This window comes from Coptis chinensis, chromosome 2, assembly GCF_015680905.1.
Source record: "Coptis chinensis isolate HL-2020 chromosome 2, ASM1568090v1, whole genome shotgun sequence".
In the NCBI taxonomy this organism is placed as follows: Eukaryota; Viridiplantae; Streptophyta; class Magnoliopsida; order Ranunculales; family Ranunculaceae; genus Coptis; species Coptis chinensis.
Window position 1 is genome coordinate 108717548 of NC_141457.1, and position 72089 is coordinate 108789636.

A 72089-nucleotide genomic window follows, 5' to 3' on the forward strand; every position below is an offset into this window, starting at 1 on the left:
AATTGCATCGCTTAACGTTGAATAATTAGAGAAAAACTGCACAAACAAAATCTTTTCCAACTTCGACATGGAAAGAACCCTGCTAACCCGACACGAATCCGACCTGCAGAGGCTATAAAATGCAAGTGTGAATTGTGGTCCAATGTCTATTTCACTCTATCTACCGTTCTATTGAAGGAATGCTGATAAACCATGGTATTGCATTCAATACGTAGCCCAAAACAAACATTATTATCACTTATTTTTGTTTTGTTGTCTACTGAATGGAATGCGATATCATGGTCGTATAATTGTAGACGTTTATTTTCCAAGGCAAAATTATTTTTTTCGATAATCTGATAAATAATGGAATGCGATATCATATGGTCGAATAATTGTAGACGTTTATTTTCCAAGGTCGAAATTATATTTTTTCGATAATCTGATAAATATTTAGGGGTTGTTCAAGTTTAGCAAGGGCGACCCATCTAACTATTTTCATGTTTTTTTCATTTGGGTGGACTTGAAAAAAAATCATTTGTTATTCAATCCAAATGTATTCGTCTTTTCAACAAAAAAAAAAATGAAAAATAACAAATGAAAAATGTTGACAAATGTGTTCTTCCTAATGTATTCTGATGGGTTTTTTTGAAAAAGACGAATACATTAAGATTGAATGGAAAAAAATTATGGGTTTTCTATAAGAAAAAGGAACACATTTAGGTTGAATTGAAAGAGTTCGGGTAAAAAGAAAATTAAAAAGAATGTGACTAGGTGGATCAAGCATAGATGGTGTCGATTAGGACTATAGATCAAAGTCACGGGTTGTTTACATATAAAAATGCAGAGGATACCTTCTAATGGTAGACTTTCAAATACGTTCGTGGCCTAAATCATTTGAAAAAATAGTTCATGGCCTGAAGTGATAAAAACGTTGAAGTTTATGGTACAAAACTGCAGTTTTATCTTCATCCTCATTGCCAGCTTCCACATTTGATTCTCCTTCAGGATCATGTTAGCATGAAATTTACATCAATTTTCCGCTTGTGTATCACAGACTCACAGTCTGTGCAAACACCCTGGCCCCGGCCTTGTAAGTTAATTAGCGGTCATATTGGCTTCGTTCAACTGCTGTGCCTTGAAAGTCAAAACTACTCACAACACCCTCGTCTTTTAGTTCATTATAGACAAGATCAGCTTTGTGAGCGACTGTTTTAAACTTTTGATGCCAAACAAGCTGCTAAAGCAAGAGCAGCTTCAGCGGTAATTTAACTTCAAGCCTTGTACAGTAGCTTGCTTTTTACTGCCTGACAACTTTTTTGGCTACTCAACATTAACTAACAGTAGCAAATATCAACAAGTATTGACAACAAATTATAACAGTGTACAAGATGAGGATGTAAAATAGCAAATAAGCACGAGTCGTAATTGTGTAACTCTATTAATGGCAAAGACTGCCTTGGAGACAGATCAATGCACTTGAATGTTGAGTCCTATTTCTTTGAATCATCTTTCTTCTGTATGGACTATGTAAAGGTGATTCCAAAGGGCCCAAAGAACCAGTCCTTCAAAATGTACAAAAACATTCTCTCTAATGGCGCGCTGACTTCCCTACACTTGTGAGTATCATTTCTATCTATTGTCAATGGCTTCCTACTTCCCTATTGCCCTGCCTTAAACAGAGTAAGCCAGGTACTTGCACAGGGAACGATCTTCTTCATCTCTCACCAGATAGCCACGTTGAATCAGATAATCAATCCTTATATTGATTGTCCTAGTATCAGGCTGCATTTCCAAAGTTCCATAGGAAGTGTTACTAGAAAGGAAGGTCATTGTCAGTGTGCTACTTGAAAGTAACATGATAGAGATACACACCTCAAACCTGCCGCTTAGCTGCTGAAAAATCAAACTTCTCCGACTCTTCATAATCCTGACAATGGACGCATCTATAGCAAATTTTCCAGAGCCATCATTTTCTACCACATTCTTCTTCTCATGCATGGGAGGGCAAGGAATCTGCAATCTCAGCAAAATTACTTCCATTCGAGTTGCTAATGAATTGACTGGATAAATAAGAATGGTCTCAGATGTGAAAAAAGCTCAAACCTTGATCTTCTGCAATTTGCTAGTATATTGAGCATTGATCTCGAAAGTGTCTGTTGGTAAAATGGTTACAGTGTTTGGCTCTTTGTTAAGGATTTTGTATTTGCCAGAAGAAAGAGAATGAAGCACTTTACTAAGGTAAATCTCATCAGTCAATTTCAATTCACCCTTGATATCTGAGTAACTTAATCTATCTGCAGTATTGAATAGAAGCAGCAAGCAAGCCTGCAAATATGAAAAATAAAAGCTCGGGCCTCAGAATTCACATTCACCAAGGCCATCCACTAGGAAAACAAGGCTCACAATAAATTATACCTGAAAAGTTGTCACAATCGGCTCAAAAGTGTTTTGTCCCAACGTTCCAATGACATTACACGTACCAAGGGAGTGCATCCACTCAAGTTTTCTTTTTTTTGGGTCGGTATTAATGAAGTTCTGGAAAACCTCCATACACTTGACCTGAAAGAGATGCACAAATTCCTAATGCCTTTTAACTTCTTTTTTCATTTATCATGTACACATAATTAATAATAAGCAAACCCCTTGATATTTTACACAAAACGTCAGAAAATGCCATTTCTTACCATCTCTCCTGGTAAATTCAAATTGAGTGAATTGAAGCCTAGCCAGAATGTACTATGTAACAACATCGCTGTGAAGTCAATCCCAGGATTTTCATGAGGGTTGCTGGTCAGATATTCTTCAAATTTGATCTGGTCTTCCCTTGCTTTTATCAAGTCCGTGAACTGAAAGAAGAAAAGGGAATAACACATCACACAATTTGATAAGAGCTCCAGTAATATGTGTATAGCACATGCTCATGGATTTTGTCAGAAGATATGAGAACAAGAAACTAACCATTTGCAACATGTTAAAACCGATCTCTTCATCACCGCATCGCGCCCTCAGCTCTATCACAATACCCCTTTCAAAGTCAATGTTTGCACTGTTGCCAGACAAAAGGCGCTGAGCAAGGAAATTCCTGCTAAAACGAAAAGAGGAAACACAAATAGTTGATACGACACTTCTATGATGGATGGAAGAAACTAGGCAAGTTTACGAGACAGACTTACTGATAGGACTTCAAAAAAAGTTAAAAAGGTCCTTTTTACTGATATTACAAACCAGCCGATATACCTGTCAAGTAAATAACAACAATTAAAACATACATATTCAGAACATAATCAGAGCACAGAATGACAAGGAAGCGAGGGAGTAAATGCGAATTGATCCCACATAGGAGCCTACCTTCACAATTGTCTCCTCAATGGTTTCATCTCTCTTCTTTTGGAGATTATGACAGAAACAAGCTAGTAGTTCTGCATTTGAGCTTCCAGCAACATTTCTATTCTATGAGACCACAACAACGTCCTGGAGCGCCTACAAAAAGAGCATTAAAGATTAAAGAAAAAGAAAAGGAAAAAGAATTCAAAATTACTACGTAAGGGACTGGAGTTCAAACAAGGAGGAAAAACTCTCCAACACCAACCTTGGCAAAAAGAATGTGCTTTGAAAAGCAGTTGTGCACATATGCAAAGTACTTGTCATGCAGCTCAAGTACCTTTTTAACATAACCCTGAAGAACCACAAGATCCATTCATTTTCAAGATCCAGGTAAGTTGACCAATCTGAATTTTAAGTGTAAAGAGTTATGAATCTTACCTGTCCATGCAAATCGGCCATGTTGAATTTCTTTGCCTGCGCAAAATATAGTGTTAGCTACAGTTCACTGGTGAAACAGAGGATGCCAGCTTCTATACACACACATCCCTAAGATAAAGGCTTTAGAGCATAAAATCCAAACAAGAATTGAGAAGATGATTTATCTGAATTACGCGGCTATGTTCAAGTCGAATCAAAATATAGTATGTTCGGATGAGAGGTGATTGCTATAGATAATTTTGGAAACCAACATTCAACAAAGTTTCAATCTCCCCTCCCTTAACTCTTAAAGACATCCTTCTCTATTACACAGAATCAGTTTGAGCTACTGAAGTGTACAACATAATAAAACAAGACCAACAACTTGTCTTTTTTTCTGTTTCATTTACTCTTTAAACACATCCTTGCTTATCATAATAAATCATTTACGAGCAAGCACTAAAGGACGCAATAAATGAAATAATATTCCTAGTTCTGTGTCCTGTCTATGTGTGTGGTGTACTGGGATTAGCAGATTTTTGAGAAACAGGCGACCTTTTCTTCAGATGCTGCAACTTCCACTTGCTTGACCAAGGCGTCGATTCGGAAGTAAATTGCCGCACCAGAACAGCTCAAAAAATGTAAACGACACTTGAAAATGATATAGAAAAACCATCCATCAAGGGTAAACTTGTGTTATGGATAGGAAATAGAAGTATTAACCTGTTTAAACAAGCTAGAAGCCAGGTCCAATCCACATGTTATTTTACTGAAAAGCTTATACATACTCAAGAGATCTCCGCCTAACATGTTACAAACATTAGAAACAAAATAAATGTAGTCGCTAGATTGCCATGAGACAATATCTTCAAATTTGAAAATTCAAGTATTTAATCCTAGTAAATACCTTGTCATCTCTAAGCAATGCAACCCAACCAGACTTTTCCTTTTCAAACAGCTGCTCATTGTGTACGGTCAACAACTGGTGTTGCACTTCCTAAAAAGAGCATATTATAAAATTTTAAATGAATAAAAACTGAAGTGGAGTCACATCACTCTCTATCCAGTATCCTGGAGCATGGCTCTTTTAAAGCCGTTTTGATAACAATCCAGTTGTCCCATTCCAATTTCAACGAAAATATCCAAGACATTCTTCAACAAAGATCGATCAATCTGCTCTCCCTCTCGCTCTTGCTTGATCTAGTTCACATTTATTTAGTCACTAAATCGAGAGGAGAAAATTAAAAGTGATATTACATATTTAGAAGCTGTTCAACATACCAGCGAGATTACAGCATCTTTAACATCTACATTGACTTCTTGATAGACCTGAAACAAGAAAAGAATCAATAAAACTAAAGAAAAAGTTTCAGAGCGACTATGAAAATGCAAGAACAACACATAAGAAGCACAAATGTTTGAACCAGTGAAGAACCTAAGCATCTACAAGCATGCAAACTTAACTTAAGAGTGGGAAAAGCAAAACAGGGGAAACATCCTTTTTCAGTTAAGCAAGTGTTATGAACTCTTCAAGTACCAGATCACGGAAGCAAGTCAGACCAAAATCTCTGAGTGATATCGAGATAATTGAAGAATCGTGAAAGCCACCTGACAACAACTTTGTAATTTGCCCAGCTCTTCACTAGCTCTATCAACAAAGATTCATCATGCCTTTTTCCCAAACCTGGTAAAACCTGAGGGAGAAAAGGAAGACAGGAAGTTCATAAGAAGTAACTTAGTGAGATTAGAGAAGATAATTTTACGCATACTGGAGAAGAAGATAATAATAATCATTGTGGCATGCCATGAAAAAAGGTTCATTGTTAAATGTTAATATGCATGTATTGTTTAAAATGAATTACAAGCCACCTTCTCTATGGCATAAGGATAAAAACGAATAGATACACAAAACAATTAAAAAGTAAAAACATTTTTAATCAACTGTTATTTTTTTGGTCAATATATATAAAAATATTTTATTGCTCTTTGCCTTTTTAATAGTTGTCTAGTTTTACTCTCTAGAACTTAGGCCAATTAGTTTTATCCCTCCAGTTCTTTCGTCTAGAGGTTTACCCCCCAAAACCTAGGCCAATTAGCTTTACCCCCATAGTTCTTTCATCTAGAGGTTTACCACCCCCAAAGACCACAGCACATCCAAGTCAACTGAGTTTGACCGTAATATTTTGGTCAAGACAAATAAAAAGACTCTAATGCCCTTTTCTATGTATTATCACATAACTTCATAGCATTTGATTAATACTCAAGAAATAATCCAAAGAATTGATTAAAACTCAACTTTGAAGTAAAAAAGATTAAATTATTCAAAATTATGATTAAAGCTCAAAACCTAATCATCAAATTACTAATTTGTAAAAATCAAATTGATCCCGTAGAAAGGAATTTAATTAATTTTCAACCTAATATTGAAAATCAATATCAATCAAAAGTTATTGATGTTTATTACAATTAGTGTTTTAATGACTTGATTATAATTAAGTTATGTTTTGATGTTTATTACAATTAATTTTTGTAATGATTTTTTTTTGTTTTGTTTTAAGTAACACCGTTACTTTAGGTGTTAAATAAGAGAACACGTGTCAATAATATTTTATAAGGTGTAATGGCTAATGTTTTACACGCGGGTGGAGAAGATCCGACCTCTAATAACAAACGCATTGAAATATTGAAAAAGAGGATACGTGTAAAACATGATATAACCTTCACGGTCATAGATGGATATAGGGGGGGTGCGTGTGGGGGCGGTCGCACCCCCTGAGATTAGAAAAGCTTAACTACCACATAACTAATTGCCTAGAAAAATCTTCAAACTATAAAGACTCGCACCTCTTAATTTTTTTAGCAAACTTCTACGATTGCACCTCAAAATTTTCACAACTATAATGAAAATATAATCAACAAAAAAAATATTATAAAAAAATAATAATAAAAAACATTCCAATAAACCAACGTTTTTTTTTTACTTTACTTTTTGCTCTTACAAAATTATCATTTATCATTTATTTTGAATCTAAAATCATTAAAGATTGACAAATGTATCTTTGAATGTTTTATAGGTTAATGAGACTAAAACATTTGTATAATTCTAATCACCTATAACAAACCCATAAGCTCTCCCTCCTTTCTTCACTCTCAATTCTTAAACAAGCGTCAGACCTCAATCTAAAAAAAAAACAAAAAACAAATTCATAAAATACATGCGACGTAGCTTGTTGCAGGCCAGTCCTAATTATTTGTAAAACTCGTTATCATTATCAATAAAATTTTCACTTAAAAAAAACAAAAACAAAAACAAAAACAAAAACAAAACAAGGTAATTTTTTACTTTGAATGTTAATCTTTTATAGTTTTCCCCACATGATAGTAAGATTATATAAACTTATAGTATTATAGGAAATTAACAAATTGTTGAATTGTTGTAAACTTATGGACTAGATTATGTAGATATATATAGACATAGTATTATCAATTAATGGTTTAAGTGCTTAAGTAGTTAATTTCATTAGTCCATATTAAATTCTTAGTAGTCAACGCACTCTAGTTTTGTGAATTGAAATAAATGTATAATTTTGTTAATCTTTATTGTTTAGATATTTTGACAAAAAAAAAATGCATATTTTTTTTTGGGGAGTGGGGTTGGGTGTGCATATAATATCGCATCCCTTGGCTTAGAATTCTGACTCTGTCCCTGTTCAAGGTTCAACTCTGGTAGAGGAGGAAAACCTTTCAAGATTTGCCTTAGTTTAACTAAACTTACTGTTTTTCCCATCATCGACATCCCCAACTTCTGCGAAACAGGAAAAAGAATCTAAGTTAGATACAAATATCACAACCCGTCAACCCCAAAACCTAGTTTAATAAAGACGTACTTGGTCCGCATAAAATGAACAAAAAAAAGGAGGTGAAGGGTTTAGTTTGGGGTCCTACTTTTCTGCTATTAAAGTATTTGAATTTAAGTTCGTGAAATACCTTGGATCAATGTTTCTAATTTTGGCCATTGGATCAATGCTTTATATGAAGGGTAGTTTGGCTATTTTCATAAAAAATGAAAATTATATTATTATAAAATGGGTTGACCATGATAAACTAAATTGACTCAAAGCCAATCGATAGAAGTAGGACTGAAGCCTAATAATCGATAATTTTAAGACCTATCCCTAAATACCCCTAAATAAATAGGACTAATCCCTAAATAAATGTCAAATAACTAATATTGATCCTGGTGTTTGCAAATTGTTCATTTGCCTAATGGTTCAAGGTCCCCGCCTAAAGGTAAAATAGAGATCATTAGCGTGTCTTGAACGATCCAATTCTTTAGTTAAAAGTTAAAACAAATTCCACTTTCACAACCGACATAGACCACTACATTGCAGGAAAGACATGCATGCCAAACGTTGGTCCTTTAAAATTCAAAAGAAAGTAAACAATAAAAGGGGTGGTTTAAAGACGGGATGCTAGCTCAATTAAAATTTAAAAGACAAACCCAAACATTCTTAACCGATGCAAGGGCGAATAGAAATGCCAAAGGAAAGGAACCCCCTAATTGCTTGTACGGGTGCATGGACAGTGAAACGTTTCTTCTTTATTAAACAGGCTTACTTCACACTTTTGCAGAACTACAGCAGTTGGGAAAATTCACACTGCCCATCTAGTGTAAATGGAGAAGCAGGCAGGAACATATCTTCTTTCTTTATTGATCAGATTCAACACAATCTTAAAATGTCAGAATGAGTTGAATCTTTGACGTTCGATCATATAGTAATGGTACGACAACAATTATGATAGAATTATCTTACTCTGTTGATGGCCCATCCAAGCTGTTCAAGCCTGAAGGCCCTCTGATAGATTGGCGGGTGTAACGGAGGCACTAGCCCCAGCACCCAGGGAAAGTGATAATTCAATATCTCAAAACGTATAATTGAACTGGAAGATCTTCTTACAGGGCTAGTTGAAATTCAATGAACCTCTTGGGTCTATTGGAGTTAATAGTAGTTTCTCGTAAAATTATCATTAGCCATAAACAATAGTTTCTTTCTGAATGTTTCTTTTATCAAAAAATTTGAAACCCAGAAGAACCCTATCGTTTTTAACATTTTTATTTCGCATCAGACATACAGAAGTCCTCAGCTCCGCAGAGAATTTCTAAAACAAACAGTGAGGAGCTGAGGGGTGTTGATATGTTTGTACCTGACCTTATCTATATACACAGTTTGGTGCTTTTGTTGCACTACAAAGCAAAGTATTCAGTGTATACAATCTCTAATAAACAAAGGGGAGAATGGCACGCCTTCTTCGCGGGTAGTTTTCAAATTTACGGAAGTACCATCTTTGAGTTTCAGCTGCTGTGAAGACAAGATTAATCACCTGCCAGACATATTTGTTTTAAAGACAAATAAACAGACTAGATGAGTAATTTTGAAACAATTAGAATTTTTAAAGTTTGGTGGAGTTCAAGGCAAGGGAGCTACCACAAATCCAAAAAGGAGCCAGATCGTGGGGTCTGATCCTCCACTAGCAACCAAAAGACCAGCATAAATAACCTGGACAGAAATTTAAAAATACAAGAACAGTATACAACTATCAATAGCATTCACTTTTACTGGCCTAAAGAAAGAGAAGATTTTCTGTTAGCGTATAGATTTAATTACGGAAATGGATACTCCCAGTAATTTCATGGTTCAAGTCGATAATTTGTCTTTTGCTTGTAGAATTATCAAAATATTCTTAACTGTGTTTGTTTTAAGTATACAAAGTACATGTTAGGAAATAATTTCGTAACTTGTACTTTCAAAGTCTGTAAGTAAAACTTTAATAGGTGTTTGGAGAGAGAAAGAGAGCGTCTTACAATCTCGGCCAGGTAGTGTGGACATGAAACAATTTCGAACCAGTCGCCATGAGGAATTACATACCCATCAGTTTGTTCTTTGTGTTCCCGCAGCGAACCCTGCTCAAGAAGATAGAAATTCTTGGAAATGACTATTGAAGTTAAAATGCAACTCTTAACTGCAAAAAACAAAAATGACGCAACAACTCCTGCTTTGAAACATAAACATAACTGCTCAACAGTCCAGCTTTATGTCGTATGCTATAAATTTCGAGAAAAAAGAAACAACCGTACATACAACCATTGCTGTGAAAGGAAAGCAAGAAATAATAAGAAAGTGAGACAATGATACCAATAAGACAGCAGAGATCGCGTAATTTAATAAAAAAAAGAAACCACATAATAATTAGGTCATCAATAACTTCATTTCAGTATCTGCATAGGCTCAAACTACTTGAGAAATAACAAGGCAGTGGAAACTGTTACCTACGTCACACTAAATAAAACTTGAAGCAAAAAGCCAGCATAGTAATATAGTATGCTGCCTAACTCTTTCATTCGACAAATGATCCGCCGGTCCCTTTCTAAAACACTTAACAACCAAATTGGCCTTCCTGATTTATAAAGCCATCTTCATTTGCATACCCCTTGTATTTCAAGCTTAATAAGAATGAATAAGTCAACATAGACAAGGAGTCTTACTCATCCACATATGTTCTCAATCATTTCGGTAAGCCACTTCAACTGCAACAGCAAACCCCATTAAGTGAGCCAAAAAGCATTTTCACTCCCACAGGCACGTAAATAATAACTCTTTTTTTTTGGTACGATGTGAAGAACAACTCGATGAGTCGATTCAAACCCAAGGAAGAGAAAGATCCATTTAGTGAAAATGACATCATCAGTAGTGAAATCAATAGCCAAAGAAAAATGAGCTCGTTTTTGAGTTTTTGACAGTTCTAGTCTTCTAGACATGTCAAGAGACGAAAAATAGTAACTATTGTTTTATTTATAACTTAAATTCACATCTTATGCGCTAAAAATAAGGTTAACATTTTTCTGAGGAAGACCTGCTTGGTGAGGAGACAGTCTTCACAATATTTACAACTTAACATTGGTTTCGACTAATCTCCATACGGGCTCCATGAGTGTCTCCTTCAGCGAATCATATACTCGTGACCTTAAAAGTTAAAACATATAATAAAAATGCGGGGCATGCTCTCTTTTCTTATAACAAAAGATAGCCTACCCAATATTCTTGGGCAAGACACTGCCGCTATGGCGATAATAATAAGTAAAAATAATAATGGTAATCTAATTAAATATGCAGGCCAAGGAAATCAGACCACTGAAGAATATGATAATAACAGGATGCGAAACCTACAAGAATCACATGGCAACTGTGCTGATGAATCCAACCCCAGATGCATATGGCCGCACCAATCCACTGGAGCCATCCAAGCTTTGTGAGAGGATTCACATATCCAAACCAATCAAACTCAAAAATTGGCATTTTTTCTCGTCCTTTAACAATGAACTCAGCAACACAATGAGCAGCAAAATTAACCACCTCTGGAGCACAACTGCTGCAAAGAGACAATGGAGCTGCTGTGTAGAAACTAGCTTCAGAAAAACAACATGATTCGTTAACACTTAAGCATGCGCAACTCCATTAAAAGGTAAAAGATAGGACATAGAGTGAAGAAAGGTATCAGATTAGTTTCCTATTCTAAAACACTAACACTAATCATATGCCAAAAAGTTTTAGTATCATTTTCTGCAGCAGAGCATATTAAAGGTAAATAAATTCAAGCAGTCTGACTAAGTGACTAGTACCAAATCCACTATCAACCCAATGTAAGGTGAGATATATTTAATCTGGTCTGCAGCAGAGCATATTAAAAGTAAATAAAATCAAGCAGTCCGACTAGTACCAATTCACTATCAACCCAATGTAAGGTGAGATATATTTAATTTGGTCTGAAGAAAATTGAATAAGAATGTCTACAACCAGATTACAACCACATAAGACCTATTCTCCTCCGTGGAAACCAGATTGTACCTAATTTACATCTCACTTTGTTAAGGAGGAATGTGATGAGGAATTGATCTACTTTCCCAAGGAAAAGTTCTTAATCAGAATCTCCAACAAACTAAGACTCTTTATGTGTTTTCCGCTCACTTAAATGTTTAATGTTCTGAAAGGCAGCTTGCGTGATACATCATCAGTAGCTCTCTACCTCTCTCCAAGATCTTTGCAAAAACCCTCAATACAAGAAAATATCTTGACGACGTTATCTCCTATTTTACTGTTAGCAAGTATATAAGGTAACACAGTTATCTGGCGTATACATTTTTCTCTTCAAGAAAAAAATAAAATAAAAGTAATTTTCTAGCAAAAAAATAAGTGAACACCCCATGCTTGTCATGCACGGATTCCACTGTACAAATAATAATATCATCGCCAACATTATATGCAGATCAAGTTCAAGATAGCACTGTTTTGAGCTTGATAATTTGGTACGGTCATAAAAAATTTCTTAACAGTTTAACAGAAAACATTACATGACAAATACATTTGTATATTGAGATTAATAGAATTAAGGTCCCGGCACAGAAGTAAATGATCTATCATATAACTGGTAAACAAGCAAAATTAGTGCAGTGGGAGCTTAATTTTTTCTAACAGAACACTTGAAGGGATAAGTTTTTCATGAATTATAATTACATACCAATTAGTGCATTGTATAACTTATAAATGCTTCCAAACGAATGTGTTCCAACAACTAAGCACCTAAATTCATTAAATGCTTACAAACGCTTCCTAAAATATAAATTCATTAAATAGAAGTGTAGTAAGGTCGCTATTGCTGTATATGCATTTAAAAGTTGAATGTAAATAATGATAAATAAAATGTAGTAAGAAGATATTGTCCATGGGTTGCTTGAAACTTACAATAACCCAGTGAAGTAGCCAAATATATGCATTCGAGCTGAAGGGCTGTAACTGAAAACATATACAGTTTCAAAAAGGCGTCTCCACACTTGTACTTCCATCAATAAAAGCAAGAGAACGGTTCTCCACACAGTGTATCTTCTCTCAAGAGGAGTCGAGTGAGATTTGTGCATAGAAAAGATGTGTGACCCTCCAGTCAAGTGGCTGGCAATCATCGAATAGTGAAGTGGCTCGTTCCCCAATGGCACCATTTTACACGCATAGACCCATGTCATCAGAAGCAACAACGTTGTCCAAACCACAGCCACCACATAAAAATGCAAGAAGAATCTTTGAGGGACGGTGAATTTCTTCTATACTCAGTAAAAAAAAAAAAAAAATAGTTGATGTTCATTTAAGCAAATACAAAAGATAAGTGAAACGTAAAGAAACAACAAGTGACACTGTTCGGCTATTCCTCGGTTACTAGCTGAAAAAGGAAAAATGTAAAACTAAGGCCCGTGAACACCACAATCAAGTGAATATTAACAAGGAATAGCTCCTTAGCAACTCTTCAAAGAAAAGTACATAGTCAGTTAAGTATGTAAACACCACAAGGTCGAGGAGCTCAACAACTAGTAAAATTGATTATTACAACTCTACAAGTCTCATGTAATCTCCTATTTCTTTATTGCTTACCAATAAATAACATCTTAATTATCCTCCTGTATGTACCAATTACCAACTGAACCAAAGGAACATAACTTACATATGCTGATTGCATGGTTTTGCCTCGATTAGAGAAACCAGAAAGAATCCGATGGAAAGAAGCAATACGAGTAATAGGAAGAGAGGCAAGGAGGATAGGAAAAATTCCAGCAATCCATGCCGCTCTTAACAACTTGTCAATCTCTAACTCCATCAACTTCTCAAGTCTCAACCCAACCAGATGAAAAGGAGGAGTTGAAGAATAAAAACAGAGAATATTTAACGTGGAGAATTGGAAAAAGAGAGAAACGGGCTTTTACTTGTTGAGTTAAAGCAAAGTCAGTCATCTCGAGATTCTCAAACCTTGCTTTGCGCGCTTCCCTCTTTATTATATCTCTGCCGTAAAAGAACCAGGACCACAGCTCGTTTTTTATTTGGGACCATTGGATCATCTCCTTATTTAGTCACGTGCACCACAGGACTTGGTTTAAATCTGAGGGTTTTTTAGACATACCCCCATTTATAATTCTAATTTTTTTTAGACATGCCCCACTTTAACTTTAAAGCTTTATGTCGGTCAACTAGATTTGACTCTCATTGACCGTTAGTACAAATTTTCTATTTTCTTCCAATAAAAAATATAAATAATAATCTAAAACTCCCATAATAAAATACCGAATATGCTCTTAATAATTTCTATTTCGCATGCAATTTGCTATTTAAAATCAAGTATTTCTATTCTACTATTTAACAAACATAAACAGATAAATGCACTCAATGGGTGTTTAAAATTTTAATTCATCAAGTGAGGGTAGCAAACGTTTTTAGAAATGGTGGGGATACGTGAGACAAAAAGTAGTTTGGTTGGTTTCTGTCTAGCTGTCCTCACCTATTTTTCTCTCTCCTTCTCCCTCCTTCATTCTCTCTCCCTCTCTCTTTCAACCAACCCCTAACTCTCTCTCTCCCCACCCACTCTCCCTCTCTCTTCTTCCTCCTCCGCTCACGCCCCCACTGTTTAGCAGTTATCTAGTATATTTGATGGCCACTGAGGGCATATTTGGTATTTTATCATAAGAGTTTTAGATTATTATTATTATTATTTTATTATAAGAAAATAAAAATCTATACTAACGGTCAATAAAAGTCAAACCCAATTAACTGGCATCAAGCGTTAAAATGGAGACTTGTCTAAAGAAAATTAAAATTAGAGTGGGAGGTTATATCTAATTTCCAATCATATAACTGGGGTAAAAACCCTGATTCCGGTCTTTATTAGCCTAAAACCTATTGACTTTTGGAATTACGGCTAAAGCCCACCCGCTTATTTTAGATGTGAATTAAAATGTCCCCACGTTAAATTAAATTGGGAATAAGGTCATTGACGAATTAGAGATTTTATAATACCAAATTTACCTTTTTTCTTCTCAATTCTTCTCAATTTACCTATTTAGTTCTTAGTGTAACTTCGCCTCTTAAAAAGATCTCTTTTATTGAGTTTGAGATCGTGATTTGTGATTTAATGAGATTTTGTGGTCATGATTTCATTATTTTCTTTTGACTTTGTTATTGAGATCTTCTTTTTTAGAGATCGTAAATTTGAGGTAATTTTTCTAGATCTCTTTTCTCAAGATCTTTGTCAATTTTTTGATAATTGAGTCTAGTAAGGTTTAGATGCATTGAGATCCATGGTATTTTAGAGACGAACCTGCATTTACTTTCTTTACAAAAGCTTGGTATTCTTCCATCGGCTGTGGTGAAAATGCTATGGTTAGATTCGTCAGTTAGTCAGCTGCGTTTGCATCCGAATCACCTTGTGACAAGGGTTGTGCAGCTACGTATCTGTTCTTGCTTAAGCATGGGAGTAATGAAGTTGTCGAATAGTCGATTTCATCATTGATTGAGAAGCTAGAACTATTAAAGTTGCTGGTTCAAATAAGTTTATATTTTGAAAAATAGCTTAATTCGTGTTTAAGTTTGATTTGAAGGTATTGTTGGGCAATGTTTCCTTAGGAAGTGGTGATTGGAACTTGTTGGGCCAGCCATAGGTTGCGGCGTGCTATAGCGAGAGATTAATGAAAATGACATTTAGTATTCTTAAAAAGCTTGATCATTTCAAGTTACCAATTCGAGATTGCATTGAGGTTCAAGTCAGTGTTTTAAGGACCTTAAACAAGCTTTGTAAAGTTGAACTTTTAAGTAAGTTCTTTGTAAGAAAAAATTTAAGCAAGAAAACTCGTGCTGGTCTTGATGCTGAAAAGTTTGTCGGTCATTATTCTTCCAAGAATGTATCTTCTAATTTGGCTATTGAGTATTTAAAGAAGTACAACATATTCCTTGTTAAGTCTCTCCATGCTTCTTCTCCTCTCTCAGTTAAATTAGAAGCCCTGCGATGGGTTCATAGCTTTTGCAAAGTTGTGGTAATTGTAAAGGGTGATGTGAGTTTCATAAAAAAAATCATCATGAAGAAAGTGGTTTTGTTAATATATGTGATAATTTGATTACTACGCATTTGAATGCATTTCAAATAAGGAGCCAAAAGTGAGGTCTTGCGTTGCGCCAGTCTTGGATAATCTTTTGCAAGTAAGACTTATTTACCATGGAAACTTGTATGAAATTGTAGGAGTCATCCTCGAGAAAATTGGTGATCCTGATACTTCTATAAAAAACACATTCTTGTTCTTAGATAAGCTAACATCTTTTTTTTTGTTTTATACTAAAAAAAAATCAAGCTTTTAATTTGCTTTTCTAATACCACGCTTTGTTACAAGTACCTTCCTCATGCACAAATTGTCATTTGTAGAATGTCTCATGTTTGGAGCCCTTAATACTGCAACTGATTCTATCACCGTTTTAATCCAAATCTCTGCGACAAACTTTCTACTAAGTATGTCCATTAGTGTGAGTATAATAAAATGACTTGTATGTAGTGTGAGTTTCACAGTGGTTGTTGCAGTAGTAATAGACAATGCAACATCCATGTTGCAGTTGAGTTGATAGTGTAACATTCATGTGTGTAGTAGAGTTGTTAGTGCAACATCCATGTTGCAGTGGGAGTTCATAGTGGTTATTGCAATAGTAATAGACATTGCAACATCCATGTTGCATTAGAGTTGATAGTGCAACATTCATGTTGTAGTAGAGTTGCTAGTGCAACATTTATGTTGTAGTAGGAGTTGCCAGTGGTGATTATTGCAGTAGTAATAGTCAGTGCAACATCCATATTGTTGTAGAAGAGTTAATAGTGCAACATCTATATCGCAGTGAGAGTTGATAATGGTTGTTGCAGTAGTAATAGATAGTACAATATCCATGTTGCTGTAGAGTTGACAGTGCAATATTCATGTTGCAGTAGTTCTTGAAGTAGTAATAGATAGTGCAACATCCATGTTGCGATATAGATGGCGATCTGGCAACATTCATGTTGATGGTGGTTGTGCCGCAGTAGTAATAGATAGTGTTGCAAAGATAGTTGACAATGTAACATTATTTACTGGGGAGTGAGAGTTGACAATGGTTGTTGTAATATTAATAGACATCCATGTTGCAATGTTTGGGAGAAATTTCGGGAGAGAAATCAATAGGAAATTTTAAGGACAAAATTACCGATTGAAATTTCACAAAATTTCAAGACAAAGTTCACATGAGAAAGTTAAGCCGGGTTTCATATTTGGCGTTATTTGTTTTGTCTTAAAGGGCAAAGTGGTAATCTAACTCAAAAGTCAACCGGATGGGCTTTACACATAAATAAAAAACTAAGTGTCTTTTATCCATAATTAAACTGGAACTGTGGGCTTTAGGCCCAAACTCTGATTTCCAATTATAAATGGGGGTTATGTCTAAAAAATCTTAAGCCACGCGGTTACTAAAGACACGTGGTTCGTAGGTGTTACGAAATCTATAAAAGCAGCAGTAAACTAAACATTTTTGAAGTCATGGAGATTTGTTCTAGAAGGAGTAATACAAAAGGAGCACGTCCTCCACCAGATCCAGTTGCTGTATTGAGAGGACATCGCGCTTCAGTTACGGATGTTTGTTTTCATCATTCTAAACCTCTTCTCTTCACTGGGTAATATTATTTACACTTGTTTTGTATCCTTCTTCTATTTCTTACGAACAAATTTATTTATGTTTTTATGTTTTTGTGTTTTAATGTTCTAGTGCTGCTGACGGAGAATTGAGGATTTGGGATTCTATTCAACATAGAACACTGTCGTCTTCATGGTAAAATAATTTTTTTTTTTTTTTTTTTTTTTTTTTTTTTTTTTTGAGTTGAGTGTAGTCTATTTATACTGATGGACGATGGGATGTGAATTGTGTAGGGTGCATAGTGCGGCACATGGGATTATTTCTGTGGCTACAAGTTCTTCTATTGGAGAAAACAAAATTGTTAGGTACTTTTTTTTTTTTTTTGCTCACTTTACATTTTATTAGTGCTTTGGTCAAGTTTCTTATTTTACTTTGTACAATTTAATGTAGTCAGGGAAGGGATGGAACTGTTAAGTATTGGGATATTCAAGATGGAGGACTGTCAAGGTACTAATAATTAGTAATTTTAATTGTATGGGATTTTTCTGTTTTTTATTTTCTTTTGAAAAATTATATTTGTGGAATTTGTTTGTCCCTCAAACTTGATAGCAAATTGTCTGCTCATTTCTATAGCTTCATTGGCGAGAGTGATAGTGGATTTTAAGTAGGTACCGTGCAAGTCAAGTCTTCAGGACTTAAAAACCCCTAGTTGGTAGAGTATACTTGGCAAAACTGAACTCTTCTAGGGATACCAATTGATTTTTAACTTTTTTTTTTTTTGTTGAATTTTGAATTTTCAGTACGAATATATAATGCTCATAAGGAAGTGTTGATAATTTCGTTGAATTGGACTGGGTTTCTTTGTGATAAATTCAGACTGATTCATCAGTGTGGTTGTAATAACGTCCTAATTCAGCTGATCAAAATGCACTTGGTTCTACATAACAAGTATCATAAAAATCATTTTCTGATCGTAATATACGATGATATTTTCCACTTTCGTGTCTTTTGGATTTATTGATTTTACTTTTACTTATTGCAGGATGCCTTGCGTAACTATTAGAACCAACTCCTACCATTTCTGCAAACTTTCGTTAGTCAAGAAGCCGTCTACTTGTTTGGTTCAATCTGAAAATATTTTATCAGTTGACTCGCAATTGGATTCAAGTACCGAGTATAACTATAACTTGAAGTCAAGAGAAACAATTGATGCAGAACTTTGTGAAGGTGCTCATAGAGAGGCTGGTCAAGATGGTCAGTTGGAAGGTATGAAACTAATGTACAAAATGCTTGCGATCCTTGGTTTTTCTGTCTGTCTTCCAATTCATTGACCATAATTGTAGCTAATTCAAAAACCATAATTATATGGCTGGTGCTTCTCACCATGTCTTGGATAACAGGCTAATCTTATTGTTCACTCACTTGGGTGTAAATAGGAAGTGATCAAAAGTATGTTTCATCAGATAATTATTTTTTTTTGACCGGTCAATGTTATGCCTGTAGTAAATTGCCAATTAGTACGTTTTTTTTTCCGTTATTGATTTATCCATCTTCTTAAACTACTTTTCAGACTTTGTGCCTACTGAAGGAACACAATATATAGCTATAGCTGGAGAGAAATCTTCTGAGGTGAGTACATAAATCTAATGATTTCGGCGTTTTGATTGCTCGTATTATTGCTTTATCTTACTATTTGATGGATATCCAAAGGTTGAGATTTGGGATCTCAATAGTGCAGAGCGGCTAGTACGATTACCTCAGTCTTGCAATGGAAGCTCCTTGGATCATGGTACAAAGGCAAGAGGTTTGTGTTTATGCTTATACCATTTTTTACTGTTTATTTAGCCCTTCTCACAATAGGTTAGCCATATACTCAACAGTTATGCTGCATATCGAACATTCAACTCCTTCCATTTATACACATGATGAATTTGCTTTTCCCATTTGCGTATATGTCATTGAATCATGGCAGACATATGTAAACCACGTTCATCGTAGAGTAGATTTTGGCATATGTTCATTTTGATACTCAGTATTGGCCATGGAGCAGTAGTTTAACTGCTCTAAACTGCATTATCTGTTCTTCGTTGGTGGTTTTGTAAGTCTTTTGTTTGGATAATATGCCTTGCCGTTGTAGTGAATTAGTTGTAATGGGTTTGTGGCATAATTTCTCTTTGCATTTCAGTACTTGCAGTCTAATTGTATCCATAACGTTGTTTTCAATAACAGAAATAATGATAAGAAAAAAAGAAAAGAAAAACAGCATTGCCTTTTGATTACCAGTCCGCATCTTGTTTTATATGATAAACATTGGTTGACTTCATTCTAGTGTCCATATCTAGTAGTGCATCTTTATTTAAGTAAATATTTGCTATTCAGTGATTAGTTATTTTCTATGCATAATTACGGTACCTTCATCTCCAACCCATCCGTCAATTATTGTCTTTATAAGCTTGTGAGTTTATAATTGTGTTTTGGTACTTTTTTTTTTGCATTAGTTGACTTTACCTTGTGATTTTATGGCAGGAATGTGCATGGCTGTTCAGGCTTTTGTTCCATCTGAATCCCAGGGGTTTTTGAATGTTTTGGCTGGGTTTGTTCTAAATCTTTTGTCTGTTGCATATCAGCAATATTATTAGTATGTTTATTCTGTTCTGCATCTGCAAATACTACTCTTTTATTACATGGAAATGTTTTCATAATGCTATATGTAGGATCAGTTTGGAAAATGTGTGAAATCAAATATGAATTCCAGGAGCAATAGTTGTAGCAAATTGGTAGGATCTGATCTCTAAAAGTCAAAGTTGTAGTATTCCTTAGCAGATGCTTTTATCTAGGAGTGACCATATCTTACTCACTATGGTGGATTCCTTAAGGAGATAAGATTTGAAACTGGTCAGGCCTGGACCTCATTGGGCTTTATAATTATTGAAGCCCTTGAATAGGTTTGTTTTTATGGAATAAGCATTTGGCCCTGTAGTTATAATAATGCTCAGCAATGGTCTGTCAGTGCTGCTTGAATTGAAGAGTAATTAGGGAAGACTGAAACCAGTGATAATTCATATTATAAAGGACATCCATTCAATCTAAATGGATTGAACAACCCTAAATTGGTGTAAATATTATTTTATGAAACTAAATCTGGTCGAAGATTTTAATTATCAAATGGAGTCTGAACAAGTAAACAATCTGGTGTATCACCTCATTAAAATAGGATTCCCTATGTTCTTATTTTCCCTTAAACTTATGTGGTTTAAAGATCTCCATGTGGCACTTGAATGCAACTTCAAAATGTACAGTTCATACAGGCATTGTTGCCTCCTGATTTGGTTGCTTGATTGAGTGTTAGTGCTTTCCTTTCATGCTCACTAGATCGTTGCTAAAGCTCATCCACTAGCAAACTGATGAGCTTGGCAAGCCTCCATGTACCATTTTTCCTTACTAAGATGCAATTAATTGCGAATGAGTGTAGATATCATCCATATTGCCTATCAAAAAAAAAAAAAATATCATCCATATTGTAAAGCTATGGAACTGTAAAACTTCATCCGCACCTTAATCTTCGTGCTACTGTATGTGTGAACATTTATGAAGGCATATTACTCAAGTATATATGAATTTTGTGCAAGTGTTAATTGGATTGATTTCTTATTCACATTGTTTTTCTGGTTTGCTTTACTTGTGGCAGTTATGAAGATGGAACCATGGTTTGGTGGGATATAAGGAATCCGGGGGTACCATTGGCTGCTGTAAAATTTCATTCTGAACCAGGTTCTTAATTCAAGTCTTGTGCTTATCTTGCAGATTTTATAGATATGGTTATACTTTTTGGGTAAAAGAGCTTAATTAGCTTATTGTAGTAATCTGACGGCCATGCTTTTGTTTCTAAATTTATTATCTGCTTTCAGTTTTAAGCATCACTGTTGATGGGCTATGCGCTGGTGGCATCTCGGGGGCTGCAGATCACAAGCTTGTGTTCTTTACTCTAAATCATCAGATGGTAAGTAATCACTAAGGATCTCTCTATCTATTTATCTGACAACATCAGAGATTTCAGAGTGAGCTCATTTTTGGTGAAGATGATCGTTGCCATGCGAAGATTATTTTCACAAAGAACCAGCCCTTGTTTCATCTTCAAGATATCATGTATATATAGCAATGGGTTCAAAACCATGGGTACACTGATTCATCCCTATGTTTGTGTGTGTTAGACATCTTTTTATCTCTCTGGCCGTTTGGTTTTCATGCAATGCGGTTGCAGTTTTTTTCTATGTTACATGGACGCACCATATTTAAAAACAATCCATGTCGGATACCTATCCACGTTTCTGTGTCAGACACACTAAGGACACATATTGTATGTGATATACCTCAATTTTTAATATTTTGCCATGTCAGACACTTCGAATCCGTGTCGGGATACGGACACATGTATCCGTGTCAATGTAACTTAGTTTTTTTATTTAGTGAAGATGCAATAGTAGAGATCAGACCAGCATTAGTGACATTTAGTGCAGTGGGCCTAGTCATTGAAAGTTAGGGAGTAGTCGTCTTCTTGCTTTTAATGTGCCTCTTTTTTAGTAATAGTATGTCGTTGCTTTCTCGTCAAATTTTTTGTTCCCTCATTGTTTACTTGACATAATTCTCTTATGTTGGATAGGGTTCTTGTATGGTCAAGAGAGAACATGGTTTGGAACAACCTGGTATAGCAGGCACCTCAATCCGATTGATGGGAAAATTGCTGCAACAGCTGGATGGGATCATAGGTCTTATTTTCAACTTTATTTTACTTCTGATCTTGAAGGTGCAATTAATTCAAGGATGCCATATCTGTTTACATAATTACCATGTTTGTCAAGATATTAGAGCTAATTGTTATTTATATATTGTTTACGTACAATGTCATTCATTGTTTGTGTAGAAATGTTGGAAAACCATGTTTCTATATATAACAGTCACACAATAATGCAGAATACTATTCCACATTCTGTCCAATACACTGTATGTCGTAGACATCTGCAAGCAGTCCTTTTCATCTTTTGTTTAAAAGACCTTGGTGGGCGAGATCCACAAGTCTTTTTTTCCCCCCTATAAATGAATAGTATATGCCACCAAAAAGAAGAAAGTTATATTTTGGACAATGATTTTTTTGTAATTATTTATATTTTTATTCATTTAATTTGATTTATTTTTTGGGGAGTGAGGGATTGACAATTTTTAGATCAAGTGGCTTATGATTTATTGTAGGTAGGTTTGGATTGGGTACTCGGTGTAAATAGTAATTCCTCCCAAAGTTTTGTTTTTATTGTTCATTTGTCTTGTGGATCTGATGTGGTGTTATGGTGGTGAAGTGTTTTTAGGTGGTAAGACAAAATAACTTTTTTGTGAATTTTGGTCTGGTTACAAAATGATGTAAACATTTACCTTGGTCTAAATTTGTCATATTCAAATCCGTGTCTCCAGGATATACAAGTCTCTTGAAGTCTGCTCACACATCCAAATGACTCGGCCCATTTTGTTTTCATTATTTGTAGAGCCCTCAACCTATCCATTCAGTTATACATGGCAGTGTCTCATAAATCAATGAGGAGCTAAGGCTTTTACCCGTGTTACGTGTATCATTTGTACAAGGAAAGGAGTGTAAACCTGCAGAGAAGTAGAAAATCTCAAAATCAGGGTTTGAACAATGGGAGTGAGGACAACTTAGGCCGGCTAAGGGGAAATCTATTGTCTAGGTTCCTGAACCATCAAATGGCAACAGCAGGAAGCTGTACCAGCCTAATCGAACTTCAAGAAAAGTCGAAAATTTAAAGGCAGTGGTAATGAAAGGAAGCACACCGATGTTACAGTCACAGAAATTTGAGTAGATAGAAAATTGAGTAGATGCCGACTGTGGAAGCAGGGCTTCGTCTAATTAGTGAAGACTTTTTAGAGCTTCCAGGGAGAGGAGTTTCTAACCTGGTGGGTCACTTTACGTAGAAGCTTCGCCCGATTAAGGATACAAATTTATGAGTTGACGGCTGCATATTTCTTTGCTTCTTTTCTCCCTTCCTTTCCTTATTTTTTTTACAGGTTTCTAGATTTAATAGATGTTTCGTACTTTCCTCCCATCTTTTCTACATTGTTGTTTTAGAATGATTTTGTTCCCTTCATTGTTAACTACAGTAACCAGGTTTCTTTTCTCGCTTGTTTCTCATGGTCTCGTTTTTATATCTAATCCGATGATAATCAACACCATATCTTACAAGCGAATTATCTTTCCGTATTCTCATGATTTATGCTTTCCCCGATTTATGGTCCACTTTCAATCGATCTTCCACTTTTACAAGTGTCTTTCTTATTTTCACGAAGTTAGGATCTACAATTATCGCAGAAAGAAATGCTCTAGCAATACTCGAGTACCATGGTGCTACGGTGTGTAAAATGATTCGCATTCTCCCTCACACTATGTTTTTAAAATGAATAAATAATAATTATTTAAATTTATTCTTAGTACTTCGATGAAAATTGAACGTCAAATTGGTCTTCAAAGTTCATGTGTTTTGTTATTTTTCTCGGTCTTTTTAAATACCATGCTCATACAAGTTACATATTATGCTTTTTTATCCTTTTTATTATTTGTTGAATGCTATTGCAAGCGTTAGTTGTACACGTTTCGGTGATTTTCACCGTGACCTCACTGACCGAGAAACAAGCGTAGTATAGCTAATGTAGGTTCTAGATAGATGACGAAGTATAATTGGCCTTCACGTTGTTTAGCCATTTTTTAGGTCCCCCGGAAAATTTTAAAGCGGTCCATCCCATGAATCTTTGATTAAATCCGAACCCGCCTCAAATGGGTTATGTATTCCGATTTGGAAAAGATAGTCCGGCTCCACAGCTTCATTAAACTTAGTCGCAAAAATCTCCCTAATGGATGGTTCTCTTTATTTGTGCTATTTGCATTTTCTAGTTATCCTTTGAAGGTTGTAAGGTTTCTTTTGATGGAATCAAAATCGTGTGTCGCGACTAACGGCCGCCAATGGTTTCGATAATCCGATAACCGACTAACCAAAACCAATAAAAAGCGGTTGGGTTTTGAAATTTAGTTTGACCTCCACCAAACCGATAAAATATTGGTTTGGTTTCGTGTTTGCCCTCCACCAAACCGATATGAACCTTATCAGTAATATTAGTCCTATTGGGCCTATACTTGGGCCCAACCTATGTACACCAAACTTTGTTATTATAAATAGAAGATGGTCTCACTTTGAGACCTAACTTTTCTCTCTTTCTACATGGTATCGAAAAAGCGGGAAGAGAGAAGTAAGGAGATCAAACCCTAGTCACCACCGCTTAGCCACCACCCTAGCCGCCACCCCTTCCTTCTTCCTTAACTGCAAATACGCGATATTACCGCTTGACTGCGCCCGCCGAAGTCGCTTCATCCGGCGCTTCAGGTCTTTGCCTCTACTTGTTTTCGGTGGGTTTCGGCGCGTTCATCAGCTTTTCCCGGTAGGTTTCCTGCTTTATCACATTTTTCCGGCGAGGTTTCCGATTATAACTTTTTTTTCACATCAAGGTACTATTCTTTGCACTATATCCCTTTATCATGACGGATAACGACTCACAAAGGTACGGATGATGTCTCCTTGTTGAATAATTTCTTCTTCAAGAAAATTACTACCGCTTCTTAATGGGCGAATTTCCACTCTTGGGCTCGTTACGTTTTTTTTTTGGGGGCCCGAAGGGAAGATGGATTGGCTTGTTCCCAACAAGATGATTTGTCCAATTAATACAGACCACTACCTACAATAGTTGGTCCACACCAACCTATATGATTCTAAGTTGGTTGTTTAACTCTATATGGAGCCCGATGTCTATGAGATGTTTACCTTTTATGAGATCACATGGTTTTGTGGGCTCTCGGAATATGTATGCTACTACTAACAATGAGGTTCGTACTGTTGTAACTCTTAAACCGTCTCTCCTCCTCATAGTCTAATGGGCTAATGGCATATGATTACTGTTTGGTCTGTTACACCAGGAACACAGTTTAAACTTTAATGAATCCAGACTACTAGGTAATGGGCCTGGCTATAACTTCTTGTAAAGAGCCCACTGGGCTAGGTCATGGGTCTGTACATTAATTACAGGTACTGCTAATCATAAATCTAGCAGGTTGCTCAAGAGGTCTGCGCTCTGCAATCACCTGCAAACAGGCTTACAATCACCCGCCAAACAAAAGTGAGCTCCCTCCTAACCTCCTAATTAAGCTGACTGTAACCATTTCTTTTGGGTCACCCACCCAATCTCCTGTAGGCTGCTCTCCTCTTGGAAGTTGGAAGTCCTTCATTATCCCATGCCTGGGCACCACTCAAGGCCTCCGGTGGTCTAGCCCATCTAGTGTCCTTGTTAATTGTTATAACGGGCAGACATAAAAAATACAAGAAATTGTTCCCCAAGCCCATTTTCAAGTGAAAATAACTCTCACAACCAGCGGGTCTTTTTTTAATCACTCTCAAAGACAATTTCCGACCGAAAATAACTCTGAAAACCAATTTTCGAGTGAAAATAACCCATAAGGACAAATAGCCCGGATTTTAAATAAATATTTTTTGATTTGACCTTTTATGTCGTTTTGCTATGAACAAAAAGTGTTTATACCTTATATTGATATGTAAACAATGATTATTCATATCCAAATAGGTGAATGTATCTCATACAATATATTAATGTATAAACAATGATTATTCATAACTCATGTTGAGGTATAAACAATAATTGTTCATACTCCAATAAATATTCTTACTATCATACATTATGTTGAGATATGAACATTGATTATTCATACTCCAAATATGTATAAACAATGATTGTTCATACTTTCCGATAGATGTTAACTTATCGATCATACATTATTGAGGCATTTTAACAATGATTATTGTTAAATACTCCATAGAAAGTTCTTACTAATCATACATTATGTTGAGGTATGAATAGTGAATGTTCGTATCTCAAATAGGTATAATTGTTCATATGAATAATGAGTGCTCATAGCTCATGTTAATGTATTAACAACCTAAATAAATATGAACAATGAGTGATCATACTCTAATAGGTGTTATTACTGATCATACATTATGTTGAGGTTCGAAATAGGTATGAACAATGATTGTTCAATTTATACGAATATTTGACATTTGGGGTACGAACATTTGGGATATGAACAATGAATGTTCATACGAACAGTGATTGTTCATAACTTATATTGAAGTATGAACAGTGGTTGTTCATACCCCAAATATGTATGCACAATTATAATCATTGTTTATACTATATACACTGGATCGTTTCAGTTGGACTGAGCCATTTATTATTTCGTGCTAGGGGGTATACTGACTTTTCATCTACCCGAGCCGTTTTTAATTTTGCTTCAAGAGCATACTTGACCTTTCATCTATCCCGTCCTGGTGAGAGAATTACTTTTTTTTCCACCTATCCTGGAGAGTCACTCCTTGTAAAATATAAACTCTCTACCCTCTCCTTTCTCCCCTTTTATGTTTGCTTTCTCTTATCTTCTTCTTCTTTTAGGCTGCCCCCCTTCAAACCCTATTATTTATGGACGATTTTATCCCTTTTTTCGATAAAACATTGTGCTTCTATCCCATTCTATTTTAGTGTCCACTAGGTCCAATTATCTATCATGGAGAATTCGAGATTGCATAATAACGTGTGAAAATTTCTTTTTTAATTTATAAATAATTAAAGGAACTCTATGATTAAATGATAAGAATTTTCCATCTAAAATTTCACTTCTTTTGTGCATCTAAATTTGTTGTCTTTTTACAGGAGACAATATTGCTTCACGTCTCACCTATATGAACCAGCGAATATATACCATATTTCAGAATCTTAAAACTACAATCGAAATTTTGATCTACATTGACACATTGTGGACAGACACAATTTATAATTACTAACAAAAAAGTATTGAAACGAAAAAAATGTTTATTACATTACACTTATTGTCAACTCAACTAGCTTTAACAGATGGAATTCTAGTAGATGACCTATTCGTAGAAGTCGTCATAGAAGTACCACAATCTTTACCGTTCCTTGCATCAAAAGCAACCAAAAACTTCTTCACAGCCGCCTTTTCTTTCCCTCCATACCCTTTGCAAGCATGATCAGATGGGAATCTATGTGCAAGACAAAGCTTAACTTGACAAATCTTGCAAGTACTGTTATTCGAAAACGTCAAGACTTGCTTACACCTTTTCACTGGACACTTGGGTTTTTCTTTCTTTGATGGGTCGCAATCTTCTGAATTTTCATGGTTTTCTAATATCTTCTTCACTTCTTCTTCACCGTCTTTTCCTGTTATTTCAATTGCTGTTGAACAAGTTTCACATAGAATTACTTTTCTGCTGTTTGCATAAGGCTTTGGGCATTCATGGGACGTATATGATCTGTGTTCTAAGCAGAAAACCTTTCGACACCCATCGCAATTGAATGGAAGGAAATCAAGTTGGTAACAATCAGAGTGATGGCAATGTCTTCCGATGTCTAATAAATCTAATGTTGCTCCTTTGCTCATGTTTCCTTGTACGTTCTCTCTTGTTCGGTTACTTCGATGATAATGTGGGTGGACTTGTTCTGTTTCCTTATAAATACACTTTGGGTCGGCTTGGGGAATAAGAAAACGCGTAATACGTGTTTGGTTTTCAACTTGGACTTGTACTCTTTGTTTTATATTGATTTAGATGGTTCCAGAAACATTAGACCCAAATTCTAAATCCAGAACATTAGGTCCAAGTAAGTCCATCCAACTTTGTAGCAATTATATAACATCGGGTTTGATGGGCTATTTAAATAACACTAGCTTGATGGTATGTGCTGACGCTCATGTTTTTATGCCCAAACTAAATGATTAAAGACAGCAAAGGTACTAGTGTAAATATAGGAAAATAACATGGGTAAAACCATCTTAAAAGTGTGACCAAGAGTCACAAATCACTGAATAAACAAATATTATAGTATTGTTGCGGGATTGTAGCTCAGGATCAGAATTTTTAAATTAGTAAAAGTGTGACTAAGGGTGTGTTTGTTATGATGGAAACACTATGGAAAGGAAAGGAAAATAAGAGTGGTCCACCTTTTCCATAGTTTTTAAAGCGTTATTTACCCATAGAAAGGAAATGCTTTCATATGGAAACAATGGAAAAAAGTTTTGTGTCTACTAACCCCCTAAAATTTTTGTGGAAAGGAAAGGAAAAGAAATAGATAGATAGGGACTTACTACTAATACACTCCACTCAACAATACAATTATTCCTTTCCATAGCTTTTGCAAACAAACATGATTATTCCTTTATCCAGTTTTTACTTTTCTTTCCCCAGTTTACCAAACACATACCATTTAAAATTATTTCCTTTCTATTCCATTCCATTCCATAGTGGACCACCCATTTTATTTCATTTCCTTTCCATGAGTTAAAATTTAACAAACACACCCTAAGAGTTACAAATCACAGAATAAAAAAATATTATAGTACTGTTGCGGGATTGTAGCTCAGGATTAGAATTTTTAAATTAGTAAAAGATCTGTAAAACCGCTTGTAAACTCTATGATCGCGTGAATAATTTTACATGCTACACGTTTTCTTAGCTAGTATCCGGATCCAATGTTATTGTACTTGTTATACTGGGCTATATTATTAACTCCATGTGTCCATGTAATTGTTATACTGGCCTTTAGGAGTATTAGAGTATTCCCAATGCAAATAAATATCAAAGGAATGTGACAATATTCACCTCCAAATGGTTAAAAATCTTTGCCCAATGTAAAGGTGAATCTAAGACCATTAATACTCAGTAGTTGAGAATGCTCCCAGTGACCCACGTCAGCCCCCATTTTTTCTCTCATACTGACACATCAGATTTTATCTAAAAAAAGGAATTCTACGCCCTTTTTTGCCGATTTCAATTGTTCGTAATCCAAAATAGTTAAAAACCTCTTTCTATTATCTTTTTTCAATTCTACAAAACACTCCCAACTCTCAAAAAAAAAAATCCCTAACTCTCTCAAAAAAAAAAGAAAAAGGGGTCGTCTCTTCAAACCCTCTCTCTTGAAAAAAAAAGAAAAAGGGGTCTTCTCTATCCACCCATCTGCCGACACTGGAAGAAGATCGTACTAAAACTGTAGTGGCAATTAAAGAAACTGCCGTGGCTGTCGCCAAAGAAGAAGAAGAACCAAAAACTGAAACTGTTGTTGAAGAAACCAAGGAAGAAGAGACTACGCCAACGCCAATTGTTGAAGAAGAACAAGTACCACCAGAAGAAGTCTTCACTGGGAGAGAAGAGTGATACTATTCTCTTGAAGTTCTTATGCAGGTCGCGATTTCAAGGTCAAGGATGCATTCACTATGGTGAAGAACACATCTTTGTGGAAAAAGGAGTTTGGTATCGAAGGATTCTTGATGAAGATCTTGGTACCGATCTTGAAAAAGTTGTTTTCATGAATGGTTTTGATAAAGAAGGACACCCAGTTTGTTATAATGTTTATGGGGAGTTCCGAACAAGGACTTGTATCGTAAGACTTTCTCTCGATGAAGAGAAGAGTAAAACCGCTTTGAGGAGGAGGATTCAGTTTTTGAGAAGAGTATTTAGAAGCTTGATTTTAGTCCGTGATTGTTCGTGGTTAATGACTTGAAGAACTCACTGGACCTTTGAAGACTTTAACTTCGTCATGCTACTAATCAAGCTCTCTATTCTTCAAGACAATTATCCCGATTCACACTAAACAGTGTGTGGTTATTGTTTATTGTTTATTGGTTTTGGTTTTGATTGAAATGATTATCGATTTAAAGGTCATTAATTACGCTTTAATTGGAAGAAAGAAATTCCATGTGCTTTTGCATGTGTGGTGACATCATGCATGTTTGAGATAGTCAAGCATTGGATGCATTTACCATTCTCAGATATCGTTGTTGCTCTTGTAAGCAACTTTGTGAGTGTGTTGAGGTAAATAATTCAAAAGTAATTGGTACCAAAGAACTACAATCTCATGAGTACGCCTAATGAACATGCTACGCTAGATGTACACGCCCTGTTGAGGTGGTAAATTTGTAGGTTCGAACCATGAAATACAAAGCTTTTCTCTCCTTGATCTATTTAAACATCGTTTGTCCTTGAGTCTCTCCGTGATGAAAAACGACACTTGGAGCGATCCTCCATACCGGATTTACAATTTCTGCTTTGCCTTTTCAGTTTCACAAGGTTTGGGGACGACTTTCATGAAGACTGGTTATCGAAACTCTCGCTTTGCTCATCAAAGTTATATGGTTTTCTCAAGCTTTTTCTCTTTAAGGTAGTATAATTTTATAGAGTATTTTGGAATTAGGATTATGTATTGGTAAAGAAATGATTTTATTTAGACAGAAAATCAGTTCTTGAATCTTCTTCCAAAGAAGTGGAACACTACGAAAACTTTTGAGTTTTCTTGCCCTCTCCTATCACTTTTAGTTATATTCATCCGATTTTGGCTTAAATCCAAAGAAAGTGTAATAATGTTCAGAGATGCACTTTTGTCCTTATTACTGATTTTGCTGAAAACAGAGGAACATTTCCATGTTCACCTTTACAACGGAGATCATGTTTTACATCTTCAATGTTTAGTTTAGAATTTTTTATTTCGGCCCGATAGACAAACCATAGTCTCCTAAAATAATGGTTGGAGTGTTGGACCACTACAAGTTGTTATAATTATGATGAAATTGCGAGCCATTGATAACTAATTTGCACATGTCATTAATAATCCACTCTTAATATTCATCTCCTTTTATTTCATTTATCGGTGGCCACTCACTCCTTTTTATTTGTTGTAGGTATGAGTGAGAAATCTATGATGCATGTTGCATGTTTATTAGTCTATTATACGTGAATTAGGTTGCCTTATGTAACTTTCCTTTTATTCAGATAATTGCATAGATTATAAATGTAGAAATTAACATTTTGTAAAGTACCATTACTGATATTATATATTTACATGCCATCAGTTTGAACTTTGAAGTATAGTTATAGTACTTAACAAAATTAGGCAGTTGAACTCTTACAATTGAGTATCCAAATTGGATGCTTCCCGTTAATAGTTGGACTTCTATTATTTTTGTTTATTTCTGGGAGTACTTGAATGCTTTGTTTATTTCTGTATATATATTTTTAGGGGTAAGCCTACATCAAATGTTAGCAAAAGTGTGAGTGTTCTCGATCTTCCCGCGAATGACAAATCTGCCAAGCCACCGAAGGCTCTCAGATTCCTCGCAAAAATCTTCTATCGGTCCCACCCTCAAGTCAATCGCACAATAACTCCACTATATGAGACCGAAAAGAATGGATCTAGCAAAGGGCTACAAAAAACGAAGCCTTCAATGAGCGTAAGGAAGTTCATTCTTATATCCTCGCCTTCATATTGGTTATCACAGATCAAGCTCTCCTCCTCCCACTTGCAAAGCACTCGTTTCACTTGGATTCTTCAAGCTTGCATTGAGAGTCGGATGCGATACAATGCAATGCCCGCCGTTCCTCAATATGTAACCAAGCAATTCTGAGTCCATTACCGATACACCGGGTGTTAAATTGCAGAAAAGAAGGTTTGAGAGCGAACCATCCAGCTTGTTTTTGTGGATTGAAATTGTTCTTGGTGGACTTGAACTTTGGGAAGGTCATCGGTGTCTTGGATTGTTTTTAGAATGGGTGGTACCTTTGGTCGCATATAAAAGGTATACTATTTTATCATTTTCATGTTGTTGTTGTTGTTTAATTCCGTATGTTACATAGAGATCCCGGATTTTGTATTATTCCTCTTTGGTAGTTGTGTGGTATCTACCGATTTTATTTCCTTTTGTTTATGTTATAGGATTTGCTTTTGTTTATATGGATGATGAGCCGAGATTTTTAATTGCTATTCCGCCAAAGACTCGGCTGAAAGTGGGGGAAGGTAAGAGAGAGTATCGAACTTTTGGTTTTTTACTGGATTCCACACCTGAACATTCAAACTAGCAATTAAACATGTAATTGAAAAAAAAGATAATAATATAAAATGTACAGACTTAATTCATGTGAACATTTTTTGTCCCTGCATGCAAGAAACTTTTCCTCCATTGCTAGAGATAGAGGTTTGTCGTTGACCTTTGGGGTAACGGTTACTAATAACAAATACCGTCTTTTTCATTGTTAGTAAGTACTGGTTTCTAATAATTACGTTGTGTGAGCTTGCCATGCCTTACTATCAGAACTATCCAGGAATTGGACCATTTTTCCAGCCACCCTATCCTCCTATGGACGATCCTAGGTTCAACCCCACAGAAAGAGTGGGACAAAGGAGACAATCCATGGAGAGTAAAGACAGAAACACATAATCTCCAATTACTGGTAAGCCTTCTTTCTTTTTGCATGTGCGTTTGTTGTCGTTGTCGTTGTTGTTGTATTTTTGAATGCTGGGTTTGGTTTGTTATACAGTGAGGAGAATGTATACATGCTTTGCAAGAAGCTAAGTGAAATTGTTGTTGTATTTTTGAATGCTGGGTTTGGTTTGTTATACAGTGAGGAGAATGTATACTTGCTTTGCAAGAAGCTAAGTGAAATTGTTGTTGTATTTTTGAATGCTGGGTTTGGTTTGTTATACAGTGAGGAGAATGTATACATGCTTTGCAAGAAGCTAAGTGAAATTGGTGTGTCAAAAAACGATGGGTCTGACAACTTTGTTACTTTTATCTCCAATGATCACAAACAGATATATGATCTCATCCTATATATATATATATATATATATATATATATATATATATATATATATATATATGCCTCAAAGGAAATTGATCATATACTTAGTACCTGACTTTTTCCCCCGTGCTTATTAACATCCAATATAGAGAAAGAATTTGATTCTCGCTCCTCGATTTTTATGGTCACTTAGATTCTAGATTTTGCAATTATGGGGTCGGGTTGTGACTCATTTATTGGTACAACCTGCAGCCAATATCTTCGATAATTGGATCCTTACATAGAGATCATGGATTTTTATTATTCATTCCTCTTTGGTAGTTGTGTGGTATCTACCGATTTTATTTCCTTTTGTTTACGGATAGGATTTGCTTTTTGTCTATATGGATGATGAGCGAGATGCGAGGGATGCAATTCGAGGACTTGACAGGTGGAATTTCAAGACAAAGCCAAAGATTTGATTTACAATTTAATACTTTGTACTTGCATTATGAAGAGAGCTTGAAGAATTATCCTCGAAAGGTCACTCTGACTAAGTTCCAAATGCAAAAATTGCAAGAAATCGGGCGTGGGTTGGTGGTGCTAATGGTCTACCAAATGATCGCAACACACATCGAAAGTAATGTTATGTCAATTCATCCCGGTCTTAGTAGTCATATGAACAATAACAACCACATGGTTGGAAGTGGAGTCTTGAATACTTCAAAGACAAACCGCATTGGCTCTCAAAGAATTATCGAACTTTGCGCGTAAGCGTAACTCCATGAATTCAATCCTAATGCGCTTCAACAAGAGGCTTCTCCCTTCAATACTCCAATTCGGACACAAACTTCTCCATTTCAAGGTCATGAATCTTCGATTCGGGGATCAATGCAAAACATACCGCTTAATGGATTGTCAACCCCACGCTAGCCTCAACAAAGAAAGAACACCCAATATGGTGCCACTTCCAGAACCATTCACATCTTCTCAAGGCACCCGAATTTGCGTAAAGAACACATGATCCGGCCAGGTTGCTTCATGAGATGATGAATAACGGTGGAGGAAGGGTGCAACAACAATCACACAGTGGGCATAATGCAAATGGACTGTAGGTGAGGCAACCTTTAATGTATTAAATGGGGCCACAAATGGAGGTATGCCAATGAGGCCGGTGCTGCTGAGCATGGTTGGGATGCGAATAGGAACAAAGAAGTAATGCTCCCGGTATTATCAATGAGATGCAGAGAATAGGAACAACAAATTTAAGACCTCGGCTAATATCAACCCCATGTTTGGTGGTAACGACAGTTTTAGTCCGAAATCTTCGGATGACACGAAGAATCTTCACTTGCCTGAATTGGAATGCAGATATAACTAACGAATTCCCCGAGTGGGGCGTATAAAGGCTCCCGCCATGGCTTATGGTCGAGGACAAAGCCGATGTCATTGTTGTTGTGGGTGCATCTGCATTTGTTGCAAGATGCACCGCGTTTTGTACAAGACCATTAGGCAAATCAAAAATGATTGTGGGGATTATATAACCCGGATAATCCGGGATTTCTAAATTAGGGGTTTGGCGGTTTTGCGGTTTGCCATTTCTAATTCATCAAGTGTAATCTATAATCAGACGGTTGATGTGACTCCATTAATATCTTGATATGATATTGCAAACCTGTACCAGCATTAATTATGGTAATATCATCAAACATGTGGAAGAAAGAAAAGTTTTCTGGGAGACACAACAAGAAGTTCTCCATGTAAGTTTCATGTCTTCTATACAGAACATTCATTCACGGTTCATTACTATATATATAATGGGCACATCGCCCATGGTCTAGGACTAGGAATTTAATAAGGCGACATGACTGACTCTATTCTACTTGGTGATAATTCTTACAGAGACCTTAAGTAGGACTAATTCTCCGAGTCTAGGATCGAAAGCCACCAAAGAAGCACTCAAGACAACAAAATTAGTCGAACAATATGCATCTGACAGAGACCGATGGCACAGGAATGCCGCAAATGTTTGACGAGCGACATTTCTGACGGTCTTTGTAAAGCCGGTTACAATAGTGCCATTTGCAAGTCCAAATGGAAAAGCTCGCTAGATATGACTCTTTTATGCTTAAAATAGTTATTAATCAGCGTGGAAAAAGTAATGTTGCAATAAAATCATATAAGATTTATATAACTATATATTTTAGGATAGTATCATTATCTCATAGTCGTCCTTTTCCAGATGTAATTAAAAAAACTTCTAATTACAGTCAAATTACAAAACAAAATGGACTCTTCACCCTATGAAATATATATATACCAACCACATACATGCTAAACACAATTTATTCCATGACAATATATGTTTTTTTTTTATTAAACTACTATAATAAAAAAATAAGATAATCAAACATAAGATCGTGGAGTACAAAACAAAACACAATGTTTCACTGAAGAGTGCACTTAGAGAAATTTTCAAAAAAGAAAAGATTTATGAAGAACCAGTTTACAGTTCAATATTTGAGAACTATTAGTACGTAGCGGATGTCGCAATCAATGTGCCTATACTAAGAGAATACCATCAAGATCCAAATTATCCTAGCATACAAACATCATTTGGAACATACCAAACCAAGAAAGTTGACTCAAAAAATGTTGCTGCAGGAAATGTCATATGCTATCTACAACAGATATACAAGTTTGAAGTACTAGATGTGAACTACAACGAACTCATGACTAGACGTGAAGAGCTCTACGAAACAAATATTCAAGTAGAAGAACTTCAAATGCAGAATAAAGCATTGTGCGTAATGAATATAATTCGGTTATCGCTTAAACATATGGTATGTTTTGAGTACGTGTTATATTCAAACATATGGTATGTTTTGAGTACGTGTTATATTTCTTGATTGTTGCGCTATATTTTGATATAGTTTATATAGGTGGATGATAAGAATTGTTATTTAGGATAATAATAACCCAAAAATAGAAATAAAACCTTTTGTCAAAACCCTTCTAAAAAAATTAGAAAAACATAAACCCTTCAAATAAAGTATACAATGAATCATTAGCTATCAATATACATATATTATTTATTCAAGTAGATTTTAGGCTTTTGAGTCATTAGCTATTTATGTAGCAAGTCCGGCCATAGGCCGGGCCAAATGGCTAGTATCAGATAGTAGTTGAGTTGGAAACTTCGAACATAATGTTTTTATTCCGTCTCGTGTGTTATTTTTTTTAAATTTTTTCGGTTTTTTTTTTTCGGACGGAATGTTTCATTCCGTCTATCGTGTTTTTTCGACTTTTTCCGGGTTTTTAACTCGTGACCGGGATGTTTCATCTCGGCCCCAAGACGCTTTTTTCAATTTTTACATTCAGACGGAATCAAACATCCCGTCCGAGAATAATAGTCACCTTTGCATTGGGCAGCCTCACCTTACTTTTCACTATAACAGTAGAAATGAGGGACAATAGAGCCGATGTGGAGGTGAATAAGAGTGGATTGCATTAGGAATGCTATTAGGAGTATAGGTTTACGACTTGACGAAGAATGTTGAGATGAATCTTTGTAGGGTGAACTACTCCCCCCACTAGATGAGCCAATTAGGATTTCCCCCCCACTAGATGGGAAATTAGGGTCTCCCCCCTAAATACACACAAAAAAATTTCGGTCAACCCACTTTTTTTTTTTTTGTGTATTTAGTGGAGACCCTAATTTCCCATCTAGTGGGGGGAAATCCTAATTGGCTCATCTAGTAGGGGGGTAATACTAGTTAACCCATCTTTGTAAAATGGATCCTTTTGAGATCAACATGAGGACATCAGTTAGAGCCAATGGCGATTTTTCAATAAAATGCCGTTTTTTTTCACTTGGAAACCAAAATTCCAAATGAAAATATTCACGCGTTTCACTGAGATTGCAAATATTAATGTGAGTGTTATTCAACACTCACAGTATGCAACGCAAACACCTGGAGGAACAAAACCCGGTGATATACTTTTCCAACTATATCAAGTTATCAACACGTCTACACTTGTCATTCAAACATAATTTTTGTTTTTTCATAACTGTGGAAGTCCTACCTATAAATACACAGTCTATTACTATTGTTTTCGTCTCTCAAATTAAAGTCTCACTCAATTCATCACCGCCAATACCTAACCTCTAATCCTATAAAAAAAAAAAAAAAAAAACTAACCTCTAAACAATAAAGTAAAGTACTAGTTAGATACCATTTCAATCGAGAACCGTCGTTATAACTTCTAAACCACTATAGGTACAAAACCACATGCTGAAACAATTTTTATGTCATGATAGCTTTAAAAATAGAAACTAAAAGTTGCATACTTTCATCAAACAAACAAGGAGAGAATCAGAGAATAGACAAACAAAAAATCTTATGAAAAAACATACAAAACCAATATAATACAACAAGTAAAACGTGCATATATCACAAACAAATTATAACCACTGTGCATGAAACCGTAGTGTCTCAAAATTCATTGCACCAACAGATCTTGATCACGGTGGGAGCAGTAGAGTCGCAAAAGCATGAATGTACAGTTATAGTTTTATGGTTTCTCTACTGAAAAAAATAATTCATAAATTTATACATATTTAATTGTTTATTTGCAAAAAAAATTTCAGACACTTTTAATTCAAAACAATCTCAGAATCCACTATGATGATTCATCTATTTCATCTTCTCATATCCTCTTCAAAAATTTCAACCTTCTCACAAATCAATTGTTAGAGCTACTTAAAGATTGTTAAAACTGTAATTAGTAGGTTCTTTAAATTATGCCTATTGGTATGATAAAAAGACGCGACTCTGATTATTGATCGTAAAGACCAAAATTGTCCAGTGACAAGCCCAGCCCACAGCCCATAATCATCCTTCTGCATACGTCACACCAACGTCACAACACCACTCCCCTCTAATCTCCTCTCTCGTGTCTGTAAAAAAAAAAAGCCGCCCAAACCTCAAAACCTTTTAATGGTGATGATTCCTTAAAACAAACAAAAAAAAAAAAAACATTCATCGAGAGATAAAACAAGTGTTGTAAATATGTGTTCTTTATTTTCTCTAAAGTGTTCTTCTTCAACATCATTCCCACTACTACTTCACTTGTCATCTCGTTCTCCTCTTTCTTCTTCTTCTTCTTCTTCACTTAGTTTCTCTAAACAAAGTAATAACATAACCAGAAGACTCTATCTAAAAGCTCGTGTCTTCAATTCCCCTAATGATAAGTCCAGTGACACCAGCGACACAAAACCCCCAAATGGTTCTCTGGTCAGTTGTCATTTTCTTTATCCTGTTTTTATATTTTTGGTGATTTTGATTGAGTTTTGTTTTGTTTTATTTTCGATAGCCCAAGAGCAGGAGAGAATTTTTATTAGAGTATGTAAAGAATGTGCAACCTGAATTCATGGAACTGTTTGTTAAAAAAGCACCACAACAGGTTTGTCAATCATATTGTTCGTTTGCTGCAATTCTGATCGACGCAAATATTTGAGTTTCTCGTGATTAATAGGTGGTTGAAGCAATGCGTCAAACGGTTTCCAATATGATTGGAACACTGCCACCGCAATTTTTCGCGGTGACAGTTACCACTGTAAGTTTAGAATAGCATTTTTTCAATGCCCATTACTTAGCATTTTACAACGTTGAGGTAATTGGAGTTTTTTTTTTTTTTTTTCAGGTTGCTGAGAATCTTGCCCAGCTCATGTATAGTGTTTTGATGACTGGTTACATGTTTAGAAACGCGCAATTTCGTTTGGACTTGCAACAGAGTCTGGATCAGGTTGCACTTCCTGATGTTCAAGAGAAGGTAATTTCATACTTTTTTTACTACTAGGCTTAATATTTAGGGCCATGGTTTTAATGTATGTATGTCTATAGATATCGTGATAGGGCTGGCAGGATCTAAGGGGAGACATACAAACAACCCAAGATTGGATTGAATTGATGATCTTGTTCCTTTACTCTCGTTTGAATTGATATAAAATAGGGTACTTTTTTTTTTTTTTGAAGCATTTAGGGGTTAGGCAGACCCCAACCTGTATTAACAAGCTCTCAAGTACACATGACCTGCAGCATCCTCTTTTTTACAATTTGTTCTAGACTTTCCTCTAGAGGTGGCAGGTATAACATATCAAAAGCAACATTACAATTAGCAGTCTTAGCAATAAAGTCAGCTGCCCTATTTCTTAGAATAGGGTACTTGCTATGCGTTCCGGATGATAATTTTTTACTTTAGCTACGGAAATCATATGTAGTCCTGACTCCTGAACACCTAGTGGTCTGTTACATTTCCCAAATCTGATTCCTAGAAATAAAAAACCTCGAACTAGCTGATATTGATAATACACTCCATGTATGTATGTTAAATAGACTCTAGTTTGGGACATTTTTATGTGTTTGGCATGGTTAGGTGCCATTCCATGCATCTATTCTTCCCATAGCATAGTCGACTGTTGGACTAGAATAATTGATTTTTGTGTATACTTCCCTTTTTTTTTTACAGTTTATGTGGTTTATGATTCGTTTTCAGGATGCACCAGATTATGCACCAGGCACACAGAAAAAAGTGACGGGGGAAGTCATCAGGTGGAATAATGTTTCTGGACCTGAGAAAATAGATGCTGTGAAATACATTGAGATACTTGAAGCAGAAATCGAGGAGCTAAATCGTCAAGTGGGAAGGAAATCTGTTAGTGGACCCAATGAACTATTGGAATATCTTAAATCCCTTGAGCCACAAAATTTGAAGGTGTGGATCTTTGTGGTCATTTCTTGTTTTGGTTTATGTTTTCATTTTCGCTTATTAATGTCTACTATATGTTTCTGAAACTGCTACTTCGAACATTTCATAGCTTCATTCCATTAGGATTTGCATGGAAATTTCTGAAATCCAAATGTTTGTGGTTTACTGAAGTCCGCTTTTGGCTTCATCTGGGTTTAGAAATTCTCCCAGAATCGGGATAGTGAAACCATCAAGGCTTATTCACCACTTTTTTTGATTGGCAAGCCTGTTTTAAATGAGATCAGTAACTTGGTAATGCTGGCAACCCCAGACCTATGGTATTATCACTCAGAGGTTTAAGCAGCTAAGCTAGCTGGCACCTGCCCGCTTTTTTCACCGTTATTGACGATACTCTTACATATATAACTTCTGTCTGTATACATCTAAAGTTCAATTAGAAATGTGTTGTCCACCGGTCATCAGGTGTCACCTTGTTAACTTCAATTCTTACATAATGTTGTTCCCTTTTTGTGAACCTTCTGCTCTATCATTTGCATCTCCTTTTCATTCTGTTTTATTAGGACCAGAAGTTAGTGTTTTTCAGCTAGGTTTTTCTGGAATACACTGTACTTTCTGAGAATCCAATTAGTTTACTAAATAGAAAGACTTCACTTCTTTTTAATTATAAATCGTCTTTAAAATTACCAATGGTAAAGCACTGTTTTGTCTTAACTTATACATGTTGGTCTTGTTTATAACTTTTGGCTGTGTGTCTTGATTGTGTAGGAACTAACAAGCAGTGCTGGTGAAGATGCCGTGCTTGCCATGAACACATTTATTAAACGTCTGCTAGCTGTTTCAGATCCTACCCAAATGAAGGTTTGCAGTTATTGTTTGCTTCTTTGATCTCTTAACTTTATCATTTAGCATAATTCACGCTACAACCTTTTCCTCAAAACCTAATATGAACACATACGTGAGAGTATTATGATTATGGTTTAGTTAGTGATTTTTTAATGAAGGTTTGACTTGGAAAATGGTAGTAGCCAATTATGAGAAACTTTTTAAGTATTTGCTTGTGCTGGTACTATTTTACTAGGCATAAGAAACTTTTGTTCTATAAATATCAAGTTATATAATTCAGATGACCGAGTTGATGGGATGGGAAACATCTTTAGGTTGATGGTTTTAATATGATAAAGAACCTGTATAGTAGATACCTCTTCTTCAACACATGCCTCCATGTGTTTAAGGAGAAAATCTTATTTGAACCAATGTCACCAACCTGTTTGAACTTTCAGTGACTCAAAAGAGACAGTACTTACCACCAGACAGAAAATAAATCACTTCCTGTATAATGAAGTACCCTGCCTCATGTGTTCACAGACAACAGCCACAGAGACTAGTGCACCTGAGCTCGCCAAACTATTATATTGGCTGATGGTGGTTGGATATGGTATCCGCAACATTGAGGTGCGTTTTGACATGGAGAGAGTACTTGGTACTACGCCGAAGCTTGCAGAGTTACCACCAGGGGAGAACATCTAGATATGGTAGAACTATAGAAATTTAGAAGTTCTTGCATCAAAGGAAATGTCAATTGTCAAAGCATTGCAAGTTAGATAGCTCAAAAGGGAATATGACACCCACTGATTGATGTGTTCTTAATTTCTTATGGCTTGATTTTAGTAGTCAAAAGCAGAACTTTATTTGTAATTGAATTGCTACAGGGGTATGAACTTGCCTTTGGCACCAATGGTTGGTGTGCAACTTATAGAACCAGGACAATAGATGTTTATTTGTTTAAAACAATTTATATTGTAGTGTGTGATTTATGGCACCCAAGTGACACTCAAGGAAGAATAAGTGTGTCCAAAGTCCAAACTCCACGTTGATTGGTGCTACCCATCTTATGCGTTTACATCAACTTCATAACACTGCCTACAGAGTAAATTGAGGAGGCTGTCATTTATGTTTTAAAATATGATGGCAAAAGTGAATTCTATCCCGTAGTGATGCTAATTTACATGTTCTGGTACTCTCATTATTTTTCTTGAGAAGATATTATGAGAGATTAAGTTTACCCAATTTCCATGATGGTTGGTTGGGGAAGGCGGAAAGCATTGATCCAAAATATAAAAGTTGAATTTTGCTGCTTGCTCACTGAAAAGTGATTGCCGATTGGTTATTCAAGTTTAGGCCGAGAATCGTTAATAGCTGGGACGAATCAATTGGATTATTCATTATTATGGTCCAATTATGATTTCAAAAGTACCACGTAATGGGGACTTCAAATCCACGTTTCTGTAAGTCTGCTTCGTTGTGCTTGGTTAGTCCCAGAAACCATTTGTGTAAATAGGTGATCTCCACCTCCGCTTCTTGTGTTTCCCTCCATTCCTTATTTTCCTTCGTGATCCCCATCCTCCTTTCTTTTGGGGGGGGGGGGTGGAAGGGGAAGGGAATGAACTACAAATTTGATTCTCCTTCATCTCTTTTACAATCAAATTCCTTCTTTCTTATTCGTTTGTTATCTCCCTCCCTTCTTCGTGAGCAAATATGAGTTTGTAGCTCGTATCCGTGGCTGTGGCACTGCAAGAGTAAACAAAGAGTTAAAGAGTTACCAGACATTTTTCTTAGAAGCAAGGCCACCTGACCTTAGATACACAAAAAAATAAAAAAACATTGGACTGCTCCATTCAGTAAAATTTGGAAAAATGGGTTTAAAATCTATATATTTGAAATATTGAGATATGTTAAATAAATTCCAACATATCAAACATTTTCAGATCTATCTAGACATTTCCTCCATTCTTAGAAGAGTAAGTGGTGAGGAAAGAACAAGAGGAAGGAGAGACACAGAAGACTTAAAGGTGTTCAGGTCAAAGTTTTTGCCCCTGTACTATTAGTCAAATGTTTCCCCATGCAATACAATACATCAAATCATCAAACTAAAAGAAAGATCAGATAAAAAGACTATTGATTACCTAAAAACGAAAAAAATAAAAAGACTGAAAATGCAAAGCAACACTAGAATATATATAAATAAGTTCTAGACTCAACAATGCAAACCCAAGCCTCTGTTACCTTTAACCAATTTATAATGTACATTTGAGGATGAATAAAAAAGAACATGAAGGGGAAGCCTAACTAACAGTTAATAGTCAGAGTCAGAACTACAAAACTCAACCTCCTATCTTTTTTTTTGGCTCGGTGGTACAAGTTGTGCATAAATCAATTACAGGGACTGCAGTTGGACCATGGAAGTCAATGTATATCTCAATGAGAAATGAACATGTTCTATACGCTTCTCGATGTCAGAAACAATTCATAGCTGTACAAGATATCTAAGGAAAGAAGACGAAAAATGTCGGCACTAGTATCTCATCAGTAATCCCCTGAACAAAATAGGGTTTAGTCTTGAGCAAGGTCTTGAGGCTTATAAAAGACAACCCTCAAAATAGATGAAGAACAGCTTCTGGTAGTAAGAATTCATCTTACCGAGAATTGGTGTTCTTCACCGCAATGATTGGAAATTTGGCTTCTTCTTCGAGCCAATTTGTTAAAAGAAGTCCCACTGCAGGAATATTTTGAACACTTGTATTCAACAGGGATTTTCATCTTAGATGTAACCTGGGAGGATCCCAGCAGCAGTCGCTTGAACAGATTCATCAAAACAAGGAATTAGCCTTTTGCAGTCCTGAGCTTCCGCTAAAACCATCACAACTGACACTTGAAAGACTTAGTGAGCATGATAAGCAGATTGTTCTGAATGTATCTGCTTTTCTGTGTCCAGGGCCCTCTTCAACCAAAGTTGCAAGTTGTTATACTGTAACAACCAATTTAACCACTTCTACATAGAAAGGCATCAATAGGTGTTCATTAACCAGATCCTCAGGAATGTCAGACTTTAACTGGGTTTCATCGCCATATGCTTCTCAATTAACTTGTCCACAAAGGCACGAATCTACACGTTGATTAATACAAACAATTAATACCATTTTCATGAAAGCTATATATAGCCCGCAAAATAGCAGTACACAAAACTCATAAATAGACCATCAGTATGCATCAAACACTGACCTTATTCTTCCGCTTGTAGTCGAGGAACTGAGAGGCATCCATGGCTTTTTCTGCATCTGTAGTTTGCTCCATGACCTGATCAAACCAAATTAAAAAGTAGCAGTTGAGACTTAAACTTGCAGACAAAAAGTATCAGTACAAACTTCATTGCTCCAACCAAATATGACACTGGATACAGAGATGCATGATAGACCCTGTCGCAAAATTGAGAGTTAAAAGAATAGTTAAAAGCAACAAATAGAACAAGATACTACCTTAGTTGCACTCTTTTTCATTATTGACTTGTAACCTTCCTTATCAATCTTTCTAGCTTTATAAAGAGGCATAAGCAATGAAGCAACATAATCCACGATAGCTTTTTTGAAACGCTCCGCTCCTCTTGTTTGAGTTTCCACCAACACCTGGTTTTCTGCAGCTTGTGATGCACTACTTCCTTCTGTTCCTTTGGCATACCTCCTACTCACAGGTTTCGATACTGCACTGGAATCCTCCTCATCTCTTATGTTTACTGTATGATGATAGAAATCAGGGTCAACTGCTGCAGCTTGTGATTGCCATCTCTCGATGTCCTGATAGTCCTTAATCCCTCCGCTACCAGCACTATCAACCCATGCCTTTGTAAATCTACTATCAGTGGCAGCACTTTCTCCAGAGTGTTCTCTGAGGTTCAATTGGTAGCCTACCTCATTAGAGTGGCTCCGATGTGTGTAATTATCACTTGACATTCTTGAACTGTCAAGGTTGGCACAGGCCGCAGAAAAATCAACGGACCAGTTTCTAACTTTGCAATTCCTGGAGTCAATCTCCGAAAGACAATCTTGCCTTCCGAAATCTCGCCTAAAGTCAGAGTCATCCATTTGTGCGTACTGCTCTCGTCTTGCAAATTTGTGAAATGAGGGTATCTTGGGAAGCTCACGTGACGCATTGACTGCTTCGGAAGACGCATATGCCTGCAGAAATAACCAGCTTTACATTAATCCAATCACAAGAAAAGAACAAAAAGAGAAAACTACAAGTACGCAGAACTAGTCAACGTGTTGTCTTATGGACTATGGTACATTGTGAGTGATATTTATATAAAGCAGTCCCTGTCCAAATGTAACGGTTTAAATGAGTTGGACACTTCCAGGGGGTCAGGATCCAAGTATATTGTCCCCACATTACTTGCCTGGTCGAAATAAACCTCCTTCCTTTCCATGGTTTCCTATCATTCTACAACAAGTTGCCTCTAACAAAACGACTGCTTATAGACCCTTAATGCTTATATCTCACTATTGGGGATCACCACATAAACTTATTTTCACTTTAGTAGTAGCATATCTCTGCTATAGTTACCATTCTAACAATGAACAATCAAGATTCCAAACACATTCACTTTTCTTAACACTTTTAATTTCCAGGGCCAAAGAAAATAAATATATATAAATAAACAAATAATTGCTTGCCTCAAAAGTACCAGAATGCCACATGCCAGATGTTTTCCCAATGCCCATATTATTTCATTACCAATATAATGATAAAGCAAAACACAAAAATGTACTGTTTGGTATATGGTTGAAGGGGACAAACCTCAGCAGCCGCAAGAGCAGCAGCACGAGCTGCTTCAGCAGCAGCAAAGGCAGCCGCTTCTTCTTCAGACATGGCAACATTCTCATCCTCTGCCAGAGAATCCAGGCAAGGTACAATTTCTTGCGAACGTACTGAATTTGCCTCAGATTTTGAGTCAGTAACATTGTCCAACTTCACTACCTTGCGAATGTTCCCTTTATCATAGGTTGCACCATTAGCCATTCGTATTGACTTCCTTGAGATAGAATCTTTAGAGTACTTGTTCTTAGGTAAATCTGGAGCAGTTGTTTGCCTCAACAATTTCAACCCACCATTAGCAGCTTTTTTCTTACGGAAAACTTCAATCCACACACTGACCAACTGGCTTGCAACAGCACGAATATCACGACTAGTATGAACACAAACTTTCTCTTTCACTGTCCTTCCAATACCTGCAGTAATAGGAATTTAAGTCACTGAAACAGCATGCATAATTAGTTCAAACATTGATGCTTTGGTTGATGAGATACCAGTAACAAAAATTAACAACAATAATCAGTAACTGAAAATCTGATATGCAGAAGATGCACTTATAATATAGCTCTCTCCATACAAGACAAAAAATGACTTCATGTTATTTATACTTTGTGTAGAAATGACCAAAACTATATTCAAACTCTATGCTGATATAAGTAGCCATGGGAATGAAAAAGACAAGCTGAACAAGATAAGACCAAAACCAGATTAATCTCCATGAACTTATTAATATGTTAACCAAATTCATTTTTATTCCTTGCATAATTTATTCTTGAAAAGAGGATATAGATACCTGAAAGGCGCACAGCAAGCAGATTGGTCGACACACGCACAAGAAGACGAACACAATGACGCAAAAGTTGGGTCCCATCCTTCCCCATTGAGTCCTGTTTACATGAGCAACAATAACAATTACGAACCAGCCAAAATATAGAACCAAAGACATAATTTTAAAGAGAAATGTATCAAACAGAACAACAAGAATAATACCAAACGCATGGAAGGAAAATTTACCAGTATCCATGAGTTAAAGCGTGCTAAGTCCTTCTTTGGTACCGGCAAAGGACTTCAGAGCTTCAACAGGAAGATTCAATAATTCTTTGGCCAAATGCAGTCGTCCAACTGTAGTTTTCGCATTATGAAACATGTCTTTTAGTAGAGCCTCCCTCGTCAATCTGTGGTCTCCATTGAAGGAGCTCCTGGACAGAGCAGTCGAAAGTTTAACTGCCTCCAGCCTCTTCAAAATGTCCATAACTTCATATCTTTCACTCTCCATCTGTCTTTGTGCAGCCTCCATAGCTTCCACTTCAGCTGTATAATCATTTCCAGTATTCAAAATGTCAATTATAATTCACGCCTCTCGAAGGCCACTCATCATTGCACCACCCACAGTGTCTGGATGCTCCTTACAGGTAGCTTCACCAGCAAAAAGATAAACAGTTCTCAATGGGCCTACCAAGGATATCATAGTCCTCCCCAGAAGCTCCCACAGCAACATATGAGTACGGCTCCACGACTGAAAGGATCTTGACCCCAATTTGTCACAACCGACGAACTGGATTAGGTACAGATGCATTTCCAAAAGTTTACGGAGAACCTCCACGCATGGTTCACATGATCAGATGAGGACATACTTTGGCCATCCAAGGCTGCCTTGCCAACTACAAGCTATAAGAATGGGAGCTCCTGCCGTTTTTTTACATTCCAAAACATAAAGCACTGGCCCCTTCGATCAGTTTCCTCTGCAGTAGCTCCAAAATAGTCCACTGAATCATCCCAAAATACATCGGAAATTCCAAGACTACTTTATTCAGAACACGAAACCAAGTTGATGGATGGAGGACTGTTTCCACTCTGGCAGAGAAGGAGAAAAGTTTATGGTATTTGCCTTTAAACAACCCAGTGGCACTGTGATCAGGACAGCATCTCCTGTAAATTCATTACCATTTGAAGTGGAAACTTTAACTTTTCCATGCAGGTCATTTGTTTCACCACATCCCATCGTGCTATAAGAGACTTCAGTGACCACATGATTCAAGTGAACAGCGAGGCCTTTTCCTAGAGATTCAATAACAGTGCTGTAACCACCTTTAATCATGCAGTGTGCCCCACCAAAACCTCCATAAACATCATCCTGATTCCAGTAAGGAAGAGAAACCTCTTTAAGCAGCGCAGCACAACCATACTCTAAGTTGGCAAAATGCCAGTTCATGACCCTCCTCTCCAGGGGACTTAAAACCTCCTTGTCACTAGTAATTCCCTTATCATGACCATTTGTTCTAGTGTCAAAAGAATCACTCGCCAGAGTATCAAACTCCAAATCTTCAGTATCTGAAATGGATTGAGCCATACGACGCTTTTTCAGTGCATATTCTAACCCGTCCTCAAGTGACATTTTAGTTGCCCGATCACCCTGCTCTTCCATAAGCACTACCATGTCATCAAGGAGACTATTATACTCAGCTTCCAGAGCTTCATCCAACTCTAGTGGAACTTTTTGACCAGTCACAGTATCATAGAGAGGGCAGTCACTATTCAGAACAGTCAGTTCAAGACCTAATTGAGAACAAACCAAAGAAGATGGATCTGGTCTTCTTTCAGTTGCAACATCAGCCTCCACACCGGTAATAATGCTTGCCCCAAGATCCACAGGAACCGAGAGAGACGACCGATCTGTATACACACGACCACCTAATCTATTGCGCGCCTCAAGGATAGTGACAGAAAAACCCTGGCGTTGTAGATGACGGGCTGCAGTCAACCCAGCAGGACCAGCTCCTACAACTATAATTCTTTTTCGAATTTCTGAATCACATTGCATTTCATTAATTGCCTCAGAAGAATCAGCTGCAATGGCTTGAATCCCTTGTGACTCTTTTATCTTCTTGAAACCTACAAAAGAGTCCGATCCACTGTCCACTACTTCACTAGATATATTAGCCAAGGTATCAGTATCAGCTGTTCTGTTTGGTAGCTTTGTCTCAATCCAACCAATTTTCTGCTCCTTAGTACTTTGGCATCCTTTGGATTCTATCGACCAATTCTCTGATCCCAAGAACTCCTGTCTTTTTGTTGTTTGGGATATCGGTTCCTCTTCATTGAGGATCAAACCATTCTTTATGTCGGTGAGCCTTTCAGGATACTCAACCTGACCAAGGATGAAAGGAGCTTTACACACTGAATCAGAAAGCTGTGTCCCACATTTTTCCTCACTTGAGCTCTCTTTAGAAAGTTTAAGGTCGGCCTCACCACACGGTTCTGACTTCTCCTTCTCACAAGCAATGCCAACATTTATATAACCCTGTTGAAAAGTCATTAACAACTGGACACAGAGATACTACGCAAAAGCAGATAAGAGAGCCTGAATAAATATGATATTTCCTCCACCTCCACTTCATAAAGCCATTAAACAAAAGGGGAGTGAGCAGAGGAGGAGTAAAAAGAATATGGACCTTTTTTCTTTGGAGTTAAGAGGAGGGGAGGGGGGAATATCCATCTAATGAACAAACAACTTACATTTTGGTCAAGAAAACCATAGATCTCCCGAATAAGAGATATTCGTTGTGGATCAATGTCTGATGGCGCATCAGTCGCTCCACAGTCTGAGAGACGCAATATGTGATTTGTGTCTTTACTCCATAGACCCAAGATAAAATTCCTGCATGCGACACTCAAATAAGTTCTAGTTTCATCCACAATCATTGACACCAAGCATACAAGAGTATGAACTGATAATACAGGACAATATGCAAAGTCTTTGTCTGCAACTTCTATTAAAATAAAAATAAAAAGTCAAGGCAACAAGCGCAGGCCTTGTAGCACTCGAAGTGTATGCCTGAGCAAAGCAATGCAAAGAGATACTTAAAACTAAGTAAAAATACATCTACATTTTTTCGGGTGATTCCAGTTCTCAAAAGCTAAGAATGCAGCTTGAACTATTAGGATGACAAAATTAGACAACCTAATAAAGTTAATCTATGTGGGTACAATTCAAGGTGAGAGACCAAAAACTTGCAGCAGTACTAGGCAAAAACAACCATTCATATAAGAAAAAATAACAAAAGCAACACGCTTAGTGAAGGCCCTCGCATGGACACCTTATAAAGAAGTGAAGAGTGTGGCTCACTCTCGCCTCAAGTGACCACCGCCTAAAAACTACATGCCAAATCTGAACATGTATCATTTCAAGCATTATGATGAAACAATGTCCGAGAATTAATAACCAGTCTTTCTTTAATGTTTATGACTAAGATGTAGCACTGAACAAGCTTTAACTGGAATCTGTAATACAAAGATATTCCAATCAGTGTAAACAGTTGGATTTGCAGGAACATATCAATGTTGAGCACATTAGAAGGGAAAAGATTATTCATGTTGCAGACTCCAAATTTTTTAAAATGGCATAAGCAGTGAGGACGAGAAAACATGAACCAGCGTATCACAGAGTACACTATTTAAATATGACAATCGATATAGTCTTCATGTCAATACTAAGATTTTAGCTTTTGGCAGATTTTGAAATTCCAAAACAGTCTAGTCTGTGGTAATTTGGCTAGAAACATATAAAAATGTTAAGTCTTGTAATCAAATGAACACACAACAACCAGAGACTAATTGCACAGCCTCATATGCCAAAATTCTGAGGCAATAGTGAAAATCTGGACTCTCTAACCAAATTCTGTACTGAAGGGAAAACAAATCAATTCCTGCAGAAACTATATAATTACACACAAAAAGTGCAATTTGTACAGTTATGAAGATAGTATATATTTTCACGAGCCTGGATGGCATACGTCATAAATCATAAAATGGACCCGAGACCACAACTAATAATGACGAAAAAATATATATACAAAAGAAAAATCGTTGGAGGAAAAGATAGAACACCATAATGTATAAGAGGGGTGAGGGAGGTGGAAAGAACGAACGAAAAACTACATATGAGCTATGATATTTCAGGAGAAAACAAACCTGCATTCCAAGTATTCCTGAAGCCCACCTCTGCGCTTCAAGATCTCCTTGAATTTGATTTTCTCAAATGGACCAGCCGCACGAGCTTTCAGCCCAGCTACTACTGCTGCTGCACCACAAATTTCAGTCTCTAGAACCATATTGATAGGGTATTTAGATTTGCCTCTCTCTCTCGGGCCTATCATCATTAAAAATATCTCTATTTCCTAAAGCCCTTGCTCCTGAATCAGAAACTCCCAATCAGTGTCCCCTTCATAAGCCATGTCTCCATGCCTGCGTTTTTTAATCTTGCGCACATCCCTCTGCATTGCTTCAAGTTTAGTATCCTTGTTGTCTGAATCAAATGCCTTTCCAGCATATTCTGGAAATGTTTCTCCGGGTTCCAACATAATGGAATCAGAGCAGGTCTCATTCACATCTTCTTTAACATGGAGGAGATCTTGACTTGGAATAGGTGACCCCACTGAAGCAACACAAGATTCCTTACTCTGAAGGTCAGTGGCAAAATTTGGTCCAAAACTATTAGAAGAGTGATAGCATACATCATTCGTGGTACTTAATCCTTCCTTGATTGAAGACACAAAAACTGATTGCAACCCAACACTAGACGTTTGTGCCATACTAGGAACCATAGAAACGGAGTGCGTCAAAGGAGTCTCTGTCTCGCAATTAGGCTGTCCTAATTTGTCATACCTAACAGTCACCTCAGAATCAACTTTTGGGAGCAGAGGAGACGTTTTCTTATTATCAGATAATTCAAAAGCGTTTTCAGAAGCTTGTTTTATGCAAGTATCATGGTCTGAGCCGTTACAATGACATTTTCCCTCAAATAGTAAGTTCAATGCATTGTCATCGGTGCGAGGAACTGAAACATCCTCCCCCAGTATTACACGGGAACCAGAAAGCTTCTCCCCAAAATTTGCCCCATCACCATCATATTCCGTAGAAATAATTCCCTCCACTTCCGAGCACTGCGTTAACCCGTTTTGCAACCCCGGTGTTTCTTTACATGACTTTTGGTTGGCTGGACAACCAGACTCTTCCAACTGTCGAGACAGAATGTTCATAGAACCTGCACCATTTTGTTGGTTCAAACTATCAGGACACACTAGGTGGTCCTCGGGTACATTAATCAACCTACTGGATTCATCATTATGAGGCACTTCAGACTTCTCTCTCAAAACCGTACCTGTGTTACAGTTAAGTCTAGGATGAGGAGATGAAGGCGTTGAGTCTCCCAATATCACTTCGGATGATGGAGTGCATCTATCAGGATTAGATCTCACAACCTCCTCTAAAAACTGCGGAAAGAAAGCAAACTTCTGAGTGGGTTCAGACACCATACCCTCTTGAACCCAACAAGAAACCTCACTTGGTGTTTCATTAGAACTCTGAGTTTCCGCTGCCTCCTGTACAGTAGGTGGCTCTTTTACAGTTCCACCAGATGCCAATCTTAGTTCCCCTCTAGATTTCAGAGATCCACTTGAAGCTAGAGAATGTCGTTGGACAGTAGGAGGAGATGCATCCTCCAAAGCTCCATCAGTGCTTTGACCCAACTCTGCACCAGAAACCTCACCCTTCTTTCCTTTTTTCATTGCTGACGAAGAACGAGCTTTTGCTGATTGTGACTTCCGAATAAATGCGGATAGTGAAAAATCCAAATTTTCATCAGACGACCGAGTAGATCTTTCCTCTACTGCCAAAGACTCCTCCTTCAGTTTCTCTGAAAGCTTCTTTTCAGATCTTTGAACACCAGAATCCTGATCCAATACACTCCCAGAATGAGACTCTTCCCCTTCTCTCATCGCAGCAATCCTTGATCTCTTCACTCTCCTTTTCTCTTTACCTTCTAAAACCCTATCCACAACCAAATCTGAGCCAACCCCGCTGCAAGTTGGACTTTCCTCCACCTGCTTTGACCGGAATTCTCCTACAATCAACTCAGAACTCTTCCCTATTCTAGTACCAGATCCATCATCTTTACCTACCTTAGGACCTTTCAACTTCTTCCGAAAACTCGCTAGGGTATCGTCCATTCCCCCTAAATCCTCATTCCTAATCACCGATATCTCTCCCCTAACTTGGACATTCTTACCAGCATTTAACCCAGAGGACTTGACTTTTCTAGGGTTTCTAGACTTCTTCAACTTAAACAAAGATCCTATCGGCTCATCGTCAGAATCACCTCGAACATCATCATTGACACTCTTCACTCTCTTATTAGACCCACTCACCTCTTCTTCTTCTTCTTCTTCTTCTTCTTCAATCTTCACATCCTCAATCCTAGGTGGTTCTAAATTCAACAACCCCTCTTCTTCTACTGAATCAACAACATGCAAACCTTCTTCCAACTTCCCTTGTTCGTTTTCCATCTCTTTCTCACCAAACAAATAGCTCTCATCATTCATATATGTACCCTCTTTAAATTACAAGAAAACCAAGTAACAAATTTCCCACTTCAAATAAAACCCATTATAACAAGAGCAATTTACAGAAATAACCAATATCTCAAAATCAATAAAACTGCACACAAGAATAAAAATGCGATGAGAACTAGGGTTTTAGATAATTTAAATGAAAAACAGTAGAAAAGGGTATTTTAGGAAGAAGAAGAAGAAAAGTACCTGTGGTGTGAAGAGTGGACACTTTCTTCTTGTTTGTTAATGGATCTAACAGGGAATAGCGTTTCTTCTTCTTTACAAACTCCTCCGCTTTTTCTTTTTTTATTATTATGGGACCTGGTTTTTTTTTGTCTTTATAAATGCACCACAGGGGTGGATAAATTGATTTTTGGGGACAATAGAAAGGGATTTTTTTTTTTTCTTTTTGTATAGCCTTGAAAACAAAACATGTGTGTCGGTTTATTCCATTGTCAGTTGCTCACACTTCTCACTCTTCTCACTCCTTTTAGTCCTCTTGTCATGAAACCTACACTTACGATTTTTATTTGTTTTTGCTAACATAGACTGAGGTTAGTGTACACATAAGGTGCTAAAAGTGTGAGAGTCGTTAATGATTTGTGTTAGCTCTCATTCTAGGGTACCCCTCATTCTAACTACTCTATTGGCTGATAAGTTGAGACAGAGAGACAAATTGCATTCTAACAGCATTCTCAATGCAAATCAATATTTTCTCCCTCTTATCACCTCCACGTATGTAGTATTTTCCCCTCTTATCACTGTTTTAGTGAAAAATAAGGTGAAGCTATTAAATACAAAGATGAAAAATAATCTTAGATAGGATGTTGGATTCCGTCTGGAGGCTTTTTGATCGAGACGGAATGTAACATCCTGTCTGGTATTTTGTCTAAAGTTAAAAAAAAATCGAAAAAACACGCAAGACAAAATGAAACATTCTGTTCGAAATTTTTTTCACCCTGGAAATAATTTGGAAAAATAGTCACCATCTTTTTCACCTCTGCATTGGGCACTGGTTTTGAACCAAAAAGAGGTGAAAATTTTCACATCCCCCTCTTTTTCACCTGCATCGGAAATGTTCTAAACCATGCTTCAACAATTTGCACTCTTTCCCTCTTTCTCTGATTGCCTCTCTTGCACAACAATTGGTCATTGCTGCAAAATGCCAAATTCGCACTAACACCATACTAAATGACAATACATCCAAGAAATTAAGCACAATTATGAAAAAGGTAAAGATGGTTTTAAAAAAAAAATAGTGAGCCTGGACGAGGATTGTGGGCATTGAATTTTTATGTCCCAAAACAGTTGATGTTGGACGGCAAAATTGGACTGGGATTGTGGACTCATACTTAGTGAGCCCAAAGCGTATAAGAAAGAGTTAAAAAAGGCAACGATAAAACGTTGACTCTATCGAGAGAGAGAGAGAAGGATAATAACGGTAAGGGAAATGGCAACGATAAAACTGAACAACGGATTGGAGATGCCGATAATAGGATTAGGAGTATGGAGAATGGAAGGAAAATCAATCAAAGATCTTCTCTTTAATGCAATTAATATCGGTTATCGCCATTTCGACTGTGCCGGTAAATCACACTCTCAACTACTGATTACACTTTCCTGATTACTTTTTTACTGTGTAATTTTATTGACAGCCGTGTTTGTATATATGTTATAATAATTCCAGCTGATTACCAGAATGAAGATGAAGTAGGAGAAGCACTAAAAGAAGCATTTCAGACTGGCCTTGTGAAGAGGGAGGAACTTTTCATTACCACCAAGGCCAGTTGGAAACTTTTATTTATATTCACTCATCTTTTGATTACTTGTGTTTGTCTTTTTACCCAACAATTGTTTCCTTTTTTGTTGCAGCTATGGAACTCGGACCATGGACACGTTATAGAGGCATGTAAAGCCAGCTTGAAGAAACTTCAGCTAGAATACCTAGATTTATACCTTGTCCACTTCCCTATAGCTACCAAGCATACTGGTGACTTCTTGCTTGCCAATTTATTGTTTTTTTTTAGAATTAAATTGTTTGTTTTGGTTTAATTTTATCTTTCCTATAAATAAAACCAGAAGTCTATGTAAATGTTTTACAACACCAGCAATTAGCTAAACTGACTCAAGAATCTGGACCGCTAAATCATGATATATAGCTAGAGTGGTTTATGTTTACAATAAAAAAAAATGTTCATACGATTTTTTCCCTCTAGCTTTCCCTCATCTCATAGGGTTTTCCTGGATATTGACCATCTTTAATGAGTTATCGGCACATATCTAATATGAGCATATCTATATAGATCATTCGCAATTACATTATTGGCGACATATATTCTACATAGAGCATTCAGAATTACATTAAGATGATGACAGCGAGGTTTTAATTTTGTTGCTCCCTCATAGATACACGTGGATCCTGAAATTTGATAGTCTAAGGAGCAGTATATTAATCTTTTCATTGGTGGGTTTTCTTTATTGTTTCTATATAATTATACCATTTCTACGTATATATCCAGGTGTCGGTACAACTTCCAGTGCTCTAGATGAAGATGGTGTTCTTGAAATAGACACGACTATATCTCTTGAAAGTACATGGCATGCCATGGAAGATCTAGTTTCAATGGGTCTAGTTAAGCAGCATTGGTATCAGGTAATCTAACCATGGATATGTAAACCACTATATATCAAGTAAAGGGGGTTCAGGTCGTAATTTTATGGGTCCAACAGTTAGGATATTGTAATCCTAAATCCATCAAAGTTGGGTCAACTTCTAATGATCCTATCTATTTCATTCATTAGGATTCTAGAAATTGGATGGCTTTCCAGTGATGCAGCTATTATTTAGATAAAGCTGATAGTCAATACATTTAGAGGAGATTACCCAGATGAGACACATCCACTCAGGCATGCCTGTCCTGTAGAGTCCTTAATGCAATATTATCTTCAGTATTTGAATACTCTAATCTACTTTTGTTTATGTGCAGCAACTATGACATCTTCCTCACGAGAGATTGTCTAGCTTACTCCAAGGTGAAGCCTGCAGTGAATCAAATAGAAACACATCCTTATTTCCAACGTGATAGTCTTGTTAAGTTTTGTCAAAAACATGAGATATGTGTTACGGCTCACACTCCTCTAGGTGGTGCTGCTGCAAACATTGAATGGTTTGGCTCGGTCTCATGCTTGGATGATCCAGTTCTCAAAGTAAGTTGGTCCATCTTCTCATATGTGAATCAAATGCTGGTAGTTAGGACCTTTTCTTAATAAAGAAGTGTCATAATGGAGTTATTTTCCTATATGGTTTAATCTCACTTGTATTGGCAGGGTGTGGCAGAGAAATACAAAAAGACTGTGGCTCAGATTGTTCTCCGTTGGGGTATCCAGAGGAGCACAGTTGTCATTCCAAAGTCTTCGTTGCTGAGAAGGTTGCAGGAGAATTTTGATGTGTTTGGTTTTGAGCTAACAAAAGGAGACATGGAGTTGATTAAGGGTGTAGACCGGAAGCTTAGAACTAACCAACCAGCCAAATTTTGGGGAATGGATCTTTATGCGTAAGGTCCGTCTTCTTCCATTAGCAAATACATCCGTAGGTGGAAAAATTGTTAAAACCTAACTAGAATGGGCCATCATCTATTCTTTGTCCGTACTCGTTTGGCTACTACTGCTAATCGTTAGTGCTCCTTTGTCTTTGTGATTTGACTTCATGAGTGAGAGTATCAGATCGTGGACTTTTCATCTGGAAATGATTTGTTGAAGTCCTAGAAAGCATTTTAAGATCAATATGTTTGGCATGAGATATTAGCTATTATAGTAGGCTAGTAGCTCCATTATAGTTCTTAAAGTGTTACTACATCCATTTTTACTACGTATAATGATGCGGCGTCGGCGAGCTAGCTTTGGAGCTGTCATTGTGTCCGACACTTTTTGTCTTCTTCTGTTTTTTTATATGTGAGCCCCACCAGAAAAAACAGGAGAAAACTAGAAAAGATATACGTGGCATCCACGTGCGTCTAGTATTAATACTAGTCTGGTGCACGTGCGGATAACTATTGTTGGGTTCAAAGATCACAAAAAATCAAAATAGGAAGGTACAGTTTATTATTCTCTTACTGGACCAACAGATCACTCTCTTTCTTCTTCTCCATTACATAATCTCTTTCATTCTTATGCAGAATAGCTGAGATGGTAAGAAATACAAAATAAAACTCACAATTACAATGTTTCAATTGCATTAATACTTACAAAATCAAATTTACACTATAACCCATAAAAAAAGAACCAAAAACTATCCCAAAACACAATTTTGTTTTAAATAAAGAGAAATATAGAGGGAAAAATGATTTAACGACGGAGCCGATAATCTTTTAGGTGATGTGAAACCATCTGAATATCTTAAGTGAAAATGGTAGAAGGAAGTGAAAATGGCAATATCTTAAGTGAAAATGGTAGAAGGAAGTGAAAATGGCAGTAGGAAAGAGAAGGGTAAATCCGTCCAAATAATAAAATAGCAGGGGTAAAAATGTTAAGAAAAATAGTCGGGCGGGGATTTTTAAGATAGTAGAGACTAGAGATACAATTCTTAGATCTATTAACTTATATATTAAGTACACCAAAAGCTAAAAAACGTTGATGAATAGTGTCACTCACTACACTTCAGCTTAATTGAATGGGACACGTACGTTCGGGGGACATTACTACGAGATGGGTATTAATCCAAGGACCACGAGTTAGCCAACATGGAAAGTCAAAGCCAAGTCTTTGTTGTATTTTCTTTAGCCCAAGCCAAGCCAGCCAAGTCTTAAATCTGCCTTTCCAGTCTTCTTCTCTCTCTCACTTTGAGGACACCAATTTCATTTACCAAAAATCAATTTGGAAATCATACCAACATCTAATTTAAGCGGAAAAGAGACTCGATTCGGTAGAAGATGAAGTGATGAATGTTACTATTACCAAATTTCTTCCACTCAAATTGTGCAACCTCCTCCCAATCTGTTTCCTCTTCCATTGAATTTTCATTTTCTTCTTTGATCCTAAATCAAATTCCTATTTGGTGAATTCAAATTGGATTTGTTATTTTACAAAACCAAAACCCACATATCCATCGGTGTGTTTTTTTTTTTTAAATTTTTTTAGTAGAAATTTTATTTATAATGATAACAAGTTTTATAAATAATTAGGACAAGCGTACAACAAGCTATGCTGTAAGTCTTTTCTGAATAGCAAATCCTATCATTCTAAAAACAAACTCATTATATCCAACTATCATAACGTTACTCTTGAGGAGCTCAATATAATGTTGTCCCAATAACCTAAAAATGTCGAAACTAAACAGAATAAAACAATGTTGGTTAGCTATTCAAGCTAACTTCCTCATGCTTCTCTATCTTCCATGTTGTTGCTCTCTTAGCTACTCCTCCCACCTCAAAATCACCATTCTCCAGTCCTACCAATGGAGAGGCTTCAGTTACATCAACACATGCATATTTCCCTTCAGACCAACTATAAATCAAGACATCTGCAGGCCAAGTGTCGATCTACCCTCATTTAGATCAGTGAGAAAGTTAACAGAAGCTTCTTTATTCACTCGTACCCGAGCCCTCCAAAATGCATGACATAAAATGTCTCTAACATGATCATGTCGGTATTTAAAACCGGAAAAATGTCTACAATGTGCTGCATGATCCCTAAAACATATAATCGACTCTTTTTGCATACAGGGCAAAGACCACCATCAGAGTTCAGAGGAATCATAAGACGGTACCGGAGAATGGCATAATACTCTACCTGTGACATACGCTGTCCAAGTCTCTCAATTGGAATAGCAACTAGGAAATCTTTCGCATGTTCCACCTGTAAGCACCCAATGATTGCTTTCTGACGAGCAAATAACTCAAACTCCTTATCAAGATCTGCAATAATTTTACCGTAGAAAGCTTCCGCCAAAACTTTTTAGGGTTTTGAGGGGACGGTAGCATTCACAGCCAAAGAATTAAGATCAACATCGGGTAGACAGAGACGCAGTGCACTGCTAGTATCATCAAGAATCTCATCCGCCAAAAACTTTTTTTTTTTTTTGAAGTTTTTATGGTTTTCACTTTGAAAATTTCTCTTTTGAGTTTCAGTGAGGTTTTAATGGTGGATTTTGTTTCTACCGGCTTGACAGACATATGGGTTCTCAAAAGCCATTAAAATGAAAGATAATTTGAAAATTTTGTACTTGGGTTTTGATTAGTTTGATAAATTTTTTGTAGTTGATGGTAGGAGTGAACAATGTGAATTTGATGAACTTGCTGGCTTGGCTTAGCTTAGCTTGGGCTTATGAGAAAAGGCAGTAAAGACTAGCTTTGGACTTGCTATGCGGCCAACTCCTAGTCCTTGATCCCATCTAGTGGTTCTTACCTTGAATGAAACTAAATGTCAAAGATATATGTCCCTATAACGCCTCTCTAATTGAATACGAGCTGATGAATTCTCTTTCATAAGCAAGCATACCTCATCTAGTCATCTTTGAGTCAAACTAGTAATATATCATTTAATTGAAATGCTCTTTTGTTTCTAAATTCTAATGCAGCAGGAAAAAAAAATTAACCAATAGACTACTCAAGAATTTCATATTTAATTTATATTATGTCGTAATTGATTAATTTGAATTTTGAATAAGGAATTCAAAAAATCTAAATCAAAGATCTAACTAAAAGAAAGAATGAATCAATGAAATGTTGGTTGGTCCTCACTAGGAACTTGAGTAAGGAGTAGATCTTTGGGGTCTTTTATATAAAAAAATGTAAAGCGAGAACCCTATGTTTTTCTTTTTTTGGTGCAACTACTTGAGCCGGATGAGAGGAAACCTTCACGTCCGGTTTTGAAGGGGGGAAATCCTATAGGAACCTATCCCAAATTTTCTTTTGCTAGGTTCGTAATTAAAAAATCCACTTTCTTACGATTACGAGGTTCATTCGAATATGAAATCCAATCATGGAAATACAGTATCCCACTTTTTTTTACTACCCAAGGCTTCGATACATTTCGAAATCGAGAAATATCTAATGGAGCGAGGTGCTATCGAGAGAACAATTAGTCGATCCGTTTTACTTATTTATTACATATTCTTCATTGTTAGAATGGAAAAAATTAGGTAAAGAAGGGCCCACCGGTAATGAATGGGAAGATAGAAAAATTGGAAGAAGAAAGGATTTTTGGTTAGACGATGGAATTAGTTAAGCATTTTATTCGAACAAACGAGAACCGAACGGATAGTTTTGTGCCTATTCTTTGGTTCTTCCTCCGAATTGAGACCGATCATTCGATAGATGGGGGTAAACTAATGAGTTCGGATATTAATGAACTCTATCGAAGAGTTATCTATCGGAACAATACTTTTACCGATCTATTAACAACAAGTAGATCTATGCCAGGGGAATTAGTAATGTGTCGGGAGAAATTAGTACAAGAAGCCGTGGACACACTTCTTGATGATAATGGGATCCGCGGACAGCTAATGAGAGACGGTCATAATAAAGTTTACAAATCGTTTTTGGATGTAATTGAAGGAAAAGAGGGAAGATTTCACAGACTCTACTTGGTAAACGGGTCGACTATTCGGGAGTTCCGTCATTGTCGTGGCCCTTCGCTTTCATTACATCGATGTGGATTGCCTCGTGAAATAGCAATAGAGCTTTTCCACACATTTGTAATTCGTGGTCTAATCAGACAACACATTGCTTCCAACATAGGAGTCGCTAAAAGTAAAATTCGGGAAAAAGCACCAATTGTGTGGGAAATACTTCAAGAAGTTATGCAGGGACATCCTCAGACATAAATTGAGCGCCCACTTTGCATAGATTAGGCATACATGCATTCCAACCCATTTTAGTTGAAGGTCGTGATATTTGTTTACATCCATTAGTTTGTAAGGGATTCAATGCGGATTTTGATGGGGATCAAATGGCTGTTCATATACCCTTATCTTTGGAGGCTCAAGCGGAGGCTTGTTTACTTATGTTTTCTCATATGAATCTCTTGTCTCCAGCTATTGGAGATCCCATTTCCGTACCAACTCAAGACATGCTTATGGGACTCTATGTATTAACGGTCGGTAATTGTCGAGGTATTTGTGCAAATAGGTATAATCCATGGAATCACAGAAACTATCAAAATACAAAAATTGACGATAATAAACATAAGTATACAAAATAACCCTATTTTTGTAGTTCCTATGATCTTGCTTGGGGCTTATCGCGAAAAACAATTCATTTAGATAGTCCTTTGTGGCTTCGGTGGCAACTAGATCAACGCGTCATTGCACCAAGAGAAGTTTCTATCGAAGTTCAGTGTGAATCTTTTGGTACCTATAATGAGATTTATGGTCACTATCTAATAGTAAGAAATGTCAAAAAAGAAATCCTTTGTATAGACATTCGAACCACCATTGGTCATATTTCTTTTTATTGAGAGATAGAAGAAGCCATACAAGGGTTTTCCCGGGATTGTTCATAGAGTATCTAAGTTGAATAGGATCCTGTGATAATTTTATTTTTGTCTCCCCGTTTCAACTAGTATTATAATGCCTAAATTTCTACGCTAATCAAGATCGAGGAAAGGCAGTCTTCGAATCATCGACTCTAACCTATTGTCGAATCCTACTCAACTGAATAGGGAGGTAATCGTACTTATGGCGTAAACGAGCCGATCTAGTCTTTCACAATAAAGCGATAGATGGACTGCCATGAAACAACTTATTAGCTGATTAATAGATCACTTTGGAATAGCATATACATCACATATCCCGGATCAAGTAAAGACTCGAAGTTTCCGGCACCCACGCCGGTGCATCAATTTCATTAGGAATTGATGATCTTTTAACAATACCTTCTAAGGGATGGCTAGTACAAGATCTTGAACAACAAAGTTTAATTTTAGAAAAACACCGCACCACCATTATGGGAATGTACATGCGGTAGAAAAATTACGTCAATCCATTGAGATCTAGTACGCTACAAGTGAATATTAACGACAAGAAATGAATCCTAATTTTAGGATGACTGATCCTTCTAATCCAGTTTATATAATGTCTTTTTTCGAGCCGAGGAAATCGTCTCAAGTACATCAATTAGTAGGTATGAGAGGATTAATGTCGGATCCTCAAGGACAAATGATTGATTTACCCATTCAAAGCAATTTACGGGAAGGACTCTCTTTAACGAAATATATTATTAGATTAGCTACGGAGCTCATAGGGGGGGTTGTGGATATTGTCAGATGAACATCGATCTTTGGATACCTCACGCCATACTTGTTGAAGTAGTTCAACACATTGTTGTACGTGAGAACAGATTGTGGCACCGCCGAGGTATTTCTGTGAGTCCTCGAAATGGGATGATAACAGAAAGAATTTTTATCCAAACATTAATTGGTCGTGTATTAGCAGCGATATATATATATATAGACTCCGCGATGCATTGCCATTAGAAATCAAGATATTGGGGTTGGACTTGTCAATCGATTCATAACCTTTCGAGCACAACCAATATCTATCCGAACCCCCTTTACTTGTAGGAGTACATCTTGGATCTGTCGATTATGTTATGGCCGGAGTTCCACTCATTACATATGCTTCATATATCCTGCCATTCTCGACAATAATTCTTATTTATTGGCAAAGAGGCGAAGAAATAGATTCATCATTCCATTACAATCTAATCAAGAACAAGAAAAAGAAGCAATACTCCGTTCATGCATCTCGATTGAAATACCCATAAATGGTCTTTTCCGTATAAATAGTATTCTTGCTTATTTCGACGATCCCGATCTGAGAAGAAAGAGTTCGGGAATTACTAAATATGGGACTTTAGAGGTGCATTCAATCGTCAAAAAAGAGGATTTTATTGAGTATCGAAGAACAAAAGAATTTAGGCTAAAATCCTAAATGAAAATAGATCGACTTTTTTTCATTCCCGAGGAAGTGCATATCTTACGGATCTTCTTCCATAATGGTACGGAACAATAGTATCATTGGAGTAGATACACCTAATTACTTTCAATACAAGAAGTCGAGTAGGTGGATTGGTCCGAGTGGATAAAAAAAAAAGGTTGAACTAAAATATTTTTGGGGATATCCATTTTCGGAGAGACATATAAGATATCCCCGCACGCTGGCATCCCCGATCTGACCGAACGGGGAAAAAAAATTCTAAGGACTCAAAAAATTGAAAAATTGGATCTATGTCCAAATGATCACACCTACCAAAAAAGTATTTTGTTTTGGTTCGACTCAGAGTCACATATGAAATAGCAAACATGATAAATTTAGCAACGCTTTTCCTCCCGGATACCTGCAGAAAGGGATAGTGTGCAACTTCGAGTTGTCAATTATATCCTTTATGGAAATGGTAAACCAATTCCGAATTTCTCACACAAATATTCAATTAGTTCGAACTTGTTTAGTATTGAATTGGGACCAAGACAAAAAAAGGTTCTTCTATAGAGGAGGTTCATCGTCATTTGTTGAGGTAAGGGTAAATAATATGATTCGATATTTTATAAGAATGGATTTAGTGAAACCCCTATTTTGTATACCTGAAAAGGAATGATCTCAAGGGGGTGGTCGATCCCCGCTAATGGATCAGATCGCACCAATCTCAATCCTTTTTATTCCAAGGAAAGGATTAAGCGATTACTTATCCGGTATCAAAGAACTATTCGTACGTTTTTGAATAGAAATAAGGAATGCCAATCTTTGATAACTTTGTCATCATCTAATTGTTTTTGAATAGGTCCATTCAACGCTTTGAAATATAACAATATGACAAAAAAATCAAATAAAAGGGATCCACTACTTCCAATTAGGAATTCATTGGGTCCTTAGGAATTCATTGGGTCCTTTAGGAATCGTCCCTAAAATTGCGATTTTTTTTTTTCGTTTTACTATTTAATAACTCATAATTAGATCCTGGTAAATAAATATTCGCTGCTTGACAATTTAAAAGAGACTTTCCAAGTACTTAAATATTATTTAATGGATGAAAATGGGAGGATTTATAATCCCGATCCATGCAGTAACACGATTTTGAATCCATTCAATTGGAATTGGTGTTTTCTCCATCACAATTATTGTGAAGAAACATCGACAATAATTAGTCTTGGACAATTTTTTTGTGAAAATTCATGTATATCTAAATATGGACCAAATCTAAAATTGGGTCAGGCTCTAATTGTTCATGTTGACTCTTTAGTAATAAGATCTGCAAAGCCCTATTTGGCTACTCCAGGATAAAGGGTAGATGAGATGGGATGGGATAGGATGGTTTTTAATTTGGGACCCTATTAATTTTTTGGGCTAGGGTGGTAGATGAGATGGGAAAGGATGGTTTTTAATTTGGGACCCCTATTAATTTTTTGGGCTAGGGTACTCTTAAGCGTATATTAGGCAATTTATTCCTTTAGACTAGTCTTGTTGGGATATATTAGGCATTAATGCATTATGAGAAAAGAATGCAATGAAGGCATACAAATACAAAACAATAGGTGAGAGGACTTTATAAGAGGGGAAATATACCATCATTTTGCTTAACCATAGCTCTTAAATTATTTGCACCCAAATAGCAACAATCTATATCAATATATTAATATTTAAGCTTCCACAAGGGTGTTTTTCTAGCTCTTTTAAAATTTTACGTCATCAACTCCTATTAAAACGTGAATTTCTCCTATTGAAAAAAAATTCTAACACTTCTAATTAAAACGGGAATCATTTTTCTATTATAATAGGAATTTCTCCCTTATTGAAAAAGAAAAATCTAGCACTTCTAATTAAAACAATAATCTTTATCCTATTAAAAACAGAAATATGGGTTTTTAAAACTTAATAAAAACAATTTGTCGATCGAGAAATATGGGTTTTTAAGACTTGATTAAAATAATTTGTTAGGAAATTAAAATGGGTTAGCGATGAAAACATGAATCACGATTTATTAGAAAATTTATATATGTATAGTTATGATTGTTGAACAAGTTTTCAAAAGAGCCGGTGTGTATGTGCGGGCATACTTTCTAGTCTATATCTTAATATTAAAGCTCCTACAAGGGGTATTTTTCGAGCTCTATTAAAATTTAACATCATCTCCTATTAAAACGGAAATTTCTCTCCTATTTGAAAAATGAGATTTTTTTTTTTTACAACGGGAATTCATCTCCTATTATAACGGGAATTCCTCTTCTATTAAAATAAATTCTAACACTTCTAATTAAAGCGGGAATCATTCTCCTATTAAAATGGGAATTCCTCCCCTATTGAAAAGAGAAAATCTAACATATCTAATAAAAACGGAAATTATTCTCCTATTAAAACAGGATCATATCTCTCTCCCAATTGAAAAAATGGGTTTTTAAAATTTAATTAAAACTTCATTTAAAATAATTTGTTAGAAAATTAAAATGGGTTAGCAACTAAAATGGTAGTCCCAATTTTCTAAAAAAAATCTAAATATTTTCAAAAGAGTCGGTGTGTATGCACGAGCATACAAGCTAGTCTTAATATTAAGGCTCCCACAAGGAGTATTTTTCGAACTCTATTAAAATTCCGCGTCATCTCCTATTAAAATGCAGAACTACTAGCTTGTTTCTGTCATAATCTCCAAAAGAAGAGAGATGAAACCATTGAGGAGACAATTGTGAAGGTAGGCTCCTATGTGGGATCAATTCGCATTTACTCCCTCGCTTCCTTGTCATTCTGTGCTTCGATTATGTTCTTGAATATGTATGTTTTAATTGTTGTTATTTACTTGACAAGTATATCGGCTGGTTTGTAATATCAAGAAAAAGGACCTTTTTAACTTTTTTTTGAAGTCCTATCAAGAAGTCCTGTCTCGTAAACTTGCCTAGTTTCTTCCATCCATCATAGAAGTGTCGTTATCAACTATTTATGTTTCCTCTTTTCGCTTTGGCAGAATTTCCTTGCTCAGCTTTTGTCCGCAACAAGGCAAACATTGACTTTGAAAGGGTATTGTGATAGAGTTGATCATGATCGTGATGAAGAGATCGGTTTTAACATGTGGCAAATGGTCAGTTTCTTGTTCTAAAAAATGTACTCTCTTCTTTAACAATATTCTTATTATTACTTCAATGAAATTGTTAAATTTTTCATAAAAATAGAAAACCACATGTGGATTTGAATGAAAGTCGAAAATACAATCATAAATTATCACATAACTTCATTGCATTTGATTAATACTCAAGAAATAATTCAAAGACCTGATTAAAACTCAACTTGAAGTAAAAAAGATGAAATTATTTAAAATTATGATTAAAGCTCAAAACCCAATCATCAAATTACTAATTTGTAAAAATCAAATTGATCCCGTAGAAAGGAATTTAATTAATTTTCAACCTAATATTGAAAATCAATATCAATCAAAAGTTATTGATGTTTATTACAATTAGTGTTTTAATGACTTGATTATAATTAAGTTATGTTTTGATGTTTATTACAATTAATTTTTGTAATGATTTTTTGTTTTGTTTTGTTTTGTTTTGATTTTGTTTTAAGTAACACCGTTACTTTAGGTGTTAAAAAAGGGAACACGTGTCAATAATATTTTATAAGGTGTAATGACTAATGTTTTACATGCGGGTGGAGAAGATCCGACCTCTAATAACAAACGCATTGAAATATTGAAAAAGATGATACGTATAAAACATGATATAACCTTCACGATCATAGATGGATATGGGGGGTGCATGTGGGGGCGGTCGCACCCCCTGAGATTAGAAAAGCTCAACTACCACATAACTAATTGTCTAGAAAAATCTTTAAATTATAAAGACTCGCACCTCTTAATTTTTTTAGCAAACTTCCACGACCGCATCTCAAAATTTTCACAACTATAATGAAAATATAATCAACAAAAAAAATATTATAAAAAAAAAACTAATAAAAACATTCCAATAAACCAACATTTTTTTTTACTTCACTTTTTGCCTTTACAAAATTATCATTTATCATTTATTTTGAGTCTAAAACCATTAAAGATGGACAAATGTATCTTTGAATGTTTGATAGGTTAATGAGACTAAAACATTTGTATAATTATAATCACATATAACAAACCCGTAAGCTCTCCCTCCTTTCTTCACTCTCAATTCTTAAACAAGCGTCAGACCTCAATCTAAAAAAAAAACAAAAAACAAATTCATAAAATACTTGCGACGCAGCTTGTTGCACGCTTGTCCTAATTATTTGTAAAACTCGTTATCATTATCAATAAAATTTTCATTTAAAAAAAACAAAAACAATAACAAAAACAAAACAAGGTAATTTTTTACTTTCAATGTTAATATTTTATAGTTTTCCCCACATGATAGTAAGATTATATAAACTTATAACATTATAGAAAATTAACAAATTGTTGAATTGTTGTAGACTTATAGACTAGATTATGTAGATATATATAGACATAGTAGTATCAATTAATGGTTTAAGTGCTTAAGTAGTTAACTTCATTAGTCCATATTAAATTCTTAGTAGTTAACGCACTCTAGTTTTGTGAATTGAAATAAATGTATAATTTTGTTAATCTCTTTTGTTTAGACATTTTGACAAAAAAAAAAAAAAAATGCATACTTTTTTTTTGGATGGGGGTTGGGTGTGCATATAACCTCGCACCCCTTGGCTTAGAATCCTGGCTCCGTCCCTGTTCACGGTTGCTCTGGTAGAGGAGGAAAACCTTTCAAGATTTGCCTCAGTTTAACTGAACTTATTGTTTTTCCCATCATTGACATCCCCAACTTCTGCGAAACAGGAAAAAGAATCTAAGTAATTAGATACAAATATCACAACCCCAAAACCTAGTTTAATAAACACGTACTTGGGTCCGCATAAAATGAACAAAGAAAGAAGGTGAAGGGTTTAGTTTGTTTACCTAGTTTAAAATGAACAAAGAAACCTAGTTTAAAAGAAGATGAGCTTATATTAAAGAAAAAGAAACGAACATGAGTGGTTATTTAGTGCTTATAAGTTGATAGAGGGAGAAAATGTGTGAAAGAAAATGATGGGATTGAAGGTTTTTAGTGAAGAAAGGAGATGGAGATGATGACGATGAGAAGGTGTTTGAAAAAATACCTTAATGAATTGTGAAGTTAAACCTGAGGAGAGCAGAAATGAGGACAGTGCTACTAGTAGTGACCTGTAAAATTAGCTGACCGGTTAAGAAAGATGTAACGAGAAGGCTTTTCTTGTTGTGCCTTGGACTATGTGGCGTTAAGCGCAAGGCGGTCCCGATTTCTACTCGGTTAGTCACTTGCCTTGGACTATGAAATAAGAAATGCTAGTAGGCGGATACATGTTGTGTAATGCATTACATTGTAGGAGATGCATAATGCGTGCTTGCAAGCCGAGAGGTAGTATATTGTGAGGAGTTGCATACCGCTACTGGCCGAGAGGGTACATTGTGATTTGTGAGGAGTTGCATGCATGCTTGCTTATAAACTGAAAAGTATTGTAAGGAGTTGCATACTTGCTTAGGAGCCGAGAGGTACATTTTTTTGGTTCAAACCATCTACACTTTTTATCTAACAAAATAGAACGGTGTGGGGCCGAAGGGTCCTATCCGACGGGCTCAAAAATCTTTTTCAACAAAATATGACATGGCGAATCCAAGTGATTTAGGGGTTTGTGCAATTTTGTTAAAACACTCGGTATCTATCGGGTCTATCCAAAAAGTCAACAATTAGAGCTGGACTTAAACACTGGGCTAGCCTATATACTGTTAGGTCTCCAAATTTGACATGGTGGACTTATGGATAATGGAAAATTGGGCTGGCTTTTATTGGGTTTTCTGGCTCGGCAAACCCTAGTCTTATCTTATTACAACAAGAAAAGATTAGCGCTGTTCACAATTCCAAATAGATTCTGTTGAATACCATAGAGTATAATTGTTGTTTGAGCGCTCTTGTTGTTTATGCTGTTAAACTACGGATAGCTTACAGCTAAGGACTGGTTGTGTTTATGTTACGGTTGACTGGTTATGTTTGTGCCGCAAAGACATCCTTTATGGCCGAAGCAATAACAAGCACATGATTCGACCGTTCAGCATTATAAGCAATAACAAGCACATGATCCTTTTGTATTAAATACATGCCAGTAGGAGATTTATATGTTACTTCTACATTTTTCTTGTTTGTGCTCCCAGTTATTTGGTCGTTTGGTTCTTTGTTGTGATGCATATCTAGACGTTCAAGCCATTTCACAGCTGCCATCTATTATGGGATTGCCCACGTTATCAAATTTGGTGAGGAACCTCATTTTCAAATGATTGAATGTCTACATGCATCTTGTGACTTTGTGAGCAAGTTGAGTGTTAGCCTGTTAGGTGCTTTGGGGTACGGGGTACCACCTGAATTCTCATCACCGTAACAATATTTGGTGAGATTGCCAATTCTAGCGGCACGTTTGGAAAAATATGAGGACTTCGATTACCTACCTATCCATGTCAAATTGAATTCCCACCGGTTGTTAATTATTAAAAGTTAAAACACTTAACAAAATAATAAGAAGTTAAAACACTTAACAAAGAATAAGACGTTTCGAGAAAGCGACTATGATATGCGCATGTTGCCCAGTAGATGTGATATAGTGGTCTGAAAAATGAAATAATTTGAAAAAACATCTCAGTTTATGGACCAACAGAATTCCTATGAACATCCAAACAACCTATTTCTAACAATTTCGTGGATATTCATATTTTTTTTTTCTTTTTTTCCGATAATCATCACCCCAAATTCTAATACATAGTCATACACTCATACTGCATCACCTCTACTTTTTTTTTTTGATAAAGAAAATGCACCTCTAAGAGTATTCCCAATGCAGATGAATATCAAGGGGATGTGACAATATTCACCTCCAAATGGTAAAAAACGTTTGCCCAATGCAAAGGTGAATATCAATGTGACTATTTTCCCAAGTCAAAACGAGAGTGAAACCTTCAACCGAGATAGTGGCTGAGTTGTAAACTTCGGACGGGATGTTGGATTCCATCTGGATTACAAAATTCATCAGACGGAATCCAACATCCCGTCTCGCTATATTTCGGACGGGAAAGTGGGTTGTTTCGTGTCTGTTATATTTGACTCACCAGACGGAATGTTTCATTCTGCCTCGTTATAAAATACCAGGCGGGATGTTACATTCCGTCTCAATCAAAATGCCTCCAAACAGAATCCAACATCCCTTCCAAGATTACTTTTCACCTTTGCATTAGGCAGCCTCACCTTGTTTTTCACCAAAACGGTGAAAAATAGGAAAAATACCGCCTACGTGGAGGTGAATAATAGTGGCTTGCATTGGAAATGCTCTAATTGTTGGCAATAAATCAACAGGGCGGCTCTACCCTATAGCCAAATAAGCAACTGTTTAGGGCCCCGCAGCCGAAGGGCCCCCAATATAATTTAGCCCACTATCGTTTTTCAGCCCACTATTTTAATGGTTTATAACGTTTTAAATTGGAAATTAGAAAATTAAATTAGGTCTAAACCCCTTCGTTTCCCTCGCTCTATCCTATGTTCTCCTCGTCCTTCTCCAACAAAAAAAACTCTTCGCATCCATTGGCCCCCAAATGTCTTGAGTGACCCCTGGAAATCAAGAATATTGAAGAAAAACCTTCTTGGGTCGGTTTCGGTTCTATTTTTAACGGTTCCTATCGGGTTCGAGTCTTTTGGTCTTTTTTCTTATATTTAAAAACCCGGATTTATGCCCATTAATTAAGTCAGTTTCGGTTCGGGTTACAAAATATACATTATTATTACAAGAATATTTAAAAATCCGGATCTATACATTATTATTACTAAAATTACTTTTTTACTTATGTAATCGATATTAAAGTTGGTTTGTAGTGCGATAATAATATTTGCCACAGATATTTTTGTCCTCTCAAAAGAAGTAATGGTCCTAAATTCAATAATTTTTCAAAGTTTTCTAAAAACTGTAAGTATGTCTAATAAATTGTACGTACATGTGTATTTTACGAACACGTGTACATTATATATTTATACTATACGTACATGCGTCATATATATAATAAATACATGTATCACAATTATATCGTTAGTTAGCATCACACATATTTATTATCATATATATACATATAATATATCAAGCACATACACGCGTATTAGTTAATATATATACCGCGTGTATTAGCTAATTCATAGTATATATGTGTAGACGTTGACATTATTATTAACACTAGCCAAAAATAGACGTGGTTGAACAATTTATAACGTACTTGAGCAATGCAAATATGAAATGATCGAGAATTCAAATTCTTTTCGATCAAATCTACTTGCATGCACCTAAAGAAAAGGAGGACAACTACTAACATATAGATAAAAAGTCAATATTTGCGAACTTATCAGTTTCAATAATCCATACATTAGGATTGATGTAAGCATAGATTAAGCATTGTAGATCCCATAAAACTTTGGTTATGAACTTTTAAAAATGCACAATTTATTAATTTACATTGTAATTGTAAGAACACCACTTTACATATCAGGATTACAATTATTAATTACTGAAACCTATGATAACCATAACTAAATAATAAAATCTGCGAAACTTCAATACACCAAGGAGTGGACTATCATCAACTTACTACACAACCTTCAATGACCTACAAACCATGTAAGCAATGTATTAGAAAGTGAAGATGACGACTAAAAGGTCAAATACGCTAACGTATTATAAAAATGACACCAAGATATGTATTATTTAGGTTGTTTAGGAGGAAGATGTACGTAGTTACTTTTACATAAAACTTACCATGTGATAACTCCAGCAAAATAGTTTCAAAACAATGACCCATCTCAATGGCCACCTTCAGACTAAGCACCACTCCATCCTTCTTGTTTAACATTTTGTAACACCTGCACCAATGTTTAATCAGATCTTATAAATTTTGTATATACAGATTACATTTTGTTACCATGGTATCTTATTAGTTTATATAATTTTAGTATGCCAATTTCAAGTACTATTGTGAATGGTAAGTATGCATACATAATTTTATAAAAGAATTTTAGAAACCAAAATTATGTCCACACATTCTTCAATGCGTTTTATTTGTCATCCACCGATCCACGTGCTATATGGAATAATTTGAGTACTTATGAAACTATGGAATTCATTTAATTCCCAGTTTGGAATTTGTTTATAAACATACCTTGCTGATGGATTTGTTGCATCTTTCCATGTAACCAGGAAAGTGGTTGAATCTTCCGTCGTTCTTGCAGTTTCTGAATTAATATAAAAACAT

The 72089-nt window shown here is 36.1% G+C and overlaps 4 protein-coding genes and 4 pseudogenes across 8 annotated transcripts; 3 read left to right on the forward strand and 5 right to left on the reverse strand.

Annotated features, from left to right (window-relative positions):
* Positions 1–1332: 1332 nt before the first annotated feature.
* On the reverse strand, positions 1333–5438 carry LOC147520358 (cullin-1-like; annotated as a pseudogene). The gene is made up of 13 exons (XR_015213160.1): positions 5261–5438; positions 5005–5052; positions 4631–4923; positions 3745–3780; positions 3572–3658; positions 3442–3462; positions 3156–3172; positions 2941–3064; positions 2667–2828; positions 2398–2541; positions 2086–2307; positions 1855–1995; positions 1333–1764 (listed from the first exon to the last, which is right to left on the reverse strand). The product of XR_015213160.1 is annotated as a cullin-1-like (transcript).
* Positions 5439–8768: 3330 nt separating this feature from the next.
* On the reverse strand, positions 8769–13569 carry LOC147520359 (polyprenal reductase 2-like). The gene is made up of 6 exons (XM_086591897.1): positions 13270–13569; positions 12522–12874; positions 10950–11184; positions 9587–9685; positions 9210–9281; positions 8769–9105 (listed from the first exon to the last, which is right to left on the reverse strand). The coding sequence occupies exons 1-6, from the start codon at positions 13420–13422 to the stop codon at positions 9001–9003; spliced, it is 1017 nt and encodes a 338-aa protein (XP_086448023.1). The 5' UTR covers positions 13423–13569; the 3' UTR covers positions 8769–9000.
* Positions 13570–17066: 3497 nt separating this feature from the next.
* LOC147520360 (protein DECREASED SIZE EXCLUSION LIMIT 1-like) lies at positions 17067–23389 on the forward strand (annotated as a pseudogene). Its single transcript, XR_015212586.1, has 11 exons — positions 17067–17274; positions 17367–17429; positions 17528–17599; positions 17685–17741; positions 18277–18500; positions 18805–18863; positions 18945–19038; positions 19761–19827; positions 20923–21005; positions 21143–21234; positions 21895–23389. The product of XR_015212586.1 is annotated as a protein DECREASED SIZE EXCLUSION LIMIT 1-like (transcript).
* Positions 23390–27249: 3860 nt separating this feature from the next.
* LOC147520361 (zinc finger AN1 domain-containing stress-associated protein 12 pseudogene) lies at positions 27250–27813 on the reverse strand (annotated as a pseudogene).
* A 10118-nt stretch (positions 27814–37931) lies between these two features.
* LOC147520362 (uncharacterized) lies at positions 37932–41539 on the forward strand. The gene is made up of 7 exons (XM_086591894.1): positions 37932–38274; positions 38354–38443; positions 38516–38596; positions 38684–38812; positions 39536–39754; positions 40514–40606; positions 41114–41539. The coding sequence occupies exons 1-7, from the start codon at positions 38050–38052 to the stop codon at positions 41273–41275; spliced, it is 999 nt and encodes a 332-aa protein (XP_086448020.1). The 5' UTR covers positions 37932–38049; the 3' UTR covers positions 41276–41539.
* Positions 41540–41850: 311 nt separating this feature from the next.
* LOC147520363 (lysine-specific histone demethylase 1 homolog 3-like) lies at positions 41851–46734 on the reverse strand. 2 transcript variants are annotated; one of them, XR_015212588.1, is made up of 7 exons: positions 46406–46734; positions 46185–46278; positions 45377–45807; positions 44062–44757; positions 43808–43882; positions 43226–43691; positions 41851–42316 (listed from the first exon to the last, which is right to left on the reverse strand). XR_015212588.1 is itself a non-coding variant. In XM_086591895.1 (5 exons), the coding sequence occupies exons 1-5, from the start codon at positions 46270–46272 to the stop codon at positions 43635–43637; spliced, it is 1347 nt and encodes a 448-aa protein (XP_086448021.1). In that variant the 5' UTR covers positions 46273–46278; the 3' UTR covers positions 42895–43634. The 2 variants fall into 2 exon arrangements, 1 of the variants encoding a protein (XP_086448021.1); XM_086591895.1 differs by lacking the exons at positions 41851–42316; positions 46406–46734 and having other exon boundaries at positions 42895–43691.
* An 8-nt stretch (positions 46735–46742) lies between these two features.
* Positions 46743–53147, reverse strand: LOC147520364 (lysine-specific histone demethylase 1 homolog 3-like; annotated as a pseudogene). The gene is made up of 4 exons (XR_015212589.1): positions 52987–53147; positions 50363–52885; positions 48908–49049; positions 46743–48692 (listed from the first exon to the last, which is right to left on the reverse strand). The product of XR_015212589.1 is annotated as a lysine-specific histone demethylase 1 homolog 3-like (transcript).
* A 1031-nt stretch (positions 53148–54178) lies between these two features.
* LOC147520365 (NADP-dependent D-sorbitol-6-phosphate dehydrogenase-like) lies at positions 54179–56576 on the forward strand. Its single transcript, XM_086591896.1, is given in 7 exon segments — positions 54179–54365; positions 54467–54561; positions 54652–54769; positions 55299–55417; positions 55419–55432; positions 55767–55986; positions 56107–56576. Coding segments are annotated over 7 exon segments (933 nt in total). The 5' UTR covers positions 54179–54229; the 3' UTR covers positions 56338–56576.
* The last annotated feature ends 15513 nt before the right edge of the window (positions 56577–72089 follow it).

Bases quoted from the DNA above. Each gene is read 5' to 3' on its own strand.
- LOC147520363 (XM_086591895.1), bottom strand. From the start codon at position 46,272: ATGGGGAAGGATGGGACCCAACTTTTGCGTCATTGTGTTCGTCTTCTT. The intron at 43,883-44,061 runs GTAGTATCTTGT...TGGTTTGATCAG, and splicing joins TGAAAAAGAGTGCAACTAAG to GTCATGGAGCAAACTACAGA. The intron at 43,692-43,807 runs GTCAGTGTTTGA...ATCAACGTGTAG, and splicing joins ACTACAAGCGGAAGAATAAG to ATTCGTGCCTTTGTGGACAA.
- LOC147520359 (XM_086591897.1), bottom strand. From the start codon at position 13,422: ATGGAGTTAGAGATTGACAAGTTGTTAAGAGCGGCATGGATTGCTGGA. The intron at 12,875-13,269 runs GTAAGTTATGTT...TACTGAGTATAG, and splicing joins AAACCATGCAATCAGCATAT to AAGAAATTCACCGTCCCTCA. The intron at 11,185-12,521 runs GTAAGTTTCAAG...TTCTGAAGCTAG, and splicing joins GGCTACTTCACTGGGTTATT to TTTCTACACAGCAGCTCCAT.
- LOC147520362 (XM_086591894.1), top strand. From the start codon at position 38,050: ATGTGTTCTTTATTTTCTCTAAAGTGTTCTTCTTCAACATCATTCCCA. The intron at 38,444-38,515 runs GTTTGTCAATCA...CGTGATTAATAG, and splicing joins TTAAAAAAGCACCACAACAG to GTGGTTGAAGCAATGCGTCA. The intron at 38,597-38,683 runs GTAAGTTTAGAA...TTTTTTTTTCAG, and splicing joins TCGCGGTGACAGTTACCACT to GTTGCTGAGAATCTTGCCCA.